Source organism: Sinohyriopsis cumingii, chromosome 2 (genome assembly GCF_028554795.1).
Source record: "Sinohyriopsis cumingii isolate HCF-2022 chromosome 2, ASM2855479v2, whole genome shotgun sequence".
NCBI lineage: Eukaryota > Metazoa > Mollusca > Bivalvia > Unionida > Unionidae > Sinohyriopsis > Sinohyriopsis cumingii.
Genome location: NC_142962.1, coordinates 124892116 through 124964204, shown reverse-complemented (window position 1 = coordinate 124964204; position 72089 = coordinate 124892116). Strand labels below are relative to the sequence as shown.

The following is a 72089-nucleotide window of genomic DNA, read 5'->3' as shown; positions in this document are numbered from 1 at the left end:
GAAAGTCTTTGTGTTGTGATCAGAATGGCCTCAGTTTTATCATCATTTATCTGCAGCTTGTTACATGTCATCCATGATTTCACATCAGAAATGCACCTCTCTACACCTTCGATGGTAGCATCAACTTCAGTTGGGTGGCTAGATTTGTATATTTGGGTGTCATCAGCGTACAATTGGCGAGACACTGGATGATGATCTATTACATTTGAGAGCGATTGAGTGTACAGAGACCCCTGTGGAACACCACCACATAGATCAACTGGGCTGGAGTGTATTCCATTTGCAGATACAATTTGTATCCTGTTGACCAAGTAGGACTTGAACCACAATAAGGCTGTATCATGAATGCCAAATACATGCTGGAGACGGTGAAGTAATATATCATGGTCTATAGTGTCAAATGCTGCAGACAAATCAAGGAGGGTGAGGATTGTAATCTTTCCGCTATCCAACGCAGAGAGAATGTCATTAACTACTTTTAGAAGAGTAGTTTCAGTACTGTGGCAAGGGCGATATGCAGATTGTACATTGCTGAAAAGACTGTTTGAACTTAGATGAGATACAAGCTGGGATAGAACAACCTTTTCTAAGAATTTTTATATGAATGGGAGATTAGAAACTGGGCGGTAGTTCTTTAAATCGTTATGGTCTAGTGTTGGTTTCTTCAGCAGAGGCTTTACAATGGCAGTTTTGAAAAATGATGGGAATTCCCCGGATGAGAGAGATATTAATAACATCAGTTAGTGAAGGCAATACTGGATCTAAGGACTCAAGCAGCAGTGATGATGGAACTGGATCAAGTTCACGTGACTTTGGTACACTCTTCATCACAATTGTACGCAAGAAATCCATAGAGACCGGTTCAAATGCTGCTAATGGTTGCCGCTCAAATTCTGTATCCCAACTGTATTTTGACGACGAGTCAATTGAAATTGTGGTGTCAAGCTTATCTCTAATGGTTTGTACTTTGTCATGGAAGAAATTTGCAAACATGTCCGGAAGGTCGACTGGAGAGAAGGTAGTTGGAAGTGGTGTTGATTTGTTCCTTGACACTAGCTTGTTAGTAATCTCGAAGAGCTCTTTGCAGCTGGAACTTTCCATGATCTTAGTAGTGTACAGAGGCGTAGCTAGGTGGGGGGGGGGGGGGCAGGGGGGTACATATGTCCCCGGGCGCCAAGGTACAGGGGCGCCAAAATGAGGCTTACAACGTTACATTATAATAAGTAAACAAGGGTAATATTCAAAAATGTGATTAAACGGGGAGGGGGCTGGGGCGCCAATTTTATAGTTCGTCCCCGGGCGCAAAATATCATAGCTACGCCTCTGGTAGTGTAGTGGGCTGATTTCGCTGCATGGAATATATTTGTGACATTCTTCTTAGCGGCTTTATATATTTGCTTATGAATAGTGAGTCTGGTGGAAAGCCAGAGCCTCGCAGCTTTACGGCGGTCTCTTTTAGCAGTGCGAAGCTGGTCCCTAACACTGCTATACCATGGAGCACACTTTTGAATTGATACTCTGCACTTGGTAGCTGGGGCATGTTTGTCAAGTAATGAACGCAGACAGTTATCGAGTTGTTCTGCGGTAGGGGGTAAGCAAGTTGTTAGGTTAGCTTGGATGTCGTGCATTAATTTGGTTCTATTTATCATACGGAGATTTCTCTTAGTAGCAGATAAAGGTGGAGGGTTAGGGACTGATACGTCAGGATGGCATATAATGCAGAGGTGATCTGATGCAAGGTCATGGGATACCAGGGAGGACCGTAGAATTTTATCATCAGGTCTGTGAAGAATCCAGTCTAAAATGTGACCATGTTTATGGGTGGGTTGGTGAACTGACTGTTTGAGGTTGAAAACATTAATGGAATCTATGAGTTTTGATGTATTTGAGTTTCCGGGACAGTCAAAGTGAAAGTTGAAAACTCCAAAAATAATCAGGTTGCCACCTATCGAATTTCCATACTCCAGGAGATTCGGAAACTCTGAATATATATATATATATATATATATATATATATATATATATATATATATATATATATATATATATATATATATATATATATATATATATATATATATATATATATATCTTTGTGTGTGTGTGTGTGTGTGTGTGTGTGTTCCACTGGACGGTGTCAGATAAATCTTTAAGAAAATGTATTGTCATGTTGTAGCACTTTAAGTATACCGACGGGATATAATTTGTCAAAATCGGTCCAGAGATAATTTTAAAACCTTGTAATTTCATTACTAAATCATATACAAACAGTTCCTGACACAACAGGCCCATTTTGAAAGATGTGCGCTATCGGATTGCCTCTCTTGATATCGACTACTTAAAATCAAAATGAAGCACACACACACACACACACACCATACGTAGATACACACAGACACACACACATACGTACATACATACATACATACATACATACATACATACATACATACATACATACATACATACATACATACATACATACGTACGTACGTACATACATACATACATACATACATACATACATATATGCAAGCATAGTCATTTACTGTTGCTTTGCTGTAGAACCCTCCAGATCTCTAGCACGGTCGACCGATTCCCCTCTGGGACATCCTCCACAAGATGTACAGCAGATTTCAACTTAGCCGGACGATCCTCCAACGGATTTACTTTGCCTTCTACTTGTATTTGTTCTGCCATACACATCGACTACTTCCTTGTAACAATCAGTGAGCTTTTTCCACCAATTGCATACTTTATTCTACAACTATTTCTGCATATCTTTTTTTTTAATGGAGTTTGAGTTCGACACCTTGTCGACATCCATTCAGCGATACTTTGATGCATGTGCATTCCCGCGCTTATGCGTCAGGGTGCTGCATTTTATTACAAATGCAAGTTTGTATGGTCGGCGTATTCTGCTACTAGGCCACCAAACAATTTTAGAATTTTCCCTGCCTAGAAATTAGAAACGATTTTGTTGTAGAGTTTGTATTGCAATGTGTATCCTTCAGGGGTTTGTCGTAGATTGTGTTTCCTCTTGCATTATAAACCCTTGATCGAGTATGTATTGTACAAGATTCGGTCTCGAGAAGACCAGAGAAATTGCGTTTGTAGTCGATAGAGCTTATATATCGTTGTTTGAAGTCTGCCAAACACTTATACAACTGTTCCTTAGGAATTTCGGACACATTATCCACATTTTACTCTAAGCGGATCAAGCTCGTTTGTTTGTATCGGATTCAAATTGGTCTATTGTCGATCGTACTATCCCAGGGGTGCTACCATGACCAATTATATGCAAAATGTAAATGTTTGGGTGGGCATAGATAATTATTTTCTTTACTGCTCCCAGAATATCGGCAACAATTATTTTGGCAGACCCACCATCATTGGTTGTACACGTATACGCAGTCGAAAAACGTTGGAAGACTGGAGAGTCAGTGCAAATGAGTGAGACCACCATACTCTTGTTGATAGTCGACGGTGGAAATGTATGGTATTAGATTGCTTTCGTGTGCGTTTTCTTGGAGTTTGTGTAGTGCAACATATATTGCTGGGACGCTAACATCTATTCTTGTATTTTATAATACATTTGTGGTGTGTACGATTGCCTGTATTTTGAAGCTACTTTTATTTTCCATTTTCAATATACAGGCTACAATATTTTTCCAATGGCTTGTTTGTGGTATAGTAGACCTAGTTCTGGATATTGATTGGTTGCTTCGATATCTTTGGGTCTGTGCTTGGCTTTTACGATTTGGTTTTGGTTTCAAATTAGGGGTTTCATTTCGTCGAGAAACTAAACATCTTTGGGTTCGAGCATTCGGTAATATCAGATGTGCATTTGTTTTGCAAAACGCGTACAAATACTAGTTCGTCGAAAACATGCTACAGCCGATGCGAGAGAAAACAAAATGGCTGACCCAAATTAGGGTACCTTCCACAAAAATACACCCTAATATCTGTCGTGGATTTTTAATGCTAAAATAATCCACAGGTTGAGCAGAATATGAGGCAAAAGTCACGGGGATAAAGGTAGTAATCAACAAACGTTAAAAAAAATCCCAAACAGATAAATTCACTCTACTATAAAATTTATTTTAATTGCTTGGCTTCTAACCACTGTTAATCCTCTAGGCTATGATCGATATGCGTTCCATGCCTCAGCATTCTGTATCTTTTTAAATCTCCAAGCAGTGAGCGTCTTTTTGAATTTCTAGATTATGGGAGATAACTCCAGATCATTTTTTCATGTATATCGAAACTTGCCTATTAAAAAATATGCATACAAGCCTACATCCCATATTTGAAGAAAATATGTACAGTTGTGTTTAAAATATCGCCAGGGATAGACTTCCAAATAACAGCTGGAGGTTGGAAAAAGGACATCTAAAATGTCTTAATTGTGAAAGATTTATGCGTGGCTTTGAGAGTTACGTAGACGATAACGAGATGCCTCATATCTCCCTTACGCAATTAGGTTGATGAAATTGGTAATTTATTATCAATGTTCGAATACATTATTATAATGTCTTCCTATTCCTAAACCTATTCTAATGTTGTGTTTATGAAAAGTGTGTAAAGTTTAGCCAAGTTGTTCTATGAAAAGAGTTTTTAGTCGCGCGCAACATAGACAATTATTTAAAGCATAAAGATAATGGTAAATTGAGGTGTTGTTGATTTTTTAAACAGTAGACAAAGCCATCTTATGGAAAGAGAACTTCAGAATGGAAAAGTCAGTTTGGCTTCTCTAATTAATAAAACCCTGAAGTATTCAAGGTAACAAACCAGTCGTTTGCCCATTTGTTCCATTTGTGATTTATATATTTTAAGCCGTGCATGAAACTATGCTACCAGCCCGAATGTCATCTGGTGTGTTGTTAAGTATGATGACAGGTTGAAGTTTGATTGCTTCATTTCTGAAAGACTTTATTTGAGTATTAGGATTATTATCTCCACTTCTATTGAAAACGGGGTATTTAATAAATTCAGTACGTGAATTATTAAATTTCCGGATAGCATCCGATATATCTAATAACCCATCACTGTGTACAACAGCGAGATAAGGTGGAGAGCTTTGGGTGACTTATTCACACAATTCATTTTGACTTAATCTACTTAATTGAATCAAATTAAATTGGCCAAAGTCTGTACTATATTAACCAGTGCACCAAGGATTTGGCACGCAGTATTAGCACTTTTCAAAATTACAATTTTTATTTATGGAGAGTTATAAATTACAGGTGTGCTATAAAACTACGATTTCAAGAAAATAAGAGAAAGCACGAAGTTGTTCTGAATTACACCAATGGTTCTGCCATACATAATTTTGAATTCAAAATACATTATCTATATTTCTATACTAAGTGCATAAATGATGAAAATGTCCTGGAAATTGCCGGTTGTTTATATTATATATGGTCTGTTTGTTAGTGCGCATGGAGAATTATTAGCAGGATCTATTCACTGGCGCCCAACTGATGAGAAAAATGAGGTATTCTCGATTTCTATTTCCAATTCGAAACATATATGTTCATATTATACATTATAATTTATTAATTGTTTAATACCTTCAAAGTATGCACATCTCTGTATGTCTCTCTCTCTCTCTCTCTCTCTCTCTCTCTCTCTCTCTCTCAATCTTGTAACCTTTATATAAAACACATTATGTAAACTAACATAAAGCTAGAGTTAATACAACGAATACGAGTTAATAACGAGGATGATAGTATTCCTCGGCAAGGCTACATATGCTATCTACTGTTTTATAATGATAATAATGAGAATTGGATATTAAGTACTAAATTTTCATGCTCCAAGGGTATCCCTAGGTATAAAATATTCTGTAATAATGCATATTGTTCAAAAAAGAAATCGTTAAGTTTTACAGTTTTAAAACAGTATTCCATAATCCTTTGGTTGTAGTTGATATATTCCAGTTGATTTTTGACGATTTATTGACTCCACATACTTCAGGTTAAATCTCCAGGAAATAATTATGGTTACTGAAAATATTCCTTCTCCAAAATCTTTCCATTTGAAATTTGCTCTTTGAAATTGTTGAAAGTCCATATTCCTAAAATCGAACCTATGATGAATTGAAAACGTTTTCTTAAGTATTTGTTGAACGTTGTGCCTTAAGTGAAATAACAAAATAAATATGGATGGAAATTATTATTATATTATTAAGTATACCAGCTAAAATGGATTTTTCTCTGCCGCGAATCTGAAAGAAGTTTTCCTCATTACTTTATCAAGTGTAAAATATTTATGAAGCTTACTCCGAAAATGAAATTTCTTCCAGAAATTAGAATTGTTCAAACGAAAAATTGGTCACCACTCATGTTTTATCCAATCAAATTACCTCACCGCGTACTTAAATTGAGACTCTTTAAAATACTGAGTATAGTGTTGGATCACTTATATAACCGTGACGTGAACATGTAATAATGGGTATGTCAAAGCAGGTTTTACTATTAGTGGAGAAGACTAGCAGACCTAATGTAGATTAAGAAATACACAACAGTATGCAGATTATCTTCCTTTACAGTGTCTATATATATATATATATATATATATATATATATATATATATATATATATATATATATATATATATATATATACATTTTTTTTTTGAACGAGAGAGAAACAGATTGGCCGCAATGCAACCAGAATACGCCACTATGTTTGATTTCAATAGATTAACTAAAGATAAGAAATGTCTGCCATTTGAGTTACAATTACACAAATTTATCAGAATGGTCAAAGATGAGTTTAATCAAGATGGTGCTGCTCATTTCTTTTTTCAATATTCAGAATAGATCACTACGGTATTTTTAATGATTCCATCATGAATGACGAACGAGCAATGATTAAATATCAATAATCTTACAGACGAGAAATGATATCTGCTCAGAATAAAGTTTATTATAGAACAAAATAATAAAGATGGTACAACATGGTCGTGGGCTCTCGCAGCATAGATCAAGGGGGTGGGGTCACGTGACCTCCCCCGGCAATCACACTGCATATATATATATATATATATATATATATATATATATATATATATATATATATATATATATATATAATATTTTGATAAGTTTAATCATGCAAATGAAGCTAAAAATATATCACAAGATTCTATCAAAACTCTTAGTAAATATATTTAGTTTGAGACTGCTTACGCACGGAACTACGCAACTAATTCTCCCGGCTTTGACTGAATGACCTCCCCTGCAAAATATCTTGCGGGCGCCCATGACCATGGATTATCCATGAGAAGCCCGATTCTGTTAAAGAATCACGAACTAAAATTTTAAATCAGGTACTCTGACGGGTATTAACCGGCGGTATTATTCAAGGGTATATCAGGTACCCATGATTCGTACTCTACCGTTCAAACGATACTGATCCGAATGCTCTTAAACCGATGAGAACAGGCACGCTAAATTGTGTGGCTCAACGTGTCAGAGAACATTTCATAAACTCGAGACGAGTAAATGGACTAACAGAATCACGAATAAAAAAATAAACGAGTGGGGGGAGTTTGTTGTCAACGGAGCTAAAATAGATGATGTCGCAGTGTTGGAAACACACTGCAGTTTCCAACAGTAGTAAAAACAATAACCAAAGAGATTTTATATTATTCTGGTAATTATCATAGTAATGGCGTTCCAATAGCGATTATAGATCATAATTCGCACTCGTGGACTGCCATAGCAACAAAATCACCATGAAAAAGAACAACCAGATTTTATAAAGTCGATATTTTTGAAGAGATTTACAACATTAGTAAGCTCGACCCTGTATTGGTCAGGCTATTTAATAGTGATGGATCCGCCGACGCTGATGGTGGATCAACATTTGATCAGTTTGTGCTACCATCTAGTGTCTTGTATCAGAAAGAATCTCTCCAACACGCGATGAAGCAATTGTGATAAAATATATCAACGACGGCGGTGGCAGAGCCACTTCTAAGACGCAATCACCAACATAGATTAATTGATTAATAACTGTTTTACAATATCATCTGTTATTGCTCATATAGCACAACAAAAACATTCACGGCTTCCAACACCTAAATAATTTCTGGACGAATATCACGGTTTTGTGTCGAGTTTGGACACAGCGGCCTTTGGAACACTAGATATGATAGCGCTGATATGATCTCAATTTACTATATTGCTTTTTACCCTGCAAGTTTTCTTGGATACAACAAATTTCAACCGTATTTTGAACGATTCGGTCATCCAGCACACGAAATGACCAGAGTCGCAATAAACGGCCCACTCCCTGGTCGACACTACTATCTAACAGATTTTGCCAAGATCGAATCATCTGAGTTTTCAGCAAATACGCATCCTGTTATACCGATTTGGTTTCGTCGACATTTCAATAAACCAGGTACCAGTGCTAACCTAAATGACTGTTGTGCAAACAATCAACGTGACTGGGCTCCAGTAGTGTTATTACGATATATATTGGACACTAACATTCTCGTATCGTTAACTGTGACATCTGCGATAGTTTTGTACATGCCTGCGAAGACAGTTTGGCTTCCGCTCGATGTAAAAGATATGTGCAGAATGATTATCGATAAGTTTACTGGTGGGTGGTGGGGTGCGTCATCTGATAATAAATGCTGTTATACAAGATTAAGTATGGTTCCCGCATAGCTGTATTTTTTGTAATCGCAAATACGGTGGCGCGAGGTGTATTAGTGTCACGGCGAAGTATAAAAATACACATTGCAAATATTGGAACCATCATAGGCTACTACGATGCTGATTCTAAGCAGCTTACTCATTTGAGATCTTCGAAGCTCGCATATTCGTCAATAAACATGTTGTCGATGATCGACAGATTTCCAAATAACGCTGCTAGATTAGTCACGGATTTTTTTTATATAAGTAGATCAAAAATAGATCTTGCGAAACAATTTATCGACGGTTTACCTGAGAGATCATACAGCGGCAAGTTAAATCATGCATCGAAACTTCTTTCGATTTCGCGCTGACGCGTGGACTTCCACGCGGATGGGTGAGAAATATATTCCTAAAATCATCATTTGGGATGAAGTATGTACTGTGTCCAAAGACACGTTAAAAATGTTTCTTAGATGGCTTTCTACAAAATAATACTCAGCAATTATCATGTGCAGCGATCAAGGACAACCGCCTTCGTTTACAGGATCACCACACGCCTGGCTAAAGAATTACGACGTCGCTTAAGAAGAAATGTTGTACGAACACAGATCCAGCGATGAATCATTAACTGAGCTGAAAACTTTAATTAGACTTCAACAGACAGGATTCAGTGTGAGATAATGCGCAATGTAATTTCCGAAACGTCCATGCTAGATTTTTGAAACGTATGTCGCCCTAATGATTTGATAGTTGTATCAGTATTAAACGTCCGTCACTCATTTCAACGTAAACTACTTGAGCTTCATCTCAAAAGAGTTCGGACGCCGTCGGTTCCACTGTGTTATCATTCAGCGGATACACGTAGATAAAATATTCCCGTCACCATTCTAGGCACGGGTACGCAGCTAAAGCTCGTCCTTAATGATATCATTGAAGTTACCAGACTCTAGCGGTGTTTGATGCTATTGACTTCATCAACGGTGAAAAAGTCGCAGCCATCGTGCTGGACTATAGGATATGCAGTAACAATTCATTCGTCGCAGGGACTAGCAATCTCAGATTCCAATATCTGGATTGTCAATGATCGCATCGAATGGTAAAATTTAGTATATTTGTCAGTATTGAGGATTGCAAAAATATCTCATCTGCGTAGAATTGTCATGGACAATTCCAAAATTGTCTGGTCTGCCCCTGCTGCAACACAATAATTTTGTGGCAGCATTTTCCTTATGACGTACGTCAGTATACTGTGGACAGAATCGATAGTAGTCTCGGCCACACACGCAATAATTCTGCGCAGTAATTCTGCGCTGTCATGTCTTGAGTGTAACAGACGTAGGGGAGCAAGCTCCTTCAAGCTAGTGTCATTTCCCTGAGAGAATCTAGCTTGGAGGTAATTGTATATTTTCAAGAATTACTTGCAATCGCACGCGGACAAATCCACGTTGCGGTGCTGTTCGATCTAGTCTGTAGATTGCAGGCATGCCTGTAGATCTTACCACGATGGAAAATGTATGTATGGTTACACTCCGGATGGGATCGGTTGCTCTTTTTGCACGCCTTCATGTTCACCGGGTTCATATAAATACTTGACTGTCACGTTGCTCCTCAGCACTGAACTCGGTGAGTGACTTATCCGCGTAATCAGATGTGTTACTTCACGATTTAATGGATAGGTTTCATAGTAATTTCACGAGTGACTTCGTTGTTTAACGCGTATATCATGTGAGGTAGTCTCGCAACCCATTTAACGAGATCTGTACTTGCTCAGTAATTCATGGGCGTACTGATATGCAAACAGTCGCTCAGCAAGTGTTCGATTAAATCATTCAACGATTTCCTGATCACGATGTAACGCGGTTTGTCCGCGTTTGGTTTTGACGTTATATTGTTGCATCAGCGATGATACCACACTGAGAATTTCTTTGCCAGGATCAACCTGCGACAACTGTGGCAATAGCAGTCTATCACGTGAATAAATTCCTTCAAGCGCGGATGCAATTTCAGTTGCTGTTTTAGTTGATAGCGGTTTTGCTTCTTTGTATGTACTTGCAACGTCGACGACCATCAACGCATATTCGTATGTGCGCAGTTTACGACATGTGGCAATGACGTCATGTGGTAAAGACAATGTATCTGCCTGATGAACTTCGTTGGGTGTGCTGACATTAAACCGTCCATATTCAGTCGTTTCAGCTTGAGGCCCCTGATATATGTCGCTGTTGTAGATCATTTTTTATTCTCGATTACATGAGTATGGCATGCTTGACGAATGTCATTTACTGGAAATTCACCTGGTTTTGGTTGATATTTTTTTGGTCAAGTCTAATATCAAGTCGGGTACCTAGACCACAATAATTATATCATGGAAGATGTTTTGACCGCGTATTTCGCCCATGGTGTTCCTGGTAATTTTCCAAGTGTTGCAGCGTTATCATCGCCAGTCAAGGTGTCACCACGTACAAATTTATATTTTTGTATGCCGCATTTTACACACTAACCTGTTAGTTTTAGTCGTTGTTGCTTTTAACACAGTTGTATCGGTGACTCTCTCTTGCATCGTACACAATAGTTATATTTAGTACAAGCTGTAATGAAGAGTAACATATTGCATTAGATTATTTATGGGTAATTACAGATCTGTGTCACTATCGTATATAACTCTCCTTTTCTTTGGAGGAGGTAAAACTGTTTGAGACATACTAGTGTTGTAATTAATATTGATTGTAAAATTACCCCAGTGTATGAAAGACCCTCCAAATGCGGACCCTAGCGGATAACCATATGCTGACCTTTCAAGTTCACGGTTTGTTTGAAAATTTATATTTCTGTCTTGGAAATATGGCAAGTGCTACAGTGAAATTGGCTTATGGATTAATCTGTGGACGGATAAATGATTCCTTCTGGCAGGTGAGTGCATTATTTGTCATTAAAGATTGTAGGTATGTAGGTATATGTTTGATTCAACTGGGGCACAATGAAGATGCTTAACAAAATTAGAAGAAAACATGTTTGACATAACACAATTCTAGCTGTTGCTAAATCTTCTGTAGTTGTTGAGAGAGTTGGGATTTTTGTTGCCGGTAATTTGTATAGTCTGAGTGTCCCTTGATTAATCGAATCTTTGTTGGGATTTTGAACAAAGACAAATAAATTCTAGTCAAGGGGTTATATTATTTGTCTCTCCACGAGGCTATGAAGTGTATAGGTCTAGTCTATGTACATGGATCCGTGTTTTCTGTCATAGTTCATTCCACGCAGCATTGATAAGTTTATCCTATCTGTAGCACAGTCAATTTTCAGGTCAGCGTCTTTAAATGTAGCTAACAGTATATAATTTGTTTCACACGAAGTACTGAAAACTAGTTAGGTGGCTTTAGCGACATTTAATGAGTTCGGTCTGCATATAGGATAAAATTGACCATGCTGTGTGAAACTAACTAGCAAAATGCAATATAGCTCGACATGGTTTGCGTGTGTGTGTCTCTCTCGAAATCGTGTGTTCTCAAAGATGGATTGACTTTAAGTTACTATGTTTTTTGTTATATATTTGTTGTTGTTTGTTTTAGAACAGCTACGTCAGGCAAAGCAGAAAACAACAAGGTTTTATTTTTTTTAAAGTAGTTTTGAGCGCGTAGACACAGTGACTGGTCTGAGATGACTAGACTGAGATAAGAAAAGTAATGTTAGCAAAACAGCTAGATTTCTCTGTCGCATGGGTGAGAAAAAGAAATTCTAAGGCAACCATAAAAGACCGGTATGTCGAACATGAAAATTAACGTTAAAGGACTTGTGGCTCATTAAGATAATGAAAATGAATTGTGCAGTTCAATCGGATTTAGGAACCCGACGTTTCATACATTATGGTACTTCTTCGGTGGAAGACAAAGATATCTAGTTTAGATTATACGATTTTATATATCGACATATATATCGGAAGATTAAAAAATGATAGATATGTATATAGGGAGACACATATGCATGAATAAATACATATATAGATGAGACGAAATAAGGTTAAGGAATCTGGTATCTCTCATTGATCCACATCAATGGATAACACGCTTAAAGAAAATGCTAAAGAAATGCCTTCATTAATTTTTTCACCCAAACTAATGTGACCTGAAATCTGCTGTTTGAGTTGAGGTGTCAAACTGTTTTCAAAAATTTATATTCTAGTGTCTGAATTTGGAAATGCTTGGCATATAAAATAATTTTGGACAATTTAAATAATTGTATTGTAATTCAGTATTTCAACAAATATTTTTCAGATGGCTCTAATTTTCCGACTGGCCTGGAGGAGCGAATGTGTCACAAACATCACTAACTGTAATTCCGAGTTTGTAGATAAACAGAAAAACGTAAGCTCTCAAGGACGGCTCTCGGACTTAGAGTGGCAATTTCTTAACAATAGTTTCGTCTTTTCGCGGTCAACTGCTTCGATGATCTTTACTTCTGTAAATGAGCTTTTGAAAGATCAGTGGGAGATGGCTGAGGGCAGTTTTACACACGTTATAACCGATACATCAGAAGATCCAATAAGATTTGTGTGAGTAGAGAAAATATTGTGTCATGCTGTAATGTATGCTGATAAGATTTATTCATCTATTTCGAATTATATGTAATATACAAGAAAAAGTATCAGTAGGTAAATTGCAAAACTTTAAATTTGAACCCAATCGAGACCCTTGTAGATTTAAACGTTCTGTAGTAGTAGTAGTAGTAGTAGTAGTGTTAACTTAAAATCTCCACTTCTACCTAAGTTGTGCCTAAAATATGTCTAATACATTGCCCAGGAATTTTCCCATCGGTGTGAATTGGAAGTATATTTCACAGCAAAAATGTGGCTGCAAATCCCAAAGAGCATGGTCAAGTATTATTTTGGTTAATATTCAATTTTACTTTCCAAAGATCACTCTCTAGATTATGGTTAGGGATGGCCACAAGAAAAAGTCGGCCTAGCCGCTTTTGACAGTCTTTCTAATTAACATGATGTAACGTTTGTTAACTCTTCTAAATAAAATTTGGCCAATTTACTTTGAATTAATGTTAAGTCCTAACTTTTGACATGTTTGTAGTAAATATATAAGGGTGTGAATTGGAGCGAATCTTTCATATACCCAAGCCGATTGATTGACTGACTTGTTAACCTACCGGGAAAAGCTCGAGAACTTTATATATTTTAAAGAGGTCACAAACATATATTATTGTTCAAACACGTATCTGAACAATATTGATAAATTAATCAACTTAAGAATTATCTTGAAACAGCTACGATGGAAATTTGACCAATCGTATGAGAAAACAATGAAAAAAAAAACGTTTATGATACTGAGCAAGAAATAATGCAGTCTATAACGTTAATTGGACCAGTACGTACATATAGTGAAATGAATGAATGCCTTAATGATGATAACATTAAAGCAGCAAGTGAATATAGCACCAATAGCAAAGCTCGCCAGGAATAAATTAATTAGAGATATGCTTTAGTATTATATAACTATGGCATACACTCTCACTGGCCGTTAATTCGAAAACGTTTATGGCGACGGAGTAGCCGGCCTATGTAATAAACTTACCAATGAAATTATATTTCATCAAAGAATGGAATCAATGGTATATTTTTACAGGTGGCCCAAACATTTGAAATTATTGGATATGAACGTAAATTAGTGAGCTACTAGTTGATGTACAACATTCCGTTAGAAAATTAATGGTACCTGGAAGTGATTTAAGAAAGAAGTTATATCTACGTTGGAACCATACTTATTTGTCCCAGGGATGAACCTGTTCATTTAGCAGTGCTTGACGTGAGATTACAAAATGGCTTCTTAGATGGGGAAAAAAGTATCGTAAATTAAAGTTCAATGGATTTTAGGACGCAAACAATGTAAAGGTGCATGCTGTTGGAGATATGAACTTTGTGGCAGCATATGTCATTACGAATACTGTAAATCACACTCGGGTTAACTCCTGTTGCTCTGTGTTCTCCACAATCCTCCCATGCTGCATCGGAGTGAAGTCTTGTAACTAGCTTTGCCGACCATGCCAATATCGTCGCAAGTATTATCGTGAACGGCGACGAAGAATCGATAACGCAGATATGCACGACGCTGAGAAAAATGTATGATAACGTTGATAAAAAAGAATCAGATGCAATAATATTGAGGATTCAAGCGATTGCATGTTCCTGATCATGGTAAAGTAAAAATGCTTAAAATATATATTGACGGAAGTTGCAATTAAACAAAGATTTTCCCTTATATATCAGTTAGCCTACTGTAATTCAACTAAAGAAACTCGCCTGAGAGCATGGTAAGCGAATACGCAGAGGTATGCGAAAAGCCGGCATACTTGAGTCATTAGGACTCACATATGAACCAAAGCTAGATGAGGACCCCCTCCCCTTTTTTTTTATAATCCGCATCCGGTTACCGAGAAACGGCAACGATAATAATACAACAACTAAAACATTGCGCGCGAGCGTAAGATGAAAATATCAAGAGGCGCAATAAAATCTGTCATACTTACGCTATTAGATTTTATAATCGAACAGCGTCAGATTGTGAGACAGCTTCACGAAACTGCAGCACGATTAAATATCAAAATGTCTAGAAGAGCCATGTAGTCCATGATGAACAATATCGCCGACGCAATGCACCCACTATCGCCGTTGAGGCAGTCAAGTAATTTCGTCAACGATCCCAAGTACGTAGGTTTCAATTACTAAAATGTCATAGTAATTTTGAACATTATCATGCAATTATTATGAACGCATAGAGCCAAACAAGACGTTAGAAAACATTTACCGTAGTTAAAGCAGAGATTACTCTTGGTGTACATTTACTATCACTAAATCATAAGTCTTATGGGTAGGTTTTGAGTCGCAACCACGTGGATTCGTGGTGGTCTACTTATCATCTTAAACCATAAAAACAGCAAAACTATCAATGATGAAACCGAAAATTGCTTGGAAAAGATTCTCGAGACGTTGGATAAATTCACATATACAGGCTCATGACGGACTCTTAATAGATGCATGAAAGACTTCCCCCAATATACCATTTCGAGTGATAAATACAAAAACGATAATACATGACGTTTGGCACGGGCTCTTGCGAATAACAAGATAAAGCAGTTACGGCAATACCAGCAGTATATGATTTAACTCAAAATTTCAAGGGCAGAGTACTTGGGTCATTCTCATCAAGTGTCGCTGTTAATGTGTACGCTTTGAAAATTGGTTTTTATGCGCTTGCATCAATCTCATTCGTAATTTGCTACCCTGTAGTAAGCTGTGATGGAACATCTAAGCCAACAATGTTATACCTTGACCAGGGCTCACTTGAGGTGTTTCTTAAACCACCAATTTGATCCCAAAACAACTCTACGTGCCCTCAGAAATGATCATGATCCGTGCTGACATTCGCGAGTTTATCGCTGCCACGTATTGCCGGGTCTCTGATGGCCCCTTTGAGACTGAAAGGTCACAATTTCGCGATCATTGTTACATCACTTATGTGTACCAATGAGCCGCACACAATGCATGCAATTTACAGCTGCTAATTAACCAGAGAAAAACAAAACTATGATGGCCACTAATAATGCAAGCATTAGCACCAGCGTCAAATACTCCTAAAAGTATCAACCCAAACACGGTGTAAAAATACATGAATGAAGGAGCTGACAACTGCAGTACATTGAATTTCTGCAGTTACTCAATTCCAGCCTGGACAAATTCGTGAGTAACCTTGCAGCCGGAAGTAAAAACGATATGTTCCAAATTACTAGTTGATAAAGTACCGCTAACCCTGGCAGGTTAAAATTGATAACCAGAAAAGGAGTCTATCTTAACGAGTAAATGAACGACTTGGATGTCTTTGCTGAAACTTAGCCCCACTGATTGAAACATTTCTTTTATCGTTCTTTGCGCACGTATTTCCACCGACGATTATGAGCACGGGAGGACTGCTTGGGCCTAAATCAGATGCAAATTTCCTGGTGACTATCATGATCTGTTTTGGAGAACGTTTCCTGCGCATTACATTTCTTCAACTGGAATAGCCTGTGATGAGTTGCCGTCCAAACCAAATAAGGAATTTGAACTGCTAACTTTTATTGACGAACATCTATTTGTGGAACGTGATTCCGTGGTGGAATTGCAATGGCGAGCCACCGCTATGTTTTGTACGAACAACCAGAGCGTAGATGGATATGATCCAGAGTCCCCAAACAGTGATTTCACGTATCTTAACTCACAACTTGTATGAACAGACGACGATGCAGCCGTGCCTGTTGGTGGGTCTGAATGTTAGATTGATCTCGCGCTTGTGGACATTCCAAAAACTACAGTGACAGTGACCACGGATACATAATTGAAGTTGTTCTGGAATATTCAGTAAATCTTCCACACAACCATAACAATTATCAACTGCCCAAGAGGTAGGTGGTGCTTCGAGAGTGGTTGTTCCGAATCATCGACCTTAAAACAGTTATGTACTTACAGTTTTATCTAAAAATTGGGAATGTGTGTAATTAAAGTCCATCCGGTGCTTGGATGTTTGTTGGCTTCTTATATCCAAATGAATACAAATCTGCAAATTGCGTTTGAGATAAACTTCTTTAAACTGATGAACAATTTCTGTGTGCGGAAAAACTATGGAGAATCTTCGAAAACGAATCCTTGTCGACCTTGTCAGTGATAGTGAACAAGTCAAACGTCGAAGGCTCATCAGTTACCCGGCATTTCAGTCATACAAGCTATCTAACGGCGGATTCATAGCTGTTTACAGTATTAAAAAATCGAAAGCTAGACTTCTCGAAAATGCTCACGTACATGTTGTATTACAATACGATTAAACAATGTTATTACGATCGTGTCAAGATGCTCTACGCGACACCAAATTACTGCTTATGCATGCAGATTTGATCCAGTGACTATTTGCTGTTTAGTAACACCTACTAAAAGGTTATTGGTAAGTTCAATGGGGAATGTGCATCGATATATTAATCGACGTGTATGTAGGATTGCGTCCTAATATGTACTCAGATGTGGTCAGACGGCAGAGCGGTAACAACAAAAAAAAAAAAAAGCAAAAGGTGTTCTCCTGCTTGTTGTTGCAAAAGATTAATAAAAATGACATGAATGTGAAATGTTTGTGTGGTAGACACGAATTTACACACACAGCAAATTTGATCCGGTCAAATAAACATTGTATAGGCGCGTACCGTTGCACCAATGTGAGTTTGTTTCTGCTTGAGACCAAGTGATGCATATTTTACGACGTAATTACAATTCACAGGTGCGGAAAGCACATGATTGTTAACTGAGTTACGATTGATAGACATAGATGCATGGATACGTTAACGTTTAAAATAAGCATTGGTGGCAGTTTCGTATCCGCAAAAGGATTTGCAATTCCTCTCGCACAAAATGTTCTGCTAGAAGGTATCGTGTTATCTGTCTTGGAAAGTTAATCAGATCCGAGAGTTTCCGTTTCATTCAAATGTTTTTTTTTATATAGTCCCTAACAATTTTGTATGTCCTTACAAATAAAGAAAACTTCTGCATATATCAAAATTCTTTACATGTTTGAGTTTAAATGTGTGATTCCATCATTGCAGGCTTCGCAATAAAACTGATGACACTGGACTGGGTACTTTTTACATGCACCTTGCTGTACGAAATGACACCAATAGACCCAACATTAGTCCTAACGTGAATGTCTTCCCATTGGAAAGGTGGGTACATCCACGTCTTTTTCTAAAACACAGAAATAGTTGATTCACTAAAATCCATCAGCTTACCCGACATTTTTATTCACGTTTAAAAGTTTAACAATGCCACATCGAGGTAATTCAAAGATATCCGCACGAGTTTACCTGAAGCTGTCTTTAAATTAGGAATCTGGAAGCGTTCGTTAGCCATAATTTATGTGGTCACATCGAAGTTCTCAAATACTTTTATTTTAGACAAAATCTCATACTCTGCATGTCATTTGTCCAACAATACATGTTTTATTTTCCATTTTACAGTTGAATGTATTATGGAAATGTGCGATTTAATCAATGGAATAATGTTTTCTGGTCACACTCCGTTGATGTTATTCAGTCGATAAACTATTTTTAATAAAATGATGATACAATGGTGCAATCGTTTCCTACGTATATCTGGCTTCAATGACAATGTTTTAATGACAGAAGGAATGGAAAACTATACTGATTTATGCTGATATATTTAACTATGAGATAAACGTATCTTTAAATCAATATAAGGTCAACTCATATTCATGTATTGAATTTGAAAACATGTATCGTCGTATTCAATATAAGACCAACTCGTATTCATGTATTGAATTTGAAAACATGTATTGTCATATTCAATATAAGACCAACTCGTATTCATGTATTGAATTTGAAAACATGTATCATCATATTCAATATAAGACCAACTCGTATTCATGTATTGAAGTTAAAAACATGCATCGTCATATTCAATATAAGACCAACTCGTATTCATGTATTGAATTTGAAAACATGTATCATCATATTCAATATAAGACCAACTCATATCCATGTATTGAATTTGAAAACATGTATCGTCATATTCAATATAAGACCAACTCGTATTCATGTATTGAATTTGAAAACATGTATCGTCATATTCAATATAAGACCAATTCATATTCATGTATTGAAACTGGAAAAGGAATCGTCATAATCAATAGAAGACCAGCTGATATTTATATACTGAATGTAAAATGAATGTATCGTCATAATCAATAGAAGACCAGCTAATACAATTAGTGTATCGTCATAATCAACCTAATGCTGATTAATATTCATGTATCGATGAATTTGAAATAAATTCTGTATTAAAGAACATATACTATATCATACACCCTGCGTTTATAACTGTTTATATCTATGAAAGGAAATGCGCTTTAAAAACTGAATATGTATCGAAATAAGTTTCAGAGACACTACTACAATAGGTAAAATGAGGTATGGCAACACTTTTGTGATCTCCATAGTGACCCTATGAGATTATACTTAAGGTAACATCACTAAGTAATGAGCAGGGACAGGTCACTTCGTGTGTTCATCTACTTGTGTTAGATGAAATAGCGCTTTTTTATTGCTGATTTTGACTACCGCATATGGCTAGAGTGATAATAGAACAAACCATGGATAAAAAACTGGAAGAATGTATCAGCCGCTATAAAACAAAGCAGATAAGCGATGCACAGTATCAGCTAATGGAGACTACGATTGGTGGCTCTGAAATACCTTCATTGATTCTTTGATGCACTTTCTCCGATGTGGACGATGTTTTGGAAAGAAAAATAACTCCTCGTGGGTTGCCCTTTTATCAACGTTACTTTATTGTTGGGGTGGTTTGTTTTGAACCGGTGATTAGCTAATGCAACTAACATGTTTTCGATGGTAAAAGAATGGGTATTAATATTTGTATCAAGGATCTCGACAGATTCTGCTATTTACCTGATGTTTATGTTATCACCGGCAGCAAGATTGTTATTGGAAAATAAACGTCTCTTTCTCCGTCACGTGGGTAAGATAGCCGAATATCATATACCGCACACATTATCCGGTTTAAAGATGGCTCCGGGAGCTGATCATGGTTTACTAATTGAAGCACTTTTTCGCAAGTGTAATATTGACCAGTTAGACTTTAATCCTTGGCATGATAAAAAGTTCACTGTGGGGATTATGGTTAGCACAAGGATCATCCGATCGCGATAGGAATTATCCCATTATTTGTTCAGGATAAAATGATTTGCTTACCGACTTGGGTTCCTTCGACGAAGCCTGTTTTGTTAAAAATACTGTCGTCAAATCTAACCACCGAGTTTACGATATTTGTACGGCCCGACACTTCACCTATGTTTTTGTACGATGTGATAGAGTTTCGCAAGAAGAAACATTCGGACGAGCGCGTCGTGACCGTGTTGCCGATTAAATTATTTGCTGCCGTGTTTCATAACGTGGATGGGATTCCTTAAAAGGATGTGTTAGAGAGGTCGGAAGAGAATATCTGCAATATGGTACACTGTGTTAGACAAAAAGCAGGAGAGTATTATAACAGACAATGACAATGTGGAAAACGTCCGGCATAAGGAAAGAAAAATGTTGTTACCACACCATGTCAGTAACACGGGCTATTCCAGGATTAGGGTTTCTAGCAAGCAAATAAAACACGCTCATATTGATCAGCACAGCTTCGTGTTTGAAGCTCACTGTGGAATCATCCCACGTGATTACATGATTGGCTACATCTTGTCCTTCAGAGCGAGAATTTGAAATTAGGAGAAGCGTATAAACATAAAAAAGCAAATCCTGTGATCGCGGCCAATGTAGAGGCAGGTGAACGAACAGAGCATCCTCAATGTATAAAGCGGCTACGTATCTCGAAATTAAATTAGCGTTAATCAAATATATTTGCGATGAAGTGGCGATAAGATCCTTGTCCAATTCAAACACGTTCGTTTCACGTTTCGTTACAAAATGTAGTCAAAATACTTTCTCTCAGACATTTTTGGATATCTCGCAATAGACATTAGGCTTAAGTCAGTTATCAATTGTCGATGATCATTAGCTCTTAAATTAAATACTGCATGGTAATATCAAGCAGCAGGGAGGTTCAACAGACAATTTTCGGAGCAAGTCTTTTTTTGAAAATAAAGTTTCATTAAAAGAAAGAAAATACAAAGTCAAAAACGTCAAGGAGAAGCATCTAACCGACCTTGAAAACACTCGTATAAGAATTTTTAACAAAAACAATGTAGTATGTGTGCGTGTTTTGGATTTTTTAATTAGCTTTAACAATTTTTCAGTCATATCGCTACGATGTCTGCAGTGTGGCAGTTTGTAGTGATGCCTAGCAATGGGGCATCATGTCGCAGACATGTAGCATGATGTCCCACCTAGTCACATTATCCTGACACCCGGGCGACCATTCCTAACACTAACTTCTTAATGCTGAGTGGCTAACGAGGCAGCTGTTAGTATCATTTTGCAAGTATTTGTTATGACTCAGCCGGGGATCGAACCCACGACTTCCCTCGACACCGTGTTTGAAGTGTGGTGTTTGGATTAAAGGAGAAACGCAGTGTGCAATACAGTGGTAAAAAATACAGACACCTGAAACGATATTATGATTTTAAAAAACGCCGGCAATGACAAGATAATAAAAAACGCCGAAGACTATCTCGCCAGATTTTCAAAAAAATATTCACACAAATAATATTATTATCAAAAATGAAGCAAAATGAATTTGTAAAACATCTCCTCATCAAGAGTTATGAAGCATCTCGTGATGGTGTCGACTAAAAAATAGTCTTTTTTGTCACTAATATTGATTATCTCAGATTTACTATTGGTATAGAAACGTCATTCTACCGTACCTTAGGCTTAGTGATTGGAGCGTCCGCCTCGGATGAGGGAAGTCGTGGGTTCGATCCCCGGCTGAGTCATAACAAATACTTGAAAAATGGTACTAACAGTTGTCTCGTTAGCCGCTCAGCATTAACAGGTTAGTATTAGGACTGGTCGCCCTCGTGTCAGGATAATGTGACATTCCATCAGACTAAAGATTCATTAATCTGATTCAACAATCTATATTCCAAAACTTCGTTTCTCTCTCACGTGCAATTGAAAAAATTAGATCAGAATTACCTCAATAATACGAAACAAAAGATTGTTAATACGCGTGTAAGACAATTGAAAAAATTATGTCAGATCATGAAAATGAAAGTGCTGTCACTAGTTACCATAGTGATTTTGAAAGTGAAAGTTGCAACAGTGCGCGTATCAGATTTGTCTGGGGTTAATTATTGTGAACATGAAAACAATGACAAAATCACTAGTGATTGTGAAAGTGAAAGTGTTAATACCAATCAGTTCGGATTATAATATTCATTCGGATTATAATATTTATGCTGATAATAATATTTATTCTGATAATAATATTTATTCTGATAATAATGTTTTTTATGATAATATTATTTATTCAGATTTATTGTTATTCAGATTTAGATTTATTTTTATTCACATTATAATATTTATTATGTAGTTTTCTGTTTTCCTTAGGATTTTCACAATTTTGAGTAGCATTTACCGTATCAAATTGTAAAATCTGACTTAGTTTCTCAATTTTGAGAACTTTACCCCATCAATTTATAAAAACTGACTGGTTTTCACAATTTTTAGTACATTTACCCCAACAAATTATAAATCTTTCTGCCTTGACTTTGTCAAGGATAAGCTTCATTGACTGATGATCAGTAAAATATAAATTCTGGTATTATACATTTATTTATTCTTTGACAAAGTCAAGAGTGAAATTTTTATTATGTAACTATTTTTATTTTCGATCAGGTTTTTATTATTTTGAGTACTTTTCCCACATGAATTTGATGAAATTGTTTGAATATCTGAAAAATCGTGGATAATATACCCATAAATTTGACGAAATGGTTTGATTATCTGATCTAATTCGAGCAATATACCCATCAATTTGATGGATGAAATCGTTTGAAAGTCTGATTTAATTTTGGTAATATACCCGTCAAATCTGTTAAATTAGCCATTAGTCTGAAATAGTATTAATAACGATGAAATGATTTTAAAATCAATGATGAAGTCATCGAATGTAAAATTGTAAATGAATTTGCTAATAACTTGATTTAATTTGGGTAATATACCCATCAGTTGATGAAATTGTTTTATAATCTGAAAAATTATTGGCAATATACCCATCAATTCGATTAAGTTCGATTTTTATTCTGAATCAGATTCAATGATTTTATCATTGATATTTATTTTTATTCTGCATTGACCATGTCAAGGATAATATTTAACATTGAGTTTGTCAAGGAAATGAGACGTAATATTTTAGCTGATCAAATTCAATGCAAGAATATGCATCATAATTCAGAATCTGGTCTCGATCACACATAACAGTAATACGTTCAGTAATACGTTCTCGCTGCAGCTCATCTAACTGTTCCTGGGTTAACAAAAATTCTTCATCGGCGTATTGATCAATAATTATATTCACACTAAATTGTTCTGTCTTGACTTTGTCAAGGGTGGATAAAGTTAATATTGTTCTGACGGCTCTTTCAAGTATCTCTTTGTTGTATATAAAAACTCTCGCGTATTGGTACATTTTATAATACCCCTTGATTAAATCAAGAAATTCTTGTTTGTGAGTTCGTAGACTCAGAAACAGATTTTACAAAAATCCTTTACGAATATGAAGATCTATGATCTTACATAAAGATTTAATTCCAAACTTCAGTCAAGCAGGTATCCATTCTGGTCAATAAGTTTGAAATTTATCCTTGATAATAGTTGATTATGACATCGCAGTTTAACCGGATTAATGGGTTCTTGTATCATCAAACATCCAGGAGTTCCTTTAGGTCTAAATATATATAAAATATATCCCTGCTAAGCCTGACTGGATTTTCAAGATCTGCTTGATAGCTGCCATCAAGCTCATCACATATAAGATTGAGTGCTATTGTTGATGTGATATTAACAGCACCTTTCGAAATATGACGACATCCACCGTATAGACCATTACTGTGTTTGAGAATAGTTGCTAGTGAGGCTACTGTTCTCCAAGACTCATCAGTTTTTGGAAGATTTTCATTGATGAGATTGTTGACTGATTTTTGTAACTCATCAGCGTTAAATCCTGGTAATTTAAATGCTGGTAATTATGTTTCGGTTATTTTATAATGATCAAGAAAAAACTTATTACACTGAGGCCAATGAATTCATCACAAAAGCAAATCACTGTTTCAGTTATATCTTCATTGATATATTTAAGGTCTGATATAACATAATTTAGATGTTGTATCGTTTCAGTAATCTGTTGTTTTACGTCGTTATTCTAGTATTGTATGATACTGGAATTTTTTTTGCAGGTTATCAAATACACGTGCGTACTGAGGATTAATTATGTCGAAAGATGATTTGATAAATTTTTCATCGATGAATTGTTCGTCATTATCGTCATATTTATATATTTCTTGCTGCAAATTGTGAAGTATTTCACCATCAGAAGCTTCAAATCTAGAACAACTAGATACTCTTGGAATTTTCGATATTCCGGAAGTTTTATAAATATTTTTGTCCGTGGAGATTTCATCGCATTGTGGTTCTAGCGTTCCTTGATAAATATGCGCTATCCTAATACTGTTAAGATTGACGATTGATATATATCTACAGCATAATCTAGAGAGTTAATTTATATCGCCGCTGATAATGCTGGCTCATGAACAGTGATAGCTATTTTAGATTATTTTAGATTTAATTTTGCGCTGAAAATCATCAATGATTTGTTCAATTTTATAATTACCTGTGAGAATTCTAATAACTTGCCAATCGGGGATTCAATCTCGTTTATTTTTATGTGCAAATATCAGTGATTATTTGCTTGCAACCCACCGAATGAATTTGGCCAACTGTGATATACTCGTAATTATGCTAGGGCTATTTCCTTTGATGAAAGTGCACTTGAAAAGTTCACGTTGAACTCAGGTTTGGTTGAGTTCCTGATATCATCAGGGTTTTGAGGGAGTTGTATTAGTGACGACATGTTGCAGTAATTCTTGCGATGACAACATTATTGTTAAATCCAGATTCTAAATCCCAATTTTCATAAGTCGGACGTAGATTCTGATATAGTCATTGCCTTGTTGTAAATCTTAGTCAGTATCTGATATTATTCCATCGCTAGGGCTGATGATATCAATGAAGATAATTTGGAGTATGCAAGCGTCGCTGTATACAACTGTATTGTATATTATCGCAATTTTGTATGTATACATGTAGAAACATTTTTGCGATGATATTAAGAACACCAGCAATTGTTGTTGCAGCTGAAACACAAATTGTTACAACTGCTGTTGATAGCAATATGCCGGTTCCAGCGATAACAGCGTACGCCGACTACACAATTATTTCAAAGACAATTACACGTCTGCGATATTTTTTTTATAACTTACTGTATACTCTTCAACGATATTTTTCAGTTTGTTTGTCGTTCACACACTTCATTGTATCTGTAATGTTGAATGTCGATGGGGGAGTTCAGTATATTTTAAGTAGGTGGTTGTTGTTGTTGTTGTTGTAGGGTTTAACGCCATTTTTCAGCACGCCAGTATTAATGGTGGAGGAAAAAACCGGGAAATCCCCGGAAAGAACCACCGACCCTCGAGAAGCTACTGGCAAGCTTTCTCACATATCCACATTGGCCGAATCTGAGACTCGAACCCACGCAGACAGAGGTGAGATGGCAGTGATCCGTAACGGTGAGCGCTTTAGACCACTCGGCCACTCGGGGCCCTTAGTAGGTGGTAGTTCAGCGACTAATTAAAGACACCAATAATACAACACGGAGTTGCCTTTTTCTTCAGGTACCACCACGAACGTTCCCTCGTCGTTCTGATCCCACATAACTAACACACATCCAGTAAACTCGTTAATTGGATAACGCCGATATATTGTGGTGGATAATGTAAATTTCGTAGTACCGAGTACTGAGAACCTGTATATACCGGTAACCTCAGCGCGATGTTTTATGGACTTATCAAGTGGTGTCCATAATGTTGATCTAGATGCTACCGTTTATACTAGACTTTCGGTAATTTCTTTATGTCAGAGAGCTTAATGTCGATAACTGATGGACCCCAAAAATTCATTAATGGTTCTATTTATGTTTCTACGAAAATTTAAAAACGTTTGTACATGATTAGAATATTCAGATCTAAATGTGGTCATTCCATCATTAATTGTTATTAACGAGTTCATCGTCGGAATGTTGCTATCATCGACATATTTCTTCGTTGCAGCGTCATCACTTGATTCTGGTTCTCCAAGACCAGTAATTTTATTATTAGTCATATTGAGAGAACCAGTCTTGTATCACCTGATGTTAATAAACGATCATTGATCTCCGTTATGATCGTGTTTTTGTTGCTGTCTGCATATATTTTTGTTTACCACATCATCATCATCTGATTTTGGTTCTCTCACATTAATAATTGTATATTTTACTCATATTTATATCACCATAGATAATACCCCCAATGTTTCTGACACGACCAGCGATTTCTCACATGATTGATAGAACTTATTCCTCCTAGTTTTAATTTCACCGTTTTTAGTAAACAACGCTAGGTTATCTTCGGTCGCATCTGGAACCCGCAGAATAATATCTATCAACGGGATATTGCTGGTCTTTAATCGCCCTTGTTTATCTTGAAAAGCAACGCCTCCATTTTAGTTCGCATTTGCAAGACTCACAAGATTAGCGAGTTAATCCTTGACCTCATCAAGGGTTGCATATTTAGATAAGACGCCTTGCTGAGTTTTACTCTGAGTAAGACTCAGATAAGCTATTTCATAAATATCTACCATTATACTTCAAGATCTGTTTAAAACGACCGTGGATGGCATTACCATCTACTTGTATACTCGTGCACGACTTCATGAGATGGCGTTGTTGATGATGACACAGCGTCGAGTACAGCAATTACTTCACGGTCGCATACTGTCGGATCGGTTGTTGTCTGTGTTGGTAATGTTGAATACCAGACGGGACTGTTTTGAAGATGAGACGGCATCTTCTAAATATACGGCATCCATACAAGCGTGTCTCGCTTTTGCCAAACATGCAATGCCATCCAAATGTGTCACCGAATGTATACCCCTGGGAGACTCCTTCAATGTTTGGCTTCAGAGTGCGGTTCCGTTCGAGTTTGCAGTCTGTAAATTTCAGTTGCGTGGACGTACTACCAACACAGAAAAAATGATTAGTTCGCGTTTAGGAGCTAAAAAATTAACAGAACATGGACCGTTTAGTACATAAGCACGGCCTCGCCAGATTCACAGTCCAGGAATTCACGTTGTCCACGCCGTCGTTTACATATAATATGTACAACATTTATTGCTTCGAGACCGAACCAAAAAATCACAGGATGAGTTGTTTCCCTTTGTTCTCGGTGGATAATACCATGTAATAATTTTTTATAGAACAATAATGGTATAAAAGATGACTGGGATAGTATTTATAGATCATGATTGGATGAAACTACTTGTTTACATGTTGTCAAGGTTATGCAACGATATCAATTTTAGCGCGCTGTTGCCAAAGGAAATCGAAGACACCATCATCCGTATCGTGGCCGAATTATATCACGAGGTTGTTGAAGACACTGTAGCCACCGACAAAATAAGACAACGTCGATTGAAAGCCGCATTCACTTCAATGTACCATGACGAACACGATTGCAGGAAAAATCAAATGGAAATAAAATCGTTATAAACCGTCGCGTGTTGCGAAATATAGTGTCTAAACAGGATCTTTCACGAGGATGTAACCACCATAATGGAAATCATGACGTTATCCTAAAAGAAGATGAAACCTGATAATACTCCTGAAGATGATGAGCCGGATGATATTGTGACTACAGCCCTTGATTTAAAGCACGATAACGTGTATGGGCCATAGTAGCCGAACAGCAAACTCAACGTAGGATATTAACAGACATCGCCGACACCAAGTCTCTGCAATTCGGTTATCTCGTGGATGCTATGGGCGACACGAAGAATTACCAAGTTGTGTTGATCAAAGAGATCATCAAAAGTCATGATCTTAACACTCAAGCGGGTTAAACCATATTTGTTTATAAAAGAGAAATAAAAGCAAACAGAAAACCCAAAGGCAAATTAAAGAATTCTTTATGTGATGAGTTACAAAAGAGGTGGAGGACGTTCTTGAAAAATCTTAACAAACGAAGAGTACATCAAGATGCTGAACCAAAAGATTCGAGAATTAAAAGGTGATATTATTAAAGTACAAAATTTGATAAAGATTTTAAGAAATTGGAGAAATATATTCCACAGCTGAAGGTCAAGTAGCCACGAACGAGAAAAGAATAAAGCACAGCCGAAAAGAGCATCATCCGATTCCTCTCTGGCGGTAGATCTTACGCAGCTAAAAGAACTCGTTTAAACGGGAAGGGCGACAGATACTATATATCCTAATAGGAATTAGTCCAACGATTACAACACCTTGCGGAGAGTAAGCACGTTGCAGCTGGAGGGGACATCGGAAACAATATTGTTGAAATATGAGACCATTTAGAAGCGAATATTAGAGCGTGCTTCATCAGGATTTGGCGAACTGAATATATAATGACAACAAGATCTTATGTACACCTCATGGAGGGTTTGCCGGGTTGCGATCAGAGCTACCACGCTGATGTGGATGACGGGACAACGCTTCATCAACTTGCAAGAATGATCAGAAAACTGTTAGAAGCATCATCGGCGCTAATTTGGCAATGCATCGCGGTGATTGTCAAGTACACAAAAATAGATGCTGCAATGTCAACACCGGCGTTTGCGACTGAGTCAAAACTGATTAAGAATAGATTTTGTAATGTGCAGGAAAAGATTCAATCACTACAACCGAAAATTGATGATTTTGCCAGAGAAGAATCTGTTTGATTGTTAACATATATCATCAACATGGATCATAACGTGTTCAGGCAATATCCGTTAGGCGGTAAATAGTACATCGTTACCAGCACGGATTAAGAGCAGTCAAAGCTGCGTCAAAGTTGGAAGCAGCGATATGAAATGTTTCGTATATCCTGCTTGAACCTAAACCCCAACCGAGTAAATAATTTCAAGCAGTTCCTGAACACGCTCAATTTCACCGGAATCGATTTTCATCGCAGTTGGACAAGATACCTATGTTTGAGCAGCTCAGTCATATTTCCATTAAAGTGTTTGGCAGGGATGAACATTCCCGTATATCCCTTACTGATCTCAAAATGCACACCGTCAGATAACGGTTCTGAGGTAAACCTGTTATACATTGGGCACGATAACGATCAAGGACATTACTGCTGGATCAAACATATTTCTTTGTTACTGCATCATCAAAGCGGAAAAGAGCAATAAAATGTTACTGTCGACGCTGCTTACACGAATATAAGGATGCTGAGTGGTTTAAGGATGATAAATTGGACTGCAAGCAAAATATTCTTCAGAAGATGACTGAACGGAAACAAAACGAGAATTTGTTTCGCTTAAACAATTATAAAGATCGCTCGTTTTCAAGCGGTGATTTACGCTGATTTCGAGTCATTCTTGTACCGATAGGAGGGGTTGGAAATTATATTGACAAATTATCCCGAAAAAACACCACGTTCAGTATTATTTTGCTTGCAGTGTCATCCACGTTAACCCGGTGTATTCTAAACCGCTAGTATTGCATCACGGTCATGATTTCGTTACCATATTTGTCAACGTTCAGCGCTAAGCGAAGTGAGCACACTTGACACTGTTAATCATCCTATGCTCAGCGCTAAGCGAAGTGAGTACACTTGACACTGTTAATCATCCTATGGTGCTGGCTGACGAAGACAAATTGGATTTTGCCAACTCGGTATGCGGATTACCATTATAAGACCAAAGACAGATACTTGTGAGGGATCTTAGTCGTTCTAGGGGAATGTACGGAGGATCCGCACATAATTACTGCCATTTATATTTCATACGGCCTGATTTGTGTTCATGTGGTGTTACACAATCTACAAGGCCATGACTTGTATCTCATCATCAAATGCTTCGGAAAGTATCATCAAAAGATCACTTGCATTTCAAACAACATGGAAAAATATATGCCATTTTCGTTGGGCCCATTGAGGTTCATCGACAGTTTGCAATGAATGAATGAGAGCTGATACGATTTAGTTAAGAACACTAAAACATATAGTCATAATCGAAAACGGTTTCATGGTGGTCTCACTGTTGTATCACGCAAGGGAATTTATCCTAATGAGTAAATGACTGACTGGAATAGGTTCGCAGAAACGTTCCTGCCTGATAAGGAGTCTTTTAGCAGTACGTTGGCTGGTGAGATAATCACGCACGAATAGTGATCATGCGCGTGCTCATCAAGTTTGGAATGACTTCGGATCAAAACAAAATTTTGGCAAGTAGCATGACTTGTACTTGACCATGGATGTCTTACTACTCGCTGATGCATCTGAAAACGTCAGGGACACATGCGAGTGTTATGGTAAACTCGGCCTTTTATAGTATTACTCTTCATCTGGACTGTCATGCGACGCCACATTAAAAGTCAGCAAGGCCACGCTGAAGTTATTGACCTACGTAAACATGTTTAATTTTATCGAAAATGGAATATGCGGGAGTATCTCATTGATCAATCATAAGCATTCCCGCGCGAACAATACATACATGCCTGATTTTAATCCCAATGAGGAGTCAAAGTACATCACTTACCCATATGGTGTGGCGATGTCGCAGAAATTGCCCGTAGGAGAATTTGTATGAATTTAACCAACAGTTGCTCGATTCCACTGAAGATACGGGTTTCATTCTCGAGGTAGATTTGAAGTATCCAACAAAACTTCACGCGGATCATAAGGATTACCCGCTAGCGACTAAAAACATTTCGGATTTCCACAAAAGTAGACATTAATATGATCCAATAAATAGGAAGGTTACTGGAAAGTTTGAGGGCCAGACGTCGTCTGTACCATCGCGGAATTTGTCCGTCAAACTATCGGAAGAGAGCATAAAAAGTGCAAATGGGATAAAAAGAAAATAAAGTCAAGAAAAAGTCACCCATGAAGACTACTTAACGGCGTTACAATGTGGGTTACATAAAATCTCTATGAACACTAACCAACACGTACATAATGTACATTTGCGCGCTCAACAAAATTTGGTTGAGTTTTTATGAAGATAAACGTTATATACTAGGTGACGAAATATCCACACTGATGGTCACATTGATGCTGTAGGCGAAAACCCCATCGACGCTGATTTGTAAGCTGAATTAGGAGTATACTAACGATGATGCTGTTGAAATTTTATCAACGTTATTAGCATTATCGTAATCTTTTACGATATAGCCGTTCTACTTTTGTGGTCGCATAAATTAACGTCCAACCGGTTTATGACTCGATGTCTTTCGCGTCGCAGATTTTAATGATTTTCTTTAACCCATGCCGACTAAATAACTCGCTAACGTTATCGAATTGGACGCTTCTCTTTAGTTGGTTGCAATGTAATGCGCTATCACAGGACGATACAACTTCACGTAATCCATAGCTTTTATACTATAATAATACATAAAAGCACCCATTATCACTATAACCGTAGGTGTTTATCCATTTAGTAACCATCACGTTTTTAACTAACACAAATAGTACAGGTAATGACCACACAAAGTGATCTCCCACTGCTCTTTTTCTGATGACGCTACCTTGAATATAATCTCATAGGGTCACCTCGGAGATGACAAAAGTGTTGCCATACCTCATCACTATGCTACTGTCACTTCAGCTTCAGCGTAATTGTGCTAATGTATGTGTAATTATCACTGAATTAGGAGTCGCTATGGATCTGTATATGGATAAAATGTGTTATCGTAATGTGGGTTGTCCTTGGACAAGGCACTTTAATAGCCTTGGCACTAAATAGCCTCCTTGTGTTGATGTGTCTTAAATCGGCAAACCAAACAAACTAAATCTTTGTATTAAACGTAAATCCTATTTTCTATAATAGCTTACCTTCTCTGAAAATATTGAATGAAATTCTTCTTTCTCAGATTGGTCAGTCTAATTGATGTTTCTACAAATATATGGTTATCAATCTGAACTTATATATATATACTTATTGTGGCTTTTGTTTCTTTTGAACTCCATAAAAGTCTGTGCATTCATTTTTTTCTACAGAGTACCATTCGGGCGTGAGACTATGTTAAACATTTTCACCTTTGACGGGGATGGTGATCATGTTCGATGCCGCTGGCTCGATGACACAAAAGTATTGTCAGGTTTTCTTCTGGACGAGGTTTGTAATAGCAATTTTGAGAGTACAGAGAATGACTGTATCCATTTTAGGGCAAAAACTAGCCATCTTTTAAACTCTTTGCTATTTTCAATAGTCAGTATTCATATTGTCTCAGCAATTACGATAAACTGACTTCAAAATGACTATCCTTTGTTGTCTTAATACTTTTTAGGTTTGTTATGCACTCTCCTTTATGATCCTTGTTAATTACGAAACTAAATTTGTCATATATTCTACTTTCAAAATAAATAGCTTTCTCTTTGCCTGCAAAGAAAACCACTCTCCTTTTTTACATGTTTCCTGGTGGCGTCTTTGTAATAATCGTCAAACCATGATTTGCTCACAAGTAAAGGATTCGCTCAAGTGCTTGGTATCGTATCCCCAGGAACATCCTGAAATATGCTAGAAAAAGATATACAATCCTTGTTTTAATTTCCATGGCTGGTCTAGCCCTTGAGGTTTGTGTGTATTACTTTTAAAGTATATTTGAAAGTGGTCAAACAGAGGATGTCGCCATCGTCTCAAGAGAAGTCAAGTAAATAAGATGGACTGCAGATGGTCAGATCTAATGACCAGTACGATCATCTGGCAGGATGTTAGTAGGTTCACGACTTACCATCAAAAAGTAAATATTGTATTTTGAAATAGAGCCTTCTATTTTCCTTCACTCGTTGATATCTTAGCAGCCTTAAAGTGCATGTGGCTTTTAAAGTCATCCAGTAGAACACAAGGTGCTGGTAACTATTCGACATATATATATATATATATATATATATATATATATATATATATATATATATATATATATATATATATATATATATATATATATATATATATATATAATGTAATCTATAACTTGGTGTCATTTGACTATGAGGAATGTTGTTAATTATGATGATGGACACTCCTCCAAACACCTGATCATTACTCTTGATGAATTGTTGTAAGTTATGCAGTTTTTTTAGATTAATATCTTTTTTCTCAAAAGGGTTGCATGAAGACCGTCTTCTGAGTCGTGTTCTTTAAGTAGAAGACATCTTTCATCAACAGTTATATTTAAATCATTGCAATTCTATAATATTATGGTGGCAGATATATTTATGAAAGTGACAGATGTATGGAACTCGTTGAGTTTGGGTAGATAGCGGAGGGGGTAACATGGCGAAGTATCGTGATGATTCTCCTGTTAACACAGTTCATCGACTTTCAGACTTATGGAAGGGATTGATATGATCATCAGTTCCTTTCGTAATTCTTGTAAATTATTTTCATTCACCCTATGTTCTATTTAGAGCATAGTTTTAAAATGGGTCAGCGGTTTGATGTCGTAATCTTTCACACGGATCCAAACGGTTTTTCGCTAGTAGAGCTCGCTTTCATATTTATCTTATTGCTAAATTTATAATTCACTAAATAACTGTCCCGACCTAACTTTTGGACCATACAATGAAAAAAGAGTGAAGAGAGAGCTATGTTACGCATTGGTTCCTATCAGTCTAGTAGTTGATGGAAAAGCGTGGCCAAATGCCTTAATTCCGAGCATTGTTCGTCCGATTTATTCCTTTTGTGTTTTAGACCAGTTCTCCCTTTATTGAATATTTGTTGTCTTTTCCCATCATGGAAAACATCTTCTCACTCGTGTACCCCACCCACGTTGGAGCCCAGTAAAGGGACAAAGATGTTTGTTGATTTGTCGCGTTTCTCATCGCAGGGATATACAGGGTGAAATACTCGAGTAGAGTATATTCCATGTTCGACTGCTCCTGGCCACTTCTCTCAGAGGCCATTGCTTTTAGAAAGTTTCAGGCCGAACAACAGCACATTGTAATGTTGACCTTAATGAGCCAGGAGAAATATGGAAACGTATGCAGTAACTAGCATAGTATCAGAAGCCAACTGATCAGAGGCTGAAGCAGTGTGCAAGATTGGAGTTTATGCAGTCCTTTTCTTTGCTCAACTATCCGTATCATCTTCTAGACCCAAGCGCAATTCAGCCCACGACAACAGGTTTGCCTCTACTACCCATCTTATAACAGTATGAAGTGTGTAGCTGTCATTGTAACACATAATGGAGTGAACTTTGCAGACGTCGTTATGACACATAGCAATTTTTAAGGTGATGTATTTGATTTTACATGGAATTAAATCAAAGGTAGATGTACGGATACGGTCCTTCTATCGCTCTAATGGGGGCGTGATTGATTCTTAGTGACGGTCCGTCTGATAACTTTATCAGGCGAACAGGACATGAAGAGATAAATTGGTTTCATGTATAGAAAAAAAATGCCAATAGTTGAATCGTTGCAGAAACTGCGCTTGTACTTGCTGAAGTATTTGTCAAAAGTTGAAACGTTGCAGGTATTTTTCATTAAGTGGCAAGAATGTGAAATTTTCCAACTCCGGAGGGATGTTCTTAATAGTGGCAGATACACTGAAGATAGTTTCCTCCCACGGTTAAAAAATTGTACTGAATAACATTCTCGGAAATATTCTTATGTTTCGGGCATGTTATTCTATGAAGACTTAAAGATTAATAGTCCCTTGACGGAATTGGTAAATGGCAACAACGCAGAGTTTGTCATTTTGAGGTTCCGCATAGATGAAAATGCGCAGCATGTCTAGGCAGGAATTGACTAGTATATTCAGGTATTATCATTTTTCAGAATCTTGCAAATAAGTGTCTTTGTCCTGAATCCGTCCCTTGCGATGAATCCCAGTCAGATAATGATCACAGGTGTTCACATTGTTTTTACAAATTGAAAGTTGTTACAAACTCTTTATCTCCCTTCTACACTCTTTAAATACATTACGTAAGTCTCTCTGTGTGAAATCTAGGTGACCTTTGGGCTTGCAGTCACTTCCTTCAGAACAATCTTAGAACATCCAGTACTTTCATAGCAGGAGTCGCGCTGACTCAGGGTTTAGGCGTTAAATTTGTGACCAGAAAGTTAAGGAATCGATTTCCTCAATTGGATCTGATCGGATAGGCCACCGTCATGTGCTTGTAGCCATGGAGGATACTATAAACACGACGCAACTTTAGACATGGGAATAGGACACGTTGTGCTCAGTGGGAATTTAATATTGTGGGACTATATAAGCTCAGAGAGATTATAACTTTATAGACTACTATGGTCACAGTGAGATTATAACTTTATAGACTACTATGGTCACAGTAAGAATATAAATTTATAGACTACTATGGTCACAGTGAGGTTATAAATTTATAGACTACTATGGTCACAGTGAGATTATAAATTTATAGACTACTATGGTCACAGTGAGATTATAACTTTATAGACTACTATGGTCACAGTGAGATTATAACTTTATAGACTACTATGGTCACAGTGAGGTTATATATTTATAGACTACTATGGTCACAGTGAGATTATAAATTTATAGACTACTATGGTCACAGTGAGAATATAAATTTATAGACTACTATGGTCACAGTGAGAATATAAATTTATAAATTACTATGGTCACAGTGAGAATATAAATTTATAGACTACTATGGTCACAATGAGAATATAAATTTATAGACTACTATGGTCACAGTGAGAATATAAATTTATAGACTACTATGGTCACAGTGAGAATATAAATTTATAGACTACTATGGTCACAGTGAGAATATAAATTTATAGACTACTATGGTCACAGTGAGATTATAACTTTATAGACTACTATGGTCACAGTGAGATTATAACTTTATAGACTACTATGGTCACAGTGAGAATATAACTTTATAGACTACTATGGTCACAGTGAGAATATAAATTTATAGACTACTATGGTCACAGTGAGGTTATAAATTTATAGACTACTATGGTCACAGTGAGATTATAAATTTATAGACTACTATGGTCACGGTGAGATTATAACTTTATAGACTACTATGGTCACAGAATATAACTTTATAGACTACTATGGTCACAGTGAGCTTATAACTTTATAGACTACTATGGTCACAGTGAGGTTATAAATTTATAGACTACTATGGTCACGGCGAGATTATAAATTTATAGACTTCTATGGTCACGGTGAGATTATAACTTTATAGACTACTATGGTCACAGTGAGATTATAACTTTATAGACTACTATGGTCACAGTGAGAATATAAATGTATAGACTACTATGGTCACAGTGAGATTATAAATTTATAGACTACTATGGTCACAGTGAGATTATAACTTTATAGACTACTATGGTCACGGTGAGATTATAACTTTATGTTTTAATTCAACCAGTTTTAATTCAACAGTCACTCGATTGTTGAACGTTACGACAGTTGACGCCCAAGAGCTCTTATTTCATATTGTTAGTAATAATTTGTGTTGGATTGCCATTAAATGTGTTAAATCCCAATAATAACACACAATAAGGTACGAAAGACTCCATATTATACCGTGACGATAATTTTCCATTTTTGGCAATATTCGCCCAACCTAATGTTCATCTCCCATTGAGATCCTAGATATTCAAACGTAATTTCAATTTCCCACTGAGCTAATACATGCATATCATCACATTCAATTCCAGTGAGTTCCTAATCTCCGTATTAAATTCTCATTGTGCCCAGAGTACCCAGCTCTATGCTAAATTCCCATTTTGCTACACGTTGATTCCACATTAATTTCCCATTATGCGAATCGTATACCGTCACTTTTTAAGTTTTCATTGTACTCATAATGTTCCATTACCACTTTTTATTTCATAGTGCGCACAATGGTCCCCATAACTAGCATAGTCCTAGCGCATGGCATTTTATTCTACTTGTCTCCACTAGAGCAAAATCTTAAAACTCTAGATGTAACTACTGCTGCGTAACTATTAACAGCTTGTTCATCGGCACTGTATCCTAAATAAACCCACTGAAATTATGGTTTTCAACCTTTCCAAAATTTACCGAGCTGAATTCGAAATTCGGAATGATCTTTTCATTCGGAGCATGGCGTTGGTAGGCTCTTTGATTTCTGTTCCACAAGAAAGGTAGATAATAACTATCACTGTTAAAAAGTCTACTTTCTTTTAATGCAGACTGATTTTTGTAATTAGCTGACAGCTATTTTAAAAATCTAAAGTATGGTGATTCTAAAATATGATCTGTTTGGAAGATAAAGGCCCATATTTGTCCTGGATCCATTAAGAAAGTATATAATCGTTAAAGACCAATTATGAAACTATTCTCTGAGCTAAGGCACTGGTGGTATTTGCCAAAATATTATGATGTGATATGTCTACTGGAATCTTCTTAAGCTAGTTCCTTTGTCCAAGGCAGTGTACCACCTGTCGATTTATTAAATCAACAATATCGGCGATAGAAAAAAATTACATTCTGTTGTCAAAACTTACGTCTCTACTACAAAGTTTCTATCCCATTTCTCGGATATCTTGTAATTTGGCGAGATATTAAAGAGGCAATATCCTACACACTATTACGACAAGAAAGTAATTCAAATTATAATATTATTATATGCTCATTTCTTTCCCCGTTAACTTTACATTGTCAGAATCGTTCAATAGTCCCCGATACTGAACGCGCGCGACAATACACATATAGCATTCACGTGAATAAAAGAACTGCTTTCTTGTGTAAACAAACAATGGACTCAGACGCCAGCACTTTAGATTTGTAAACAAATCATGTACACTCGCGCAAGAGGCTCTTTACGTTGTGGTTGTTTAAATTTGTTTCTGAATGAACTAAAACATGTTTCATGGACTGCAAAAAAAACCCAGCTGTTTTTGTACATTCCGCGTTGATACAATATTTCGGATTTAGGCTAGCTACATTATATAAATGACGTAAGATTAGGTCCTTACAAATAACATACAAGTGACAAGGCATATACTGTTTTCTTTAGCTGGTAATAAGAATGGCAAAATAAAATATACTTACAGTTTTACATCCTGAATTTCCTCAAAATGTATTTTCTTAATTCTGCAAATCCGAATTACATGAGCCATGTCATCAGTTTTCAATCTGGATTACACATTTCGAAATTTTGCTGTAATTTCGATGATACGTGCAATTGCATCCTCCTTATTGCACTCAAAATGAAATAAGCCTTAAATTCCATAGCGTCTTTTTGTTAATTGCAATTGAAAGACTTCATATTTTCCAACATTATGATTTCAAACATTCAATTACAGAAACAGACACATTTGCAGACGTAAACACGCTTCTCCCGCGCCACTTTAATCCGATGTATTTCATGAATAATTTGCACAGATGAATCCAGTCCAAAGTCACAAATTTTCGTCGAATCGAAACAAAATACCAAAACATATTCATTCCAGATCAAATGGAACAGTTGTTGCAATGCGCATTCATTCTCAATAAACTGCAAATTTCAATTTTAGCTAGACACGCCATTTTCTTTCGAAAGTTATGTCGAGCGCGCGACTAAGTTCAAATTTATCTGGGCGGAGTTATGTGCGCATTAATAATGATGTCATTGTGTAATGACAAATCTGCGCTTGTGTATTTCGTTTGGAATACGGCATTCATTCATTTACGTTGTTTCTTGTAGTGTATTTTGTTTATATAATTAAACCTTAGGTAGAATAAAAAAAAATGAGCATATAATAAAAAGGTTACTGCATTTGTATGGGAAAATATGAACTCGTTTTGTCGGAAGGATATACTGCACTCTCAAGTTCGTGCAGTATTCCATCCAAAAAACTCGTTCATATTTTCCCATACAAATGCAGTAACCTATAATTCCTATTCTTTGACTATTTAAATAAAGATCTCGTACATTAAAAGCTTCCTGGAGTCTGTAAATGACGCAATTCAAAATAGTAGCCATCCAAGCAGGGTTTTATTGTGTGGATAATAAACTTGCATAGAGCCCGCCTGTCTACTGCTATGGGTAGCTAGCTCTTCTTCCTAACCAACTATTCGTATTTCACTGTCCTCATACTGCAAACTAACTACAGGAGGTGTACATACCTCGCATCAATTTCAAGAAACTTAAGCCTAATTAGAAAATATAGCCATATCTTTAATTATTAAACAATAATATCTGAAAACGTCACATCATAACCTTAGGTAACGAAATTTGACAGGGACCAATTTACAAAATTATACCATGTCACCAATACAGTATTAATATTTAGAAATGCGTCCCGGAAATAATCAAACATGCATATGCCTGAAGTTTGGTCAAAGCGGGTGAGTTGGGGTAATTCTTTTATAGCTTTAATTAGCTTGTTCTTCATATCAGATCTGCAGAAAGTATTTGTGCATTTGTTGGTATAGAGTTAAATGAAATCCCTTACGATGCTGATTTGAGATTCGCAATCAGCTTGGTGATCGTTTTATTCTCAAAAAATATTATTACTAATTAACAGGAACGATGTGTGATGCATATTAATTCTTCGGTGTCAAAAGGGATACAGCCGAATGGTTTATACAGAGTGAGTTTGGTTGCGGAAGATTTTGCTGATCATCCAGTACAATGGTCATCCAGGATTTCCAGAGGTCCGTTCAGTAATGCATCCTTTATGGTGAGTTCATTTTGTTGAATGAATATGTTTTGTCAACCGTCTATCCGTCTGTCCATACACCCGTCCGTTCGTCACACCTTCGTTAAGCTTTGCGTTTATGTCAGCATACAATTGTTAGACCTGAAGTCATGCAACTTTGTATGAAGATGTCTTGATGAGTACAACATCCAAGCAAATGTAGGATATTGTGACCTAAATTTCACGCCTGATTAACTTTGGTTTGATTTTACGTGTTTGTTAGTGTCGCAGAAATATAACAACAGGGATACACTTTGTGCGTGTATACGTCATGAAATATACGGTGCCACTCAAATAAAATAAGGTTTCTATGATGTAAATTTCATGCATCAGTGATCCCGGTTAGGATGTACCTTTCAGTTACTTTTACTGAGTATTGTTGGCCTCAGAGTCAATCAGTTTTGAATATTGATATAACTTGGTGAATATAGCACCATCCAAATGAACGTACGTCAATGTGACCAGCATATAATGCTTCAGCCAGTTTAATTTAGTTTTCGATTTGGACTCAAGATTTCATGAACATTTGACTGTAGAGTTGCACGATAAAGGTAGTGGATGAGCACTCTTATTCTAAGAGCACGTGTCTAGAGTGTGTGTGTGTGTGTGTGTGTGTGTGCATTGCTTCTTTGTGCTGATTGCCTAATTATAGTTAAATCCCCTGGCCAAGAATTCCCAAAATGCTTCAAGTAAATAAATTAGAAATGAGAAAGCGATATATTATTAACAGAACTCGAGGTAATTTTCTTAAAGTTTAAATACAAGTGTTACGAATACCAGGTCTTGATTTCTAGCGTCATTATCTATAACTTGCATCTTTCTTTAGTTAAAACGTTCAAACCTTGTCTTAAGGAAAGACGTAGAGATAAAAACTGTATGCATATCATCAGAAGCTTCAGAAAGATGTTATCTCCAAGTTTTATTCATCAATTCCAGTCTTAAAAGTTACGAAATTATTGTGTGTGGGATAAATTCATGGCATGGTCTGACATTTTACGAAGAGTTGTCAACTTATAAAAAGATGTATTTGCTTGGCAAATAAATTTGCTTAAAGGTTGGTTATTTAAATTCACCAGCATATTTATTCAGAAAGGAGACCTTTAGTTAAAGTGACGCCTGATATGTAGACATATCTACATATATAAGATTACATTAACATTCGAATATAGCTTATTAGGCTTTTCATGTGTCCTAAATGCAGGCTATTCTTGTGTTCTAAACAACTTATGTCATTGTGTTCTATATATAGCTTATCACTATATTCATTAGTTCTAAATGTACCTGTATTCGTGAAACTCACCATGCTATTTGCGTGTTCTAAATAACTTGCAGATTGTCAGTGTGTCTTATATATATCTTTACATGTTATTCATGTTGTCTTAAGGTATCTATATTCATGTGTTCTAAATAACTTATTAGGTTGTTCGTGTGTCCTAAATAGAGCTTACCAGACTATTTATGCGTCCTCAATATAGCTTACCAATATAGCTTGTCCTAAAACCCAGTGTATTACCATATTAAATGCTATTCTCTACTTAATAATGATTCTTTTCTTTTTTCATTCATTTAACTAATTGTCACGGCATCAAATACATATAACATCCATATAACAAAATATATCTTGTCTTTGACGAAAAACATGGCAACAGAAAATGATCAGGGCAGGATTAAGAAAGTCCATAAATGATATGCTTCAAAAATGTGATTACGATCCTGGTAAATAGTCTGCATCCCGACTGATATTTTGGTCCAATGATAGAGTAAGGATCGTTGTTTTATTGTAGAGTGTATGCATTTGCAGAATAGTGGACATGGATCAGTCTACCTCTTGAAAAGGACAGAGGCAGATTATTTTTCAAGTTTTGTTTGACTGTTTGTTTTATAGCATAAAAAACTACATGTAAACGAGTGAAGTATGTTCAGTATTCAAGCAAACAAATCTCTATATTTACAGTTTGAGTAGAAATTACTCACAAACGAAAATTAATATATTTGCCTCCATTTCTAATTTTACAGGGAACGTGTTGTAAATTTCACTTATATCGTCACTAATGGTTCCGTTTGTATCAACATTAATATTTGACGTATTCATGTTAGCGGACTTTTCAGAATTTATTCGTGTGAAGATCAAAAATACTTATTTGCAGTAGTGACATTCTATAGAATAAGCATTAAATAAACGCTGTTTTAAAGTCCTTGTCTCCTCTTCGGGCTAAACATAGGTATTCGTGTGGATATATTGTTTTGGTGGGCCGACGAGCCGAGATATATTTTCCCACAGATATTCAATAAATCGTATATAATATTGCTAGAAACGATTGTCAAGAGTGTGCTTTGGGGGCTAAGGCACACAATTTTAGTTAACTACTTTTCTCTGTTTGTTAGAAAATGTCAAATTTATGAACCAGTAATCTGTGCAATAAGTTTCATTCTATCTTCCACTGTCAAAACAATTGTCTTATCTCTTGCTTTTGTTCTATTTTTGGACAAATGCATGATTTAAACAGTGAAAGAGCGAATGAACTGGATTTTCAACACACACAAAAAAACGTCTATAGAAGCAAGTGTTTTGCATATGCACGTTTTGTTTGGCTCTGCGTATGGGTTACTGAATTTGTAATAAAGTATTATCGTGGATTGATTATTTGGCACTGGTTGCCTGTCAGACGACGTACGAACACCTTTATGTGCAAATTAATAACCTATTTGTTCTAGACGACGGGAACACTAGTTCCTGCTGAATTGATGAAGAATATAAATCCCTTTAAGTTTTACATATTTCTGCAACATTGTTTTCTTGCAAGCGATAGTCAAATGGTGATGCTGGCTCGATTAACAGTGGCAACCATCTCTACTCCTCCTTATGGTGTAATACTGCAGATATCGACAATTGCAAATATAAAATTTTCTGATATCTCCAAAATCTTAATTGTGATCGCTCCTGCTATCAGTGCCTCCGAGTACCATGATTATCTGTACACAAATGTATCTTTACATCGCACAGTTTACAACAACATAATATTGCAACACGACAGGGGCCTTACAGCGTCAAACCACAGAGGAAATCAAATAAGTACGTTAGGTTCATTTGAGGTCCATGTTTCCCCATTTTAAGGCCATCAAAACAACTATCATTGTCTTCAGAATGCACTCGCAAAACGTTTGGCTTCAAATTCTCATCAGTACATTTTTCCAAGCTAGAGATCGGTATTTAGTGCCATTTAGTAAGAAATGTGATCCAGTACTTAATACACAGATTTCGTCCTGTCTTAAATAAGCTAACATTTAAATGTAAGAATATCCCGAGAATTTCTTATGCTAAGAAATTAGGGAGGGTCTAATTTACCAAACTGCTCGATGTTAACAATGAAATGTCGTGAACAGTGTACATTATAATATCTGCTCCTAGTAATTGGCTATTGGTTTGAAAGTTGGACCACTTTTCATTGCTGTTTCATTCCCCTGCCTAAATCCAAACTTGCAGCAATCTCAGCAAGCACTTGGTCGGTCAGGGCTCCAACCGTCTGTTAGAACTATATTGCAGGATGACGGCACATGCTTTAAATTTCCAAGTCTCCCATAAAAGTAACAGTTGGAGTCATCAATTAGTCTCCATGTCTTTAGGTTTGTTGGTGTACGGAGAACACCATACACTAAGCGTAAGAGGAAGTTGATTTTCTAGGCATCACCTCTCCATATCTCTAGATATTACTCCAAGATCGTTTCATGGACCCCGCACCCTACCAGAGTAGCCAATATCCCTGCTTCCTCGTGCTGACAGTTTTTACTTTTTCTAGACAGTGGCTTGCTTCTCTTTGATGCTTGCTGAATTTTCAGACTTCTCAGCCCCAGCCTCCCTGTTGATAATGTGCCTGTAATGTTGCTGTGTCTCCGTCTGGATTCCGCCTCTTCAACTGCCTTTGCTGCCACACACTTCCTCCCTGTCCGTGCTTCCCCACTTCCTCCCTATCCATACCTCCATTACTGCTTCTCTCATAGTCCCAATTGCATTGAATTTCAACATCATCAGCTGCCTGGCCTTAGACACCTTGAAGTCCTCTGATATTAGTGGTAACTGAATAACTGAAGCTTGCTGTTGATACTGTACAAGCTGACCCTGCTGACTGAAGCTATTTGGCACTCCGATCTATCGTTGCATATATTTTCAACTTTCTCAAGACTGCTTCTTGAAGCACCCAAAGTGAATACATACTTGCATTATATATATATATATATATATATATATATATATATATATATATATATATATATATATATATATATATATATATATATATATATATATATATATAGTTCCAATTAAGTCTTCAGTGTGTACAATGCATATCCAAGGTGTGAGAGTAGATGTTTATTTTGCACGATGACAGATTGATTAGCGTTGTTTTACATATATTCTGTTATATCCTATCAGTTCTCTGTCCGGATCGGACCAAACATCAGCAGAATCGACATTGTGGAAGGTCCTAAGTTTTACAAATATGGAACTTTGTCTGAGGGACAAGTCGCATCGTACGTGAAATTTGCTAATAACCGTGTCCAAGCCCCTTTCACGGTATACGGTACTGGACACAGGTAAATATACATATGCAATAAGAATGGATGAGGAGAGAGCGTGAATGGTAATCTGCTAACTCAACTATCCACATCAGATAAATTAAATACAAATGTTAGACATTTAGTAGGTACATAGTTACTTGAGTATAAGAGTTGTGGTTAGATATTCGATCGAATATGTTTATTTTGTTTAATTAAATAAAAGAATATTACAATGCTATACATTATTTTTTATTGTTGTCATAAGATGAAATATGCAGTCATAATATCCGTTCATCCGTACATCAGGCGTCAACATTGGTTTTTTTATATAAGGTTTATGTTAGTGGGTTATTATCAAACTTGATGCAGAAGTGCAGTTGCAAGGACGTTGAAAATGGTCATCCCAAGTGATTTAAGGCTTACAACGTTTTGGTGAAGGTCACTAAACCATTATTAAAATTTGCATGGGTGGTCAAAGGTTTTAGGTCTTGGATTTGAAAGTATTTACTATTGCAGTGGAAACAATCTTATTTGACGATGCAGAGAAGTTTACCTTCGAATATATATATATCTAGGAGTTGTCAACAGTTGCAAGGTCATGTAATAATAATCAGGTGTTTGCCTCCATTATAAAATAATGGATCGGCACAAGACTTTAAACTTGATTGACTATTTGCATGGAGAACCCATGCAGATGGCAGATCAAAGGGTCAAAACTCATGGTTACCGGATTATATTTTGCTTAGCTTTTATGTAAAATGTTGAAATTTTAAGAAATGGGTACATATTCAGTGTTCATAAATAGATTGATATCACATCAAAAACATACATTGAACATAAACAATAAAATAGTCCTATCAGTGGGCGATTGGAAGCTTATAGGTCAAAACACACGGGTTGTTTAATTGTGTTTTACTAAAGCAGAAACGACATTGGTGCAGGCAAGACAACACATTCAATACAATGTCAACATTTACCATGGTTCTGGTCTCTTCGACTGAAATCATATTTTTGGATAATATGTATTGATTCTTCAGCTAAACCTCTGGTGCTACTTTATTTCTCAAAAGTATGAAGTGTTTGTTCAGAGGTAATGAAAACGTTATTTTATTACAATGTAAATGGTTCGTAAATGTTCAAGATCGTTTTTGGTAAAAATATTGTGTATATAAAAATTAATTGCAAAATATCACGGGCAATAATTTCAGCATGCAAAAACAATTTTGGAAGATCATACTAAATACGTTTCATTTATTTTAACTTTGAAAGATACGAGATTGTTTCGTTTCTATCTCAAGGATTGTCACGACTGGTCCACGAGGTATGGTGTTTGATCACGAAGAAATAAATAATTTAACAAAGGAAACTGGTAATTTCAACCAGTCGTCGTTAAATCTTGGAATACATATTGTTTGTGGAGCGAGCTACACGGCAGATGGGTAAGTTTGTTATTGTTTCACTGTATTTTACTTTTTTCTGATGCAACGTTTAATAATCAAAGAAATAAATTTTCCTTTTCAGTAGCGACTTACTTTTGCGCAGCATTGAATAGAAACCTGTCAAAATACAAGACACGTAAATGACGAAAGAATCCGTATGACTACACGAAAGATTATAAGATGTTTCGTGAGGCTATAGTTGACCGAATCTCAAATTCGGACCGCATATGAAGCACCAATTTATGCAATGACAGATAGCAATCTTTGGCACTTTCCACCATGCAGTGTTCCACAGAATGTACAACAAAAACCACCTGATGCATTGTAAACCCTTAATATCTGAACATAACTTAATACTTAGTACATTTTATTAAATTTTTTCCACGTGTGTACACTATTGACCCATAACATGTTCAACTCATGAAGCAAAATTATAATAAGTAAACATTCCTACCGTCACTTACCTGCATGACAGAGAAATTTATACAAATTACAGATTCACGGAAAAACACGAAAACCTTCAATTTTAGGGTTGAAATGGCTGTACAAGAGCATACTAGTGTGATCGGCTTAATTTGTCATAAAGGATCGTCGATACTATCGACAAAAATTGAGATGAATCTCTTCTCACGTTATTTGTTTTGCTTTCTTTCCTTGTTCGACTATTTTCTGACGAAATGGTGCCCATTCACACACGTAAGATACGGACAAAATCGTAAATTTATACTGACTAATACGTATTATGAACTTTAAATTAATGATCTTTATATAAATATCTGAAACCTTTCATGGCATTGTTGGTCTAATAGTTAATAATTTCTGAGGGAGGCATATTTTCGGGGGAAAGAGCAGCAGTCCTGACAATGGCGAAAATTAAATATTTTAGAGCATTTCTGGTTTAGATTAGTTATAATATATCCAACTCCTTGATATTCACTATAATAATACTTACAAGGAAAATTACGTATTTTCTGATAAAATCTTTTGAAAGGCTATGGAATCATAGAGTATAGATCAGATATAATTTTGGCAATTTGCTCCAAACGTTTCTAGAAATGGTTTCTTCACGGTATGTCCATAATAGGGATTTAAATTCTACAGTTTGCAGAAATATCCTCAACAGTTGTGACCCTCATTTTTCAAACGAATCAACATTTGAATCATGGCGGTGCACCATGTGTTTTTACAATCATAACCGTGACTTTCAGCTGGATATTTCCTCGAAAGCTTTTTGACTACGTGTCCTCAGTCATTTGGAAGCAAGCCTTGTTTTCATATAGGTTTCTGACCGTGTTGGTGCCCAGAAAAGTGTATCATCAACCTGCAATAAACCCTCGTTGTTATTGTCCTAAATTATATGAAAAACATGGTATGTGTTGATAAAGAATAGACGCTAGGTTCATGAGCTTGAGAAACCAAAGATATAATGTCGACAGTCGTTTAAGAAAGTATCAAAGGGTTTATATCATTTTGGAAGGACAGTTGCCAAGTCTATGTCTGTTAGGTTCATTATTTTATATATAATGTCGACAGTCGTTTAAGAAAGTATCAAGGGGTATACATCATTTTGGAAGGACAATTGTCAAGTCTATGTCTATTAGGTTCTTTATTTTATCTATAATGTCGACAGTCGTTTAAGAAAGTATCAAGTAGTATACATCATTTTGGAAGGACAGTTGTCAAGTCTATGTCTATTAGGTTCATTATTTTATCTATAATGTCGACATTCGTTTAAGAAAGTAGCAAGGGGTATACATCATTTTGGAAGGACAGTTGTCAAGTCTATGTCTATTAATTTCATTATTTTATCTATAATGTCGACAGACGTTTAAGAAAGTATCAAGGGGTATACATCATTTTGGAAAGACATTTGTCAAGTATATGTCTATTAGGTTCATTATTTTATCTATAATGTCGACAGTCGTTTAAGAAAGTATCAAGGGGTATACGTCATTTTGGAAGGACAATTGTCAAGTCTATGTCTATTAGGTTCATTATTTTATCTATAACGTCGACAGTCGTTTAAGAAAGTATCAAAGGGTATACATAATTTTGGAAGGACAATTGTCAAGTCTATGTCTGTTAGGTTTATTATTTTATCTCCGAGCAAAATATGCATAATTACAAAAGATATAAATAAATTTACCCGAGAGATGTGTTGGAAAGGGTTTGGGTTTTATTTTCATAAGAGCAGGTTTTGTATAGTTGAAACAACGAATAAAAAGTGGTTTTCACCCGAGTATATTCCTTCCACAGTTCAGCTCTAATAATGTAAATAGACCTCGTTCAATTTCTTACACTTGCGTGCATACATACATACATACATACATACATACAGACAGACAGACATACATACATACATACATACATACTGTTATGTGTATCTATATAATGTATACTATTTTTATATTTTAGTTTTTATAAGAGTCATTTAGTTAATGACATTTTATTATTACAAATGTCTTATGATTGGGTTGTACATTAATGATGAGTACATGTATAATACGTAGTACCATTTTCATTCATAAGTCTCAAAGTCAGACTGTCCTAGTTTGTGTTGGGTTAAAATGGGAACAGCAGTTGTTGACTTGTTGACTAAAAATTTAGATATTTCGATATAATTAAATGATTCATTTAAACTCAAGATTTATATTCTAGTAACTGCATATTTAACCACTGCATTCTTTGAGATTAAATTTTCTTCCTACAAAGAACGCGGAAATAATTCATTCTTAAAAGGTGATGTTGGCCTTGTAAGAGATACAGTGAAAATCTTGATTTATTTAAACTGATAACCAACCGTTCGTTGGCATTTTACAGCTTGGAATTTGTTTTTTTAGTTAGACTATACCACATACTGGATTACTGTGAAATTATTCAAAGACTCGGGTTTATTGATATCTTTGGTTTTAACGTGAAATATTTCAATGACGTTTTGGGGACCTAATATTCGTTGGATTTACCTTGAATTCAAGTAAGACTTTTTGCGAGTACATAAGCACATTATAATTTTCAGTTTCTAAATTGTATTCTGTTCCTACACAGGATACCAGGAGATCGGCGGTGTGCTGTTTTCATGGTAGGAGGTAGGTTATTCTAATTTTCATCATGCATCCAAGGTTTGTGCAAATGTACCGTATTTCTTTCATGGTTCATCTGCCCACATATTCGTGTTTTTGTCCGTCTCTCTATTGAACTGCGTTTATTTATTGACGACTTTTCAGGTTTATACAAAATAACTGCTTCAAACTTCTTCACAAAGTATATCTATTCGCCAACAACCATGGGCCAGACTCATATAGTCTATGTATGGATTTGCATGGAGACGGGGTTACATTGCTGGACTCAGAGCTTGGCTCTGCCAAGAGGGGAGACAACTGATTTAATCCACCTTGTTTTTCAATCAAATAAAATAACCCTTCATTTTTGGCGTACCTTATCGATCCGAAGTACACAAATAATACACGTGAGAAAGTTACTGGATAAAGCATTTGACAGTATTGCTGCATTGTCACATTTACTCGCTGAAATTAACAATCATATGAAAATAACAATACGTAATTAACTTTTTAAACCAGATAACCTTTGACTTTCGTAAGTTCTGATTTGAAAATGTTCTTTCCTAACCAGCAGTTCGAAACTGGGTACACAGCACTGATAAAGAGTAAAATAAGGACCGGCTGACCCTGTGTTAGGCTGTTCGTGGGAAATTAGATAGCTGTGTCACTGTCATATATAACTCTGCTTTTCATTGGAAGAGATGAAGTTGTATGTGACATACTGGTGCTATAAATGATATTAATTTTAAAATTTCACCTGTGTATACTCTCCCCCCCCCCCCAACACATGACCCAGCTGGTAGCCACGTACGAAGCTAGCTTTCAACTTCCTAGTTTCACAGGAAATTGATATGTCCGTCCTGGAAATATGGCAAGTGTTACTATTGCAAGTGCAAGGGCACACTTCATGAAAATGTTGGTGGAATATCATGTGAATAGATAGATACATGATCCACTCTGATTAGTAAATGCAAGATATTTCATTTCTGACTGCATGTTCGTTTTTTTATTCAGCTGGAGCAGCTTGGGGGGTGGGGAGCAAAGTTAGAAAAAAGCTGGTTTGACGCAACATATTTCTCGTTGTCACTAAGCTTCCGGTAGTTGTTGAGGGAGTTCGTGGCCAGTGATGTTTATATCCTGTGCGTTTTACTCTAATGATTATCTTCGGCTTTTGGATGATAGGCTGATGGAGCGAGCAAGATAAAGAGTTTGGCGAAAATGTTATCATGAAATGCTAATTTTCAGGGTCATTCATCACAAAGAATCATATCTTTTTTCGGTATTGTAGTTTGGAGGGTTATATCAGTTAAGTAAAGAAGTGGCCATTAAGCTAGCATGTTCTGTATTTCTGAATTAGAATGCAATTCATATAAATTTTCTTGATGCATGGGAGAGGGGTATGCTAACTGTTATCCAGAATATCAATGTTTTCAATGTATGTGTCACAGTTATTATATTCGTTGTAATTGTCATTACCAATAACAACAGTAACGCTTGGGTGCCTTCGTTATAATTATCAGATTGGCGCTTCCAGCTTGAATTTCCTGACTGTCTCATGCGTATCGTCAAAACCAATGCAATGAGAGAAAATTATGACTTGGAAAATGTAAATGAGAGAAAAGCTTGGTATAGAAAACGATGACCATAATTCTAATGAAAAGACAAATACCTAGAATCGACTAATAAAAAACATTACCCCCAAATCCTATAGAAAAAAAGCACACACAAATAAAAACAACAATAAACAAACGGACTTTTTTAAATTCCATTAGATGAGGATGAATGCCGAGTGGGAAACCCAACCTGTGCAACAGCTTACTGTCGTAATCTTTGGAAATGGTACTGGTGTACAGATTCTGCAAAGCTGTGTTCATGTCCCATTTTCCCTGCAGGTGAATGTGAGTATTGTGTTCCAACAATTTAAATCATTCAATGTGAACTGTATAATTGTATACACATTTGTACAGTATCTTAAAAATATTAAGGATATCATAGACTGATATTTTATGGAGATAAAGGCACATTCATTCCACCCAGTTTGTGTGTATTAGTTTATATTTGTTAAAAATATATACTACTGTATATTATTATTATTATTATTTGTCTTTAAAAGCACTCACACGATGTAGTTAGATGTAAACATTTTTTAGAGCAATTTTTTTAGGGGAATTTTTTCTTAGCCTTTAATGCAAGTGTGACTGTTGAGAAATCATACTTTGTTTTTGCTCTGATAAGTATTCACATCTGTCTCCCATGTAGTTCAAACTGTATGCAACAGTACATACATTCAAAATTACTAAAACGAGACAATCAAACTTTCGGGGATATCAGGATTATATATTTAAATGATTCTCAAGACATCGAGCTTCATCTTTGTCCACTCACTGCCATCACCACTCCAACACCCTTTCTGAACACCATTATCATGTGGACCTATGTGTTATGTTTTATTTCCATGTACCATCCGTTTCTTTTCGATCTTCACAGGTACGGGCGATATTGGCTTAAAAGTCGGACTACCTCTAGGCTTTTCCCTCATCATATTTATACTTATAGCAATTGGATTGTACTTTCGGGATCGACTAATTAAATACTTCCGGAGACCTCTGATTAATCCAGAACCAGAACCAGCTGATCTTCTTCAGAACACCGAGGAACAGCAAAAGAAACAGGAACAAGCAAAGGCCGCATGCAAAACAACAGCAAGCAATGCTGAACACGAGAAAATGCCTTTGGACCAAAGTGATGTTTGAACTGGATCTAGAATGCAGCAATTTTGAAAGTAGAAAAGACTTTTTTCGATGATAAAATGCAAGACAGATTTTTATATTAATGTACTTAGCAGCATTCCTGGATTACGGACTGTGTGCAGTTATCATAAAACAAGCACCCTTTATTTCTGTGTTGATCTACCATCCAAAAATCTATATGTAGTTAAAACTTTCGTGCCCGTTAAATTTAGACCAGGAAAACATTATTTCTTTGTTTCTCTGACATCACGTTTTCCATTAGAGAAAAGTGGAAATTCAACTTTTTGGGAAAGAATCTAAAGTGTAAATAAAACATGAAACAAGCGCAGAAGTTACTTTTTATGAAAAAATGACTTATTTATTGATATATATTCTTTAGTACAATATTTAAATTTGCAATACTTATACAAAAACAGAAATATAAAGCATAAGTGCTTACAGTTTTAAAATACTTCCAGTACCATGTTTTTTAAGCGATGACATAAAAATGTTTCGCGAGACTCAAATAGGCGTTCTCTAAACCAACTAATGTCAAGATAAAGTTACTTAATGTTTCAGTGCCGGAATTTGACATTGTCGCTGCATACATTATCTTAGTGGTGAGAAAAAAGTCACTATGCAGATGCGTTATCTAGGTTTGAAGTATACAATACGAAAACAGACCAAATGGAGATGATCTCACTAACACTGTGAATATTCCACCTGGAAATGAATCAGCGTACATGAAAGTATTATTTAAATACTAACATTTTAACAGCGAAAAATAACTTGAAACACTTTGTGCTTGCATTCCTACAGGCAGGCATATTTAAAATAGAGGAATGTGATATTTGGAGGTCAGAGATAAAAGTCTCTTAGTTTAATGTTGCGATGATGCATATACTCCAATATTTATATGTATATCGGACAGTGGTTATTAATTGTTTTTGATAAATGAATGATCGGTTGGTAGTCTGTTGAAAAAAAAACATTCTCTGTGGTGACTGGCTGCTGTACGCTTACTGTTTTGTGCAGCCGTCAAATAATCCTTAGCGGAAGAGACGCAACTAACATGCGCATTTCCAGCAAAATTAAGACATTGTGTGCAGGCAGTTATTTCCAGAATCTCATTTTGTATAAATTATGTAGGTCATATTTAAAAAGCACTGCCATCACCATCCCTCAAAAAAAATTTGGGAAATAAAACTGCGATGCAAACTGAGCAAGGACTCTGTCCAACCACCATCAGCTTTATTTGACTGATACTAAATTAACAAACTATTATTGGAAGATTAATAATGTAAAATGAAGAAAACATGAATCGTGTTGTTTAATTTTGCAAAATTCGAAGATAAATATGGATAAACCAATAGAGAAAAGCTATAAATCAAAGCTGTAAAACCACACAAGATATGTTCGTCACATTCCAACATACTGATCAATAATATCAATATCGAACGTAGTTTGATAAATCATCCTCCCCCATAGCTAATGGACGATTTGAGGGAGGATATGATGTCGCCTATTCAATAAATGGAGAATGTTTGCACACAGATCTGTCTGTAACACAGCGGTGTACATGTTATACACATACCGGTATTTCTTGCGTTCCTGAGCTACGGACTGTTTGTGGGTCTTACCGGTATTTCTTGCAGTCCTGAGCCACGGACTGTTTGTGGGTCTTACCGGTATTTCTTGCATTCCTGAGCCACGGACTGTTTGTGGGTCGTTTTGGTAATATGCACAGAATCTTTCCAGATTAAATCATATGTTTTGAGGACTTGTATATCCATGCCGAATATCACGATGTTATGTCTTAAGCCATTTTGAATTTCATAGCTACATACAGCTGTAACCAAATACTTATACCGCTAAGTGTCTAAACCGTACACTACTGAATTGCGGACAGATCTGTATCGCACATTTTAATGAACAGGGAACATTATACATCAATTCGTACATCAGAGTGAAAATGGGTGTGCAAAGCTGTTTTATTGGACTATAATCGGAAGATGCCAATAAAGTGTCAAACAGGCAACTATCCTTCAAATGGGACCATTTTCATACGAAAAATACATCCTATTCCTCCGCCTTAATATCACACAGGCATGATCTTACTACACAAATTGTCATACTCAAAGACAAACTTAAGTAAACGGTTGTAATAACGCGAATAACAAACATGTTTTTGTGTTCACACTTTCTTCTTTTTGGGCCCCGATTGGCCTAGTGGTCTAAAACACTCACCGTTTCGGATCATTGCCATCTCACCCTGGGTTCGACTCTTAGGCTAGGCTAACATGGGTACGTGAGAAAACTTGCCAGTAGTTTCTCGTTAGTCAGTGGTTCTTCCCGGAATTTTCCAGGGTTCCTCTTCCACCAGTTATACTAGCCGCCATGTATAACCTATATTGTGCTGAAAATGGCGTTAAACCCTACAACAACAACTTTCTTTTCTTTTCTTTTTTGTTTCCCAATATATTCTCTGATATTCATGACGTTACCCGACTTCACCACCAAATAGTTCTGTGCATGTGTCTTTTCAGGGTGCATGTACCACAAAAAGTCGCTACGTTCAAGATAATAGTCATTGAAATCACGTTCTTGTCATCTCAAACGACGAAGACACAACGCTAACGAGCGCCACTCTCAAATGAGAAAACAAAACGTAAATGTAGCAGATTAGGGAGACGATCGTGAGATATTTGCTACGGCTAAATGACTTGATTGAAGTTACATGTCCGAACTTAGTATGGTTTGAAAAATACAAATTAGTTGCTATGCCAAAGGGGGTTGGAACAGAAGTTTACCATAAATTAGCTATTTTAATGTGTATAGTGCCGAAACACGATACTTTACTTTACTGTCAAAGCAATATGCATCCCATGTGGAAATATGCGTGTATGGTTTGAAGTTTTAATGTAGCTTTAACAGTTTTGCAGTCATATCGCTACGATGTCTGCAATGTGGTAGTTTATAGTGGTCTAACAATGGGGCATTATGCCGCAGACATGTATTATGATGTTCCACCCAGTCGCATTATCCCGACACCAACCTGTCCCAACACTAACCTCCTAATGCTGAGCACCTAGCGAGACAGCTGTTAGTACCATTTTTATAAGTTCCTGGTTTGACTCGGCCGTGGTTTGAACCCACGACCTCCCGCATCCTAGTCGGACGCTCTAAACACTAGGAAGCCGGAGCGGTCGGAGAATAATGAATAAAAAGTGGTTTTCATGTGATTATATTTCTTCTAACCTTCAGCTCTATTAATATAAATAAACCTCTTTTCATTTCTAGGACATGCGTACATACATACATACATACATACATACATACATGCATGCATGCATGCATGCATGCATGCACGCACGCATGCATGCATGCACGCACGCACCCCCCACACATACATACATACATACATACATACATACATACATAAGTACGTACGCACGTACAGAGTCAAATATACCAGAAATATCACGCATTGTTAACACTACTGCCATACTATAGAAAGACGCATTTTTCTTTCAAAACTACTTAATAAATACATAGAATTCATTAGATAGAAAAGTACTCTATTAGCAAAAGTCCACAGCAAAGCCAGCGGAGCAAACAATCTTAATGAGTGTACAATAACAAACCCAGATCAAACTTTAATGGGTGTACAATAACAAACCCAGATCAAACTTAATGCGTGTACACTAACAAACCCAGATCAAACTTAATGCGTGTACACTAACAAACCCAGATCAAACTTAATGGGTGTACAATAACAAACCCAGATCAAACTTAATGCGTGTACACTAACAAACCCAGATCAAACTTAATGGGTGTACAATAACAAACTCAGATCAAACTTAATGGGCGTACAATAACAAACCCAGATCAAACTTAATGCGTGTACACTAACAAACCCAGATCAAACTTAATGGGTGTACAATAACAAACTCAGATCAAACTTAATGGGTGTACAATAACAAACCCAGATCAAACTTAATGCGTGTACACTAACAAACCCAGATCAAACTTAATGCGTGTACACTAACAAACCCAGATCAAACTTAATGGGTGTACAATAACAAACCCAGATCAAACTTAATGCGTGTACACTAACAAACCCAGATCAAACTTAATGGGTGTACAATAACACACTCAGATCAAACTTAATGGGCGTACAATAACAAACCCAGATCAAACTTAATGCGTGTACACTAACAAACCCAGATCAAACTTAATGGGTGTACAATAACAAACTCAGATCAAACTTAATGGGTGTACAATAACAAACCCAGATCAAACTTAATGCGTGTACACTAACAAACCCAGATCAAACTTAATGGGTGTACAATAACAAACTCAGATCAAACTTAATGGGTGTACAATAACAAACCCAGATCAAACTTAATGCGTGTACACTAACAAACCCAGATCAAACTTAATGGGTGTACAATAACAAACTCAGATCAAACTTAATGGGTGTACAATAACAAACCCAGATCAAACTTAATGGGTGTACAATAACAAACTCAGATCAAACTTAATGGGTGTACAAATAACAAACTCAGATCAAACTTAATGGGTGTACAATAACAAACCCAGATCAAACTTAATGCGTTTACACTAACAAACCCAGATCAAACTTAATGGGTGCACACTAACAAACCCAGATCAAACTTAATGGGTGTACAATAACAAACCCAGATCAAACTTAATGCGTGTACACTAACAAACCCAGATCAAACTTAATGGGTGTACAATAACAAACCCAGATCAGACTTAATGCGTGTACACTAACAAACTCAGATCAAACTATTTCTTACATCATATGATAAAGCATGCAATTTTATCACAACTGAAATATCAAAACTGCACGTGCTGCTTTAGCTCAGTTTTATTAAATTAAAAAATTCTACGTGTGTTAGATAGTTGATATAATTGATATATAGTGCAGAATTTAACTGGTTATATATTAATAATGACTGTGCAAAATTGGCTATTTGCAAACTTGTGTTAGAGCATTAGAGACAACATTTTAATCAACGGGCACCTTATCGAACATTTGCTTGTAGTAAACTGTGGAAACTCGTGACGCTACAGCATGAAGCAGCAATATCATATACATAAACAACACGTATTAAAGTACGCATGTAAAATTTAATATATTTCGGAAGACAAAAGTAACTAATGTAATAGTCGTCTCAACGAGTGGTGACCATGAAGACTTATATTCAAGATAATGTTCTTAGTGACAGAGGAAGTCCGATTAACCCTTCCTTTGAAATGCTTGTCCCAGCTTTGAATTAATACTTCCTGTGGAAAATTTCTCCCAGGTTTATATTAACCCTTTATATGGAATATTTGTCCCAGCTTAAGATTAACCCTTCCTGTGGAATGCTGGTCCCAGCCTTAGTTTAACCTTTCCTGTGGAATGCTGGTCGCAGCTTTAGTTTAACCTTTCCTGTGGAATGCTGGTCCCAGCTTTAGTTTAACCCTTCCTGTGGAATGCTGGTTCCAGCTTTAGTTTAACCTTTCCTGTGGAATGCTGGTCCCAGCTTTAGTTTAACCTTTCCCGTGGAATGCTGGTCCCAGCTTTAGTTTAACCCTTCCTTTGAAATACTTGTCCCAGCTTTGAATTAATCCTTCCTGTGGAAAATTTCTGCCAGGTCTATATTAACCCTTTATATGGAACATTTGTCCCAGCTTAAAATTAACCCTTCCTGTGGAATGCTGTTCCCAGATTTAGTTTAACCCTTCCTGTGGAATGCTGTTTCCAGCTTTAGTCTAACCTTTCCTGTGAGACATTTTTCTCATTTAAGATTAACCATTCTTGTCAAACGTTTGTTCAAGCTTTTAGCTTTAAACTGTAAAACGGTGCAATGATTTACATCCTCTGGTTGCGCAAAAAAAACAAATCAAATAATATTGTAGTAGATCTAAGGTATGCGCCAATTGTTTTTACGTCTCCATTTTACAGATTTATTAGATTTTAGTGATTCATTCTTCGATTGTAGGGAGTCAGTGTTGAGAAATATTTCTCAGACCGAGTAATTAGTTTCGCAGTTACGTTCAGGTCAGGCCCGTTAAGTGGGACATGGAGCCAAGTAGTTCCTATTAAAACTTAATTGTGTTGATTGCTAGTGTATTTCCATGTGAAATATTTGAGAGGAGACCCCTTTGCAGACTAATATATATTGTCAATATGAAAACAGCGTATCTAATTGTTCTATATTAAAAATGTATCTATGTATGGGTGGTTCTTATCTGGTTCTTCCCCCAACAAATATACAGGATGCCTTGTATATCACATCATGTGCTGAAAATGGCATTAAACCCCACAAAATCCAAACGAATTAAATCATCAAATTTCATTATATCGATGAAACATTACAATAATACACAGACGTTACTCCAAAAGGTTCAGAAGTATTCTCTGAAGAGGCAGGTTAACCATGAATGTTGGGACATGTAAAAGGTATATGTTAGAAGTTATCTAATTCTTTGCATTGCTATGGGTAAAGTCAAACAATTATTTAACAGTAATTTGAATGATTTTTTGGAATATGTCAAACAAAAATAGTGTATGCATGTTTGAATAGATAGGAAAGTGGGTACTTTGGAAGCTAGATATGTAGGTAAGTGGTACTAGGCAGGAAGGATGTTGTAGTTGGTCATACGTAAAATTTAAAAGCAAGGTGCTTGTGTAAGACATTATGAATATATTAAACAAGCAATATCAAACGGATCACACACATTAAACTGCTATCAAAAGCTGTGTGGTTATGACGGTTTTTACGTAAAGTGATTAGGAAAGTATTCTCGGAGAAAATAATTTGCTTAAAAACTTTGCTTTCTCCTTCAAATACGTTTCCCGATCATATTACAGTAGAAGAATTGGTAATATGAGGAGGAACTGATGAGCATCCGTCCTCTATTTCGATTATCCTTCCAGAGAAAGATGGCAGACTTCCCCATATGAACGATAACCCATTCTCCCAATTACATAAACCACACAGCCTGGGGTAGACCCTGACATAATGGTAAGAAGATGAACACAGAAATCTTCTTACTTGCAAAATTTCACTGGCTAATCCAGCTAAGCTAACAGGCTGTGTTGACTGGTTTAGTTACGTCTGGTGGCCGTCTGTGCTGCCACCACCGGACCTACCAGATTCAAGGTTTGCCTCTGCGACGCTAAATGTCTGAGGTAAAATCTCGAGAAGGTTGACTCTGCATGACAGCCAACAGCTTCTATTGTATTTCGAATCGACATGTTACGTTCGAACGCGAGGCTCCCAGAGATGGCTCGAATCTCATGAGCTGTTTTCTTAATGAGGCGACTCTGATCTTGTGAGACATCAGAGTACACAAAGCGTATAAAACACTTCAGCCACGAAGCATCAACTTGAAGGTGATATCCCGTTTCCCGGCTTTCACCAGTTAGAAGAGACGTTTGCGAGTGCCATGACTTGTCTCTGCTCGTTTCAAGTAGTGCGTGAGAGCTCGAACATGATCTTGCATTGCTGCTGTTTTCGACCTGTCACTGGAAGAGACTAACACATGACGACTCTTTTTTTTTATCGACGGACGGTAACCTATGTTTTGGCTAAAGGCCTGGTTGTGTCAAGGTGACCACCGAACCATCCGATCTGAACTTAAAATAGCTCGGGTCAACAGAGGGGCATTTAGATCGATTACCCGTCACGTGGAAGCTAAAGCGATTACGAAACATGCCTTGTATTATACTAAAATTTTGTGCGAAGTTTGGGATAAAGGCTCGAATTTATTCAAATTGAGCGATGTTAAAATCCAGGATAGGTTTCATTTTGGAAACTGAGGGATTTTTGGTTGATTGAGATCAAAATTGGGTAAAAGATCAGAAAGGTCTTTATCATGTCGTTTGTTATGCCAGAAAGTCTCCAATATCATGAAGCGTTAGTTTTTGATAGTGATTGGTGCAAACTGTTTTCTTCAAAGAGCCAAAGAAAAGAGTCGGCCAGTTGAGGGACTAAGGCACTCCTAGGGCGATAGTATTAGTCTGGCACCAGTCTCTGAAAACACGCCACTTTCCCTCGTAAACCTTCAGAGTGGAAGGCCTTCTTACTCTCGAGATTCCATCTACAATCGAAGATTTGAACTATTTTTCTAGCAAGGCTGTCCTGATAAGAGCAAAGCGTGCAAAAGAAGACGATCCGTGCAGGGATGGAACATTCGCGACCGTGCTTGTTTAAGAAGATTGGGTGGCCGGAATATTATTGGGAAGATCTATCGCTAGATCAAGTAGATCAGTGAGCAGAGCTTGTCTCATAGGACAGGTGAATCATCTAGTATTTCTAACTCCGTAACTTCTGGTTTATGTTTCCTATCAAGACCATATGAAGGTAGGTAGGCGAATGCAACAAACCCATGCAAACCGATTGACAGTTCATCCACAGCCCAAGCTTCTGATTATGGGACTGGAAAGATGAAGGTGGCAACTCGTGATTATACCTTCTCGCAAAAACGTCGATCAACTTACGCCCCCAAAATGTGCAGATCGGATTGAAAACCGATTGATGGAGAGACTATTTAGTATGCAGGAATTGACCTCTCCTCGACAGTGTCGGCCAAGGCTTTGACTCTGCCAGAAATGTGTCTGATTTCTAAGTTGATATCGAGTCTGTCCACAAACGGAGAAACTGCCAAATTATAACACACAGGTTGGGTGATTTTGGTGTCCCCCTGCCCTTTGAGAATATAGGTTACCACCACAGAGTTATCGGACATAATGACCGTTTTACCTTAGAGTCGATATTTCCAAAATGTGAAAAGTATTCCTTACAGCCTTCATTTTTTTTAGAAGATTGATGTTTAGAGGCCGCTGTGCTAGCTCCCACATGCCGCTGACGATAGTGAAATCCGGCGCAACGTGGGTAACCCAATCGTACCTACCAGCGTGCGTACATACCATTATTTCCGCCTTAGGGCTTCCCCATCGTAATCTCAATGGTAAACCAACCTTGGTTACGCGATTGATCGTATCTCAGACACGATCATGACCGTTCGATTGAGGGGACTTAAAAATAGGCTTTTCGCCATTATGCTAGCAACGTCATTGTAAGGAGAGAATGAAAAGAGAGACGAGCGGGATCAAGTCCGCTGATGCAATGAATAATCAGAAGAGTTGCAAGAACTCTTGCTGAAATCCAATTCCGGTTCAACGATCCTAATAACGCGAACACGAGGGAGTCGTACCAAATTCAGGTTAGTGATAAACTTCATACCCAGAAGGGCAAAAAGCTGGGATGGACAAAGTTCGGACTTTTCCCAGTTCACTAGAAAACCTAGATCATTGAAAGTAAGAGAATATCGTTTCTGTCTCGGTGTAGAATAGAACTTAACCTGTTTCTGATGTATGTCGTCCAGGTACGCTGCCGTGGTTCTAGATGATGTCGATCGGTACAGGGTGAGGACCCGGTTCAAAATCTTGGTAAAAACCCCAAGGGTTGATGGTGAGGAAAAAAGATAGGATTTTGAACTGACAAGCCATGTTTCGGTAAGTAAAAATGAAACAATTCGTGATGATGGGTTGTGAAGGACATGATAGGTTAGATTGAGAATGACAGCATAATTGTCCCTTCGGACGGAGAGGCGGTCTGATCTCGCCCTCTCTATCTTGAATTTCGGTGGAGCAATGAATTGGTTGAGGCGATTTTACTCATTGATCATTCTCAACTTGTCGTTCGCTTTCCGAATAAGAAACAGGCTTGAAAGAAAAAAAACATCAGCAACTGTGCCCTTTGCCAAATCTCAACTGCCTGCTTTTCGATGAGTGGCCGTGTTTACTGATAGGAGGCTCCTGATTTATCGCAGCTTCTATAGGATTCCCTCCTAGGTTGGTTAGATTTGTCTCCTGACATTGGGTTGGGATCGGTTTTGGTAAATATATGGCTGAAAAGATCCCTTGTCCAAACATGGCTATTACCGGACATCTCCGAGAGTAGCAACTGCGTTCAAACCAGCGCTGGCGTGATATGGAACACATTTTGTCCACTTTATAAAACAGTGGAGTCGATATATGAACAGCTGATACATTCTTATCAAGGTCAAAAATGAAGGCGTCTAAGTTTTACAACAGCGAGATCAAAATGTCGCTTGAACATGGCTTTTCCGCGTCACCAATGCTACCCGGCAGCCGGCCATTGATCACCTTAATTCAAGCCGATTGGGGAAAGAGCCACAAGGACGGCGTCTCTTCCCTCTCGTCAAGATCTGTCAATTCTTTACCTTTGTTGTGTTGAGTAGCGGTAGGGGGTTGAGGGCATTCTAATGTAGCCAACATCCTATAAATGTCCACGACGGCGGCTTTAAAGCCAAAGGTTAGTCAGTCTGTTCCATGGTCGGATCTGAGTATGTCTGATTTGAAAGAGCTTCGTCACACTCACGGTGTGCCCAGTTCCAATCTGGGTCTGCTTGTAGTTCTGATAAGTCATATCAGGTGGTATCGAACACTCAATTTCATCCACTTTGAAAATGTCACTAGCTCTCCCTCGTGGACAAGCAGTTTAGATACGGAAGTCCAACACTACCGGAGTAGGCGGCTAGTTTGCCCGGCGACTGGTTGGCCTGTATGATGGTGGTATAGAAGACGGTTTGGTGATCTAAGAAGTTGGATCCAATAGATCCGGTACATACCCCATGTCTCCTGACTTAGACCCCCAAAGGCCATGATCGGGGACTTACGCCCGTTGGGAGGACACTTCCATTCTCAGAAGTAGCATTTACAGCATTTTGATGACATTTTCGCTGAAACGACACGAGAAAAGAAAACAAAGCATAAATTATATATATATATATATATATATATATATATATATATATATATATATATATATATATATATATATATATATATATTGCCCTTTATCAATTAACAGGAAAAGACGAATTGTGTCTTTTAGCAGGGCTAGTTTCGCGAGCTAACAGGCTAATATTCTAACGTAATGAGATTGAGGAACGTATTTGAAGGAGAAATTTACTATAGACTACCCGAGGGTAGGTGGTTCTTAATGGGGTATCCTCTGGGTTCTTCTTTCTTCTTTCACCAAGTATAGCCTACTTTACCCTGAAAAATGGCGTTAAACCTAAAAGAGCAACTTACTAAAGAAGGCTATTTTGTACAACCCATTTGTTTTGAGCGACAATGACCTTGTGCTTTGACCTTTCATTCTCCAAATCAATACCCCTGTTATATACCGTAAGTCCGGTATGAACCTTACTCAAAGTGCATGGTCTAGAGCTAAAGTTAGTTTGAAAAGAAAATATTTTTCTTCCTTCAGTCAGTGATATTGACCCTCATCTTTTTGTTTAGTGACTTCGATCTTGAGCATTGACCAAACTAAACTGGAAGTCTTTTTGATTACCCCAAGTGCAGGCCATCCACGATGTCTTCTTCGAGTATGTTAAGTAGAAGTTATAGTATTTTGAGGAAGCCATGTTTCTTCATTCAGTCACGGTGACCCTGACTTTAAACCTTTGACCCAGAAATAGACATTTATTCTTATCCGATGTGCAAGCCATGCAGAACATTTGGTAACTGTAGGAATTGGAGAAGGTATTTTGCGGAAACCATACCATTTTTCTTCTTTCACGTTTGGTCTTTTGACCCAGAAATTGATGGGTTATTGCTTCCTCCAAGTTTAAGTTTGGTAACTGTAGATGGTAGGCAAATGGAATTATTGTACTGAAAGGAATTCAGTAATAGATAGACCGACGGGCAATATAACAATACGCTTCGCCTAACCGACGCATAACAAACAGTTAACTTTAGCGATGGCAATCCTTTGTAAAAGCTGTTTGTCCTGCTCATTGACCGATAACAGTAGAGTTGACAACGTGTGAAAGCTAATAACTAGTATATTATCAATCGAACTGGTGAATGGTTAGTTAGCAAATACCGTATATACTCGCTTATAATTCGAATCCATTTGCATCAACACTTACCTTTATCTGCTGCAAAATGTAAATTAGGATGCATGTTCTACTGATTACAAACAGCATAGACCCAGATCTGCGGTCACAGAGTGCGCCTTCAGATATGGGTCTGTGCAGGTTGCAGTTGAACACAACTTATATACTAATATATACGGTACAATGATTATGTGCGAACAACGACCACTAACAAGGGTGAATGGTACAGTATCTCCCGAAAATCTAAGGAAATAATATGAACTTCAAATATTATCCTCATGTTTTGGCCGACGTTTTAACTTAGCAAATTGTATTTTCGCTTTAATTCATTCTAAAACAAACAAAGAAGTAACCAAAACAGAATAAATCACACGAGTTATATTACAGGACCTGCCACATCAGAATGAACGAGAAATCTAGCGCTATTCTATTTTTTTTTTTTTGGTGGCCTACGTTCACTGGAATTTGGACAAACATCTTGAGACGTAACTTCGTAAATTCCAAAGTACCATGGCATCCGTTGCGATAATCAGTAGTATCGTAATGAGAATCATGATAAGATCTGGTTCAGCATGGCTACTTAATCCCTGCATGTTGAAAAAATGAGCTGTCCCCAACTGGTACATCTGGGTTATGACCGTCAGCACATGGAAGATTTGATGCCCATGGCCTACGATGTCAAACTTTCCCGGCCATGTTTTCTCGGGCTGGTGTGCTGCAAAAGCCATGGCTTGGAGAACAAACAGAAACATTACAATTACAATGCACTCGACTGCTGTTGAGGTACAATCTTCTTCATTTTTGGCGCATGAAATAAACCTCGGAACCACTGGGATTGTACACGTAAAGGCTTCAAAAGCCATGGACCCAAGAAAAAAATATTTACGTTTTAAATTGCCAGGATCTTCGCCATAGCATACCTTTGCTCCACAAAGCACGAGAAAATTCAAGACTGTTACAAGGGCTAAAATCGCAAGAAACCAATGTCCAAAGATTCTGTAAAACAATGGGTCTGACTGAACGTAGTAGTATACAAGACCCGATCCAAAGCTGTACATCGTGGCTCCAATGTAATCCACCATGAATGCTATGTAATGGACGTATGGAGACTTAGAGTGAAGAAGATGCACGCAGCTACTGGTAAAGTCACATATTATGCTACAAATTCCGAACGCTAAGACTGGCCAGGAATGGGGATCTTTTAAATAGTCATACTCTTCTGAGTAGATGTGTAACCGATGCACGATCAACAAGGCCCCTATAAGATGTGTCCATATGTTCAGGGTTTCGTTGTGAAGCTGAAACAAGCTTTTCACATAGTATAACCATCGCTGGTTCGGCAGACGGTATCCTGCTAATATGCTAGGTTCGTGAAGCACCTTGGAAACATGGCTAGCCGGAAGTGTGGGCTGTAATCCTCTTTCCCAGGGAATAAACTGAAGACATCTTTTCAGAACGTCATGAAAACTGTTCGTCATTGCTGAAAAAAACAAAACCGTAACAAATTCAGTTCGAAAACACCAAAATATCTTCGATAAGGGACAGATCTTATATGTTTCGGCAGAGATGGCAAGGGCAAACATGTGGTGGGTGTCTACTGAGCTTTATGGATGTAGGTAAAAAGATGTTTAGAGCGGATTTGGTGGGAGGCAAATGAGGACGCCCATGGGGAGAACTGAGGCTGGCAATTGATTAACAATAAAAATTCCGGCCTCCAAATAGCTCGACAAAATAGTTCTTGCTCTAACTTGTAAAAACGAAAATAGATACATTCACTTTGTTGCAATAAATGTAATTATATTGACGTGAAAGATTTAAAAACAGGAGTCTTTTCTTATATTACCGTCGGTTTATAATATATGTCCTTTCGTTTTGCAGCTGGATATATAGTTATTTACAACAGGATCCTTAGGTTTATGCTAATTTAACCGAGGCCTACCGTTTCATAGACACTGCAGATGTTAGTGTTTGTTTCGCTGGTTTTACAGTTTCCGCGGTTGGCGAAACAGTGCTGCTTGAACCAACAAGCAAGCCTATTTAACAAGATATATTTGTTAAGAAGTCGATGTAGTTAGAGCAGTCGTAGTTTCATAAGTCGCTATATTAGATGATATACGTGAGTGGATGTGTCAGAGGTATCAAAGGGTGGAGGCCGTAAAGTGTACGGGTAAAAAAGTCAATGGGCGTTTTAGAGCTCGACATTTCTCTATTAATAACTCACTGCGTCCCGACCGTAAGGTTGTCACGTGCCCCCTAAGGTAATATTTCAAATACCGGTGAAGGTGGAAAATTAAAATTTAAATAGCTCCGAGACCACAGTCAGCAAAGCCGACGGTCTAGGTATATAAATAACTAAGGTGAAACGTAAAACAATTTAATAAAATATAGCTAATGCATTCAATAACATCGACAAATTTCTTCATCACAATTTCTTCCGAACAAGTACAATCAGTGACTTATTCACAGTTGCCAATTACTATTTCATCACATGAAATTAAAGGTCTTAAGTGAGAGTATTTTCTTTCAGTGTTGTCCCTGTTACTCATCTGTCAATCACTGTCTGCCTCTTGTTTCTTATTGGTACTTCCTATACCCCTTGACTACGTGCTCTCCTGGCACTCATGGATCTGTCCTTCCGACACTTCCGGTACTCTATCACATTGCTCCTTCCGGTACTACACCTCCACACACACTGCTGACGTCACACAATGAACGCCTACCACGTGTTCTCCACGTCTCTTCCCTTGTCTCCGATCTTTAGAGGTCGACTCTAACACCCATCCGGGAGGCTTCCTGTAGAATTAGGAGGGGCGTATATTCTTGTCTCCCTACTCTGATCTCGGGAAAATTCGCCACACTCTCTCAGACATTTCATCAGAATCCCGAATAAATTATCAGGTCAACTCCCGCACTCACATCAAAATATTCCATTCAAGCTTTGTTCTGTAATAATTGTGCTATAACAATATCTTTAACGAGTTCTAATACATGCATACACATCCCTAAATTGAACTTCTCGATATAGTAAATTATCATCATCAATAGCAATCATACGCATTTTCTACCCTACGAATTATAAAAGAGGCAAACAAATATACAAATTCTAATTATGTGTGCATAAGTCCAACATTGCTTAACTCTGCATAATTCACAATCTATATATTCGAATACTGATAAAGCATATACAAGTTCTAATACTATTCACTCATACATTCAGTTATGCATTACGATGTAACATAGTAAATTACACAATTTATTTCGATTCCAATCCAACAGTCTACATACGTTAATCTTGCATGTAAATAATTCACTATATGCTACGTTATGATATGTTGATAACTCAGCTATACATGGATGATTCCATTTCTAATAAATCAAATGCACATAATAATGTGTCAATCATGCAAGACTTATTTAAGAAAGTAACGCAAATTCTGGCGAAGATATGTTACCTCAAGAAGCCTTTTCTCGCAAATCCAACATAGAATTCCACTAGAATTCCTTCCCGCCCTTTAAACGAGCGCATAACTTGGAGTACAGTCTAATGCCTCTCAACTTATCTATGATCCACCCCTGGCGAGGTTCACACATGTACTGATTGAAAAAATGGATTTGGTCTGAACTTACATAGCTGCTTATTTAGACTCTGTTCTATATTTGAATATCTCAGTTTGGACTGGTTAGAGTCCGGGCTCTTTGAAAACTGCCTTGGGTAATTTAACAATTACTCGTTATACTCGGATTTACATTTACCAAAGCCCGGGATTGCTTTCAAGCCGGTCGTGACATCAATGACTGATTGCAAAACAAACACCAGAGTCTCTAACTCGTCATCCAGGTTGTAGAATTCCCTTTGAATTTACCGCGGACAGGTCGTTACGTAATTGTTAAACAACAGAAATGCAGTTTCTTTGTGTTCAGAATAGGTTCTACAGTCGTAATAAATTTTTCCATAACGTGACAAAGATGTACCTAGTATCGCAAGAGAAACTAATTTTGACACTCATTCTTGAGAAGTAAAGTCTTAGGATATTGACCGAAAGAACAGCAGTAGCTAAAACAGTTAACGAACCCAATAAAGGAAAAAATACAACAACAACAGCAACAACAACAAAAGCAAAAATAACAACAGACTCCAAAAGCTAAAGTGAAATCATTAGAACGAAATGGGAAACAACAAATACAACACCATATAAAACAACTGCAACAAGAACGTCAAGGGAAAGAAGAACAGCAACAAAAAGTTAAACAATAACAAAAAAAAAAGGCCAAAAACTAAAACAACAACAACGGAGAGAGAAAAAGGGGAGACCGAACATGAAGACAAAAGAAACAATATAAACCTAGGGAGCTATCGTAGAACGAAGACAGTAGAGAGAAGAAAAAGAAATGAAAAAGGACAAACAAGAGAATAGGAAAAATTACTCTAAACTAAATTATGACCATGACCTAGAATGAACTATAATTCTGAATTTGAAATAAACTGAAAAAGTTACTGAAAAGAATAAAAACAATAAAACCCTACAAATTTTACAATAATAAACTATAATATATTCGGGTAACAATACAGTTTTAAAAAAGATTTTGCAAAATTTTATAACCATAAAAAGGGATGGTGGCACCCTAACTGGTCTAAAAGATCAAACAGGTAATATCCCACCCCAAAAAATGGAGGAATTATTGTATGCCTAATTTATTTTCGAACCGTATTTTACAACCAACATTTTTTCCGCTGAAAATTGTTGCGTCATCGAAATGAAAGAAATATAATTAATTTAAATTACTGACGTGTTTTATAATCATTGGTATACAAACTAGTTAACATTTCTGAACAAGTACAATGCTTTAATAAGTTTTCAAAGGAGAGGTCGAGTATGCTGTCTCAGAGAAAGTGCTCCCGCGTATTTACAACATTCTTGACCCACCGAAGATTGAGGTAAATCTGAACCCACACAAAATCGAGGTAATTCGGAACCCATCCAAGATCGAGTTAAATCGGAAATCCCCAAGATTAAGGTATATCTGAACCCATTTGAGGCCAATGAGAAACCCGACCTGCTAGAAAATTCTGTACCACTAATAAAACTTGCTGCCATAAAAATGTGAAACTTGAACAGTACATTATAAATCTTCATGACAAACGTTCTGAAACATTTTTAAACTGTGTAAATGTTATAATGGCTAGTTTTTCAGAATATCAAAGAGTAATTTCAAGGTTATGTTCTTTGGAATGATTCTTATCAAGGTTTTCTTGTTATAGGTTACTTGATTTATTCTTCTGTATAGTTTAAATAATCTTTCGATGTGTGACATTTTCTTGAATTGCTTCAATAGACAAATTTATTTAAAAAATATTGTCTTCTTTTATTCTCCTGACTTGGTTATTCTATCTCTCTCTAAAGGATCACTGCCATCTCACCTTTGTCTGCGTGGGTTCGAGTCTCGGGTTCGGCCAATGTGGTATGTGAGAAAGCTTGCCAAGTAGCTTCTCGTGGGTCGGTGGTTCTATCCATGATTTTCCCCGGTTCTTCCACCACCATTTATATAGGCTATCATGTATAGCCTACATTGTGCTGAAAAATGGCGTTAAACCCTACAACAACATCTCTCTCTCTGTGAACACTTTCGTCTTTTCGCCGATAGCGCGATTTTGGATGCTGCAAAAGGTCTACCTTGAGTAATGGTCTAAGAATGTGTATTCAACTCTTTAAAGATTATTTTAAAAACTGTAAAAGAAATTCCGTATACTCCATCCCGAATCTCAATTTTCTTATCATGAAATAACTTGTAACATGTTAAGACCACATCCCACAAGACGAAAACAGACACAATTTCAAAAGAAAAGTATCGACTTTAAAATGGAATATACGTGTTCTGATCAAGTTAAACGTTTGTGAACAGAAGGTAACCAGTTCTCGAATTAAGTGGCGTTAAATATATATTAACATTCAGAAATCGCCCAAGTGACTCTAGGCCAATACACCAGTGATCATTACACTCACTCATGGGTGACATCCTGTACGTATCATGTATTTATTATATGGGCAGTTGTCTAAGTATAAACTACTTATTGAACTAAATAGAGGTATAGAATATAAATGTACATGTATACTCTAAGAAAGTAACTATTTTCAAACTTACATTGCCAAATATTTGCTACATGTGAAGTTATTATTTCGCAAGCAGTGAATAAGTTTAGCAAGTAAATATAATTGTTAAATGTACCACTGCAAAGCAATATTTCATACACTATCTGTACTCGCTTATATGCAAATACAAACAGTATAGACCCAGATCTGCTGGCGTATTATCCTACGGTAGATCTATGTATCTGTGCAGATACACCTAACTTATAAGTGAGTATAGACGGTACTCTGTTTAACTTGTGAAACTCAAGCCATTCCTTACATGGCAGCCTAAGATAAAACTACAATGTCCATCACATCCTTTAAAAAAAAAAAAAAAAAAAAAAAAAAAAAAAATGCAATTCGTTCTGTAAATTTTACTTTTAATGCTGTGATCCCTAATCCCCAAGGATGCTTTATAAAGCACAGGCGGTTAATCTGTAGTCCAATGATGGACCCCAATTCTTGTATAGAAATAGGAAATACAGTCTGATGTACATACTTTACAATCCAACCCCCATTACAACTCTGTGATCTTGCAAAATTTTACTTCGATTTCCGGTGGCATTTCTTCATTCTTTTCTCATTATTGGTGCACTTTTAGGGATTCAAACAATAAAAGAAATATACGAACGACGGACAGACATCGGGACGCTATTTCTTGCGTCTTGCGACAATCAATGGAGTTAACAGAGAGAGAGAGAGAGAGAGAGAGAGAGAGAGAGAGTGAGAGAGAGAGATTGAGAGAGCGCAAACCATTATAACCAAACGAGAGATGTCGAGCAAACAATATCTTTTTCAAATGGAACCAGTACATTTGTCTCTCCATAGTATATGTAGGGACTCTATGGAACTAAGCTTTTATGGGGGTGGGGGCTGACATTATATTTCGCTTTCTTTTCTCAAGCTATCTGGAGACCGGAATCGATTCCAACCTCCTCGTCTTCTTTACCCAAACATGACGATATATAGGCCTTCAGATCTCCACCGTTTTGGAGAGAGAGAGAGAGAGAGAGAGACTTGCCCTCAGTGCCATAGGGAGAGATCACTGGCCCTGGGGTAAGAAACATCTGGGTCTCCCCTAGTTCTTGTTCCAACAAAAATTTTCTTTTATAAAATTAAAAAGTATTGTTCGGCTTGGGCCCCGGTTATATATCTCTGGTTGCCTCCCCACCCCACCCCGGTCGACTCTGCTTGCCCCCCCCCCCTCCCGATTTCACCTCCAAACATGTTTCGGCCTGCATCCGTAAAACTTACTAGCTAACTACTACATATTTACAACGAAAATAATTATGCGAGCGCCTCTGCCTACACCCTCCCCAACCCCTAGGAAAGTTGGAAGAACAATTAGAGCTTGAAAAAAAAGAGACAACATTCCATCTATCGATGAGCATGTTGCTATATGTGATACATTTCTAGAGCTAGGATTTGGTGTTGGTTACGAAGATGACATGCATTATATAAAACGCGCAGTGAATACCGTGCGAATTAATGTGTTTTTCTCACCTGCTTTGACCACGGAGCTTCTAAATGCTGCCCAAGGAAATAGATGTAGTGCGTTGCTGAACAAATTAAATCCGTTCTAGTTCTATTTTCCCGGAAGCGACATAACAATTATCAACGAATACCCTGGCGAAAAAAAGTATTAGTATGCAGCTAAGATCGGCAAGTCATCAAACTAAATCACACCTGGTTAATTTAGCCAGTCGGGCGGCAATGTTGTGGTTCCGCTGACTTGGAGATTGATCAACAGGTATTGTGCAATGCCCGAAATATGTGTACTAAAGGTGTTACTCATATATGTATCTCTTTTACTTGTATATACATATATCGGTCTGGTATGTGTTTCAGTTTAAGCTGACTGAACTTATGTATACATGTACATGTAATTTAGCCTAAATAAGTATAATGCATAGTTCACAGTTAGAATGTTTAAATTTTAACATTTGTTCGACTGCATGGTGTACGCATCCAGGGCCGCGGACTTGGTAGGATAATAAGGACAACATTCCGGGGGTTCACATCTGTTAAGGGGTCCACGCCGTTAAAATTTGTAATTCACAGGGACTTACTTGAAAATTTTACCTAGTGCCTAGGAC

The 72089-nt window shown here is 36.9% G+C and overlaps 3 protein-coding genes across 4 annotated transcripts; 2 read left to right on the top strand and 1 right to left on the bottom strand.

The window, feature by feature from the left end:
* The first annotated feature begins 13039 nt into the window (after positions 1-13039).
* On the top strand, positions 13040-34472 carry LOC149805757 (uncharacterized). The gene is made up of 4 exons (XM_089934755.1): positions 13040-13206; positions 18282-18398; positions 32474-32628; positions 34306-34472. Exons 1-4 carry the CDS (start codon positions 13100-13102, stop codon positions 34470-34472), a joined length of 546 nt encoding a protein of 181 aa, XP_089790881.1. The 5' UTR covers positions 13040-13099.
* Positions 34473-46124: 11652 nt separating this feature from the next.
* On the top strand, positions 46125-52083 carry LOC149805756 (uncharacterized). Its single transcript, XM_089934747.1, has 3 exons — positions 46125-46128; positions 50960-51085; positions 51675-52083. Exons 1-3 carry the CDS (start codon positions 46125-46127, stop codon positions 51938-51940), a joined length of 396 nt encoding a protein of 131 aa, XP_089790873.1. The 3' UTR covers positions 51941-52083.
* A 1150-nt stretch (positions 52084-53233) lies between these two features.
* On the bottom strand, positions 53234-71825 carry LOC149805755 (membrane progestin receptor alpha-like). Of its 2 annotated transcripts, XM_089950428.1 has the most exons (3): positions 71497-71825; positions 66586-66658; positions 53234-65345 (listed from the first exon to the last, which is right to left on the bottom strand). In XM_089950428.1, exon 3 carries the CDS (start codon positions 65341-65343, stop codon positions 64321-64323), a length of 1023 nt encoding a protein of 340 aa, XP_089806554.1. In that variant the 5' UTR covers positions 65344-65345; positions 66586-66658; positions 71497-71825; the 3' UTR covers positions 53234-64320. The 2 variants fall into 2 exon arrangements, with proteins under 2 accessions (XP_089806554.1, XP_089806553.1); XM_089950427.1 differs by lacking the exon at positions 66586-66658 and having other exon boundaries at positions 71497-71823.
* Between the last annotated feature and the right edge of the window lie 264 nt (positions 71826-72089).

Coding starts and splice junctions, on each gene's coding strand:
- LOC149805756 (XM_089934747.1), top strand. Junction 51,086..51,674: donor CATTTTCCCTGCAGGTGAAT/GTGAGTATTGTG, acceptor CGATCTTCACAG/GTACGGGCGATATTGGCTTA.
- LOC149805755 (XM_089950428.1), bottom strand. CDS start 65,343: ATGACGAACAGTTTTCATGACGTTCTGAAAAGATGTCTTCAGTTTATT.
- LOC149805757 (XM_089934755.1), top strand. CDS start 13,100: ATGATCTTTACTTCTGTAAATGAGCTTTTGAAAGATCAGTGGGAGATG. Junction 13,207..18,281: donor GAAGATCCAATAAGATTTGT/GTGAGTAGAGAA, acceptor CCATCATTGCAG/GCTTCGCAATAAAACTGATG. Junction 32,629..34,305: donor TGAGAGTACAGAGAATGACT/GTATCCATTTTA, acceptor TTCTCATCGCAG/GGATATACAGGGTGAAATAC.